We start from the raw sequence: 72,089 nt of genomic DNA on the forward strand, positions 1-72,089 counted from the left end.
TGACGGCGACGAAGATGGTAAGGGAAGGGGTAGCCCTGGGGCGTGTGGTCGATTCCACCCTCCTGATGTGACTCAGCTGCTGCTTGGGGCTGCGTGGGCCATCTGAAAGGGGCTGCGTGCGAACCATCCCGAGGGAAGTGCCCTGCTTTCCCCCTCGTCTTGGGCTTTTGGGCTTGGGTTGGCCCTTACGGTCACATCCACGACACAGTGCGTCGGCGGCCGGGCATGTCTTGGGGCCAAGCTGCTTTCCACAGCTGCCACAGGAAGCACTAGGCGGAGGCGTGGAAGAACGTGCGGCAGCCTTCACGTTGTTGGCCGCCTTCTAACCCTACTTGTACTGTGAGATAGCTCTCACAGCAGGTGGGTCCTGTAGGGCAGAGGTGGCGGACTTGGTGGCCTCGTATGACCAACTTTCAGTCACTACCACCTGGAGTGTGGAGGAAGCGTCCAGGGGGATGAGTCGCTGCACCAACTCTTCTTGCCTGACACCTGTCAAAATGCTTGATCCAGGCTTCCTCACATTCCGGCTGTGCGCCTTGCAGATGTAGATCTCCTCCGACAAACTCTTCAAACGTACAAAAAAGTCGTCAAAGAATTCATTCTCCGCCTGCTTGCAGCTGGTGAAGTCGCGGCGACGCAAAGCTTCGTTATTCCGACCTTTCACATGCTCCTGTAAAAGGTCGAGCACATCCGTCACTGAAGACGTAGAATCGGGAGGCACTTGCAACGTGTGCTCCAAAACTCTCTGGGTCTCCAGAGACAAACACATCCGCAGTTGGATGAGCTGTTTGTTTGGAGGCATGCTATCAAGGTCGACCATCATGGAGTAATCTGTCCACCGCCGCCTCCACTCACGAAAAAGCTGAAACGTGACGTCTGGTGAGAGGGCTGGCGGGGGTTGAACAAATGCCTTGTGAGCTGTTGGAGTCGCAAGAGTGCCTGGAGGACGCTGGTGTGGTGGAGGAGGGAGGGTATTGGCGCCTTGATGCGCGCCACCTGCAAGTAAGGGAGGGTGGGTTAGCGCCAGGGTCGCCAATATCACATCAAAGCGCGCCTTTCCCTCCTCTCTTCGTATCTCCTCCCTCTGAAGTTCCATCTCTCTGCCTCTCTCGTCCCTGTCGTCCATCTACCTGAGAATTGTGGCAATGTCCGTCGCTGGAGGTGGAGGATGAGATGCAGTGGCCGCAGAAGTTCCGTCTGCGCCCGGTAGAGGGGAAGGTGGGGAGTTGTGTCTCCCATCTTGAAGTTGTCCCATCTTACCGCCCATCTTAGTACTCTTGAACTGCGCTATTTAGTATATAAAGTGGCGCCTCATCAGCTCGAACCACATATATATGACGCAAACAGCGCAAAAATAACACATAGAGTCCACTGTTCTGTCCTTGAGTGCATGTGTGCGTGCGTGCGTGTGTGTGTGTGTGTGTCTGAGAGAGCAAGTCGTCATGGCCTTAAAGGGTGGCTAGAGCCACCGCAGAGGTGAGAACGTTAGTGTCTCCCCGGATGTCACACGACAAGGGTGTACGCCTGCGTGCTCCCTGGGTACCACAAAAAAAAGGCCAATGCTCAACTCTCAGCTCTACATGCACTAATACACTGACACTAACACTGCCGCCGTCACTAAAACGCACTGTGACGGCGCAACACTGCACGTCGCGGCGAAACACAACGCAACACAACACAACACAGTAAGAGTCGACGCGCACATCATCCGGCAGACGTAACCGTCGGCATTGTTCACTACACTTGTAAGTCCACAAATCCTACTCACTGCTCCATGAAGGTTCCAAGTGTTCCCTGAAGAAGGAAGTGATGGGTAGGGAAACACCGGGTAACACTGAAGTCCATTTATTAACGGATAGGAGAAATACAAGAAGTGACGAGCGTGTGCCATGCACGACCCACAGAGGCAGACAGAGGCTGCATTGCCATATGGCAATGTTGCCACATAACACGTGCAGTGTTGCCACGTAATTACATATATAAATGCTACTCGGCACAATAGCTTATATACAAGGTTGCTACTTTGCACAGTAGCTTTGATACATAAACTACAATAAGTAGGAACCTTAAGCCAAGTAAACAATGTGTCTTTGCTCGTAACAAGGCGAATACGGTACTTGGGTTCATACAAAGGAGTGTTAGTTACATGACTAAAGAGAGGTCATCATAAAACTGTAACTTGCACTTGTGAGACCACACCTGGATTACTCAGTTCAGTTCTGGTCACCGTATTACAGAATAGATATAGAATCCTTGGAAAGAATTCAGAGGAGAATGACAAGACTAATCCCGGGCATTAGGAACCTTGAGTATAGAGACAGGTTAAAGCATCTTAAATTGCACTCCCTCGAGAGACGTAGAGTGAAGGACGACCTGATAGAGGTGTATAAATGGAAGTCAGGGCTAAACGAAGGGGACATTACAAAGGCACTCAAACTATCCAATTAGGAGCGAACTCGTAACAATGATATTTTATTAGACAAATTTAGATTTAGGCGCGAAATAGGTAAACACTGTTTTGGAAATAGAGTAGTGGATGAATGGAACAAGTTACCAATTATCATCATTAACTCGAATATGCTGGATAGTTTCAAATATAGGTTGGATGCTTATATGAGCAAAAGGGGTTGGGTGTAAACGGGACTGTCCAGTATGAGCCAACAGGCCCGCTGCAGTTTCCTCCATTCTTATGTTCTTATGTTCTTATGGTAGTTAGAGGATAGTGATCTATCTCCCTACTTGAAAATCGGTATTACATTTTCTATCCTCCAGGATTCTGGTACTACACCCGTTTTTAAGTACATTTTAAACAAATTTGCTAAGGGCATACCAAGCTCTTCCTTACATTCCTTTAATTCTCTGGCAAATATTTCATTGGGATCTGGTGACTTGTTAGGCTTTAGCATGTCTATTTGCTTACTAACATCGTTACTGGTCACTACTGTCTCACTTAATCGATTTCTTCACTATCTCTGTATAGAGTCGGTGCCTCAGGTATCATGTTTAAATTTTCGGTGGTGAAAACTGTTGAAAAATATTTATTAAGATTATTGCTCATTTCTACCTCGTTATCAGTTAGCTCGCCGGTATCAGACTGTATTGGTCCAATCTTTTCTCGTGTTTTAGTTTGATACATTTGAAAGAATCCCTTGGGGATTGACTTCGCCTCCCTTGCTTCCTTCAGTTCAATATAGAACATAAGAACATAAGAACATAAGAAAGCGGGATACTGCAGGAGGCCGACTGGCCCATACAGGGCAGATCCCTTTCACACCCATCCCGGCACTTCCATGTGCCTATCCAACTTCGTCTTGAAGCTCCCTAGCGTCCCCGATCCTACTATAGCACTCGGTAGCCTATTCCACATATCCACAACTCTATTACCAAACCAGTGCTTGCCTATATCCTTTCTGAATCGGAATTTATCTAATTTAAAGCCATTTGTTCTAGTTATTTCGTTATTACTGAGCTTCAGAATATCTTCCATTTTACCCTTGTTAATCCCACTTACCCACTTGTATACCTCTATCATATCTCCCCTAACTCTACGCCTCTCTAATGAATGTAAGCCTAAGCTTTTCAGTCTTTCTTCATATGGAAGGTTTCTAATATTATGGATCATTCTTATCTCGGTCTTACCCCTACTGGCCAATACCTTATAATAATCTCGGAGGTAAACTTCACCACAATTTATTCTTCTACCTATAGCCTTCCCTTGTTCAATAATATTTTTAAATAATTATTTATCCATTTAGGGTCGTTGTTGATTGATCTGAGTTTTTTGTATGGTATGTTCTGCCTTTGTGCATTAAGTAACTCATTATTAAAATTGTTGTGGAACTCGTCAACCTCAGATCTCGTGATCAGGTCATCCTCAACCGTTATATTTGGTGAGGATATCGTTGTCTGGTCTCTAGGCAAAGTGAGATCGCCCTCTGTGGGTGCAATGTAGGAGGTCACCTCACATGAGGTCATCATGTAATCCATCCCCAAACGTGATACCCCTTCTCTTAGTTGCCCTTTCAACCTTTCAAAGATTGCCCTTCCGAAATCTGGGAATTTATTGGAATTTTCCTTGCGACTGCCAATAAATGCTAATTGGAATCTTATTTCTTACTGATCGCTGTTAGCGAGTTCGTTCATAACCTCAATATTACGAATGAGGTTATCTCTGTTTGACAAAACTAGATCGAGTATATTATTACCCCGGGTGGGTTCAGTTATTTGTTGACTTAGGAAACAGTCTTGAACTGTTTTAAGAAAATCCTCTGATTTTGAGTTACCCGAAGGGTCGATCCATTCTATTTGGCTAAAGTTAATGTCGCCTACTATACAGACTTTGCTCTGCCTGGAAGCCCTGCGCATTTCATCCCAAATAAGTCGCTCATTAACTCTATCAAGATTAGGAGGTCTATACATTACTCCTGCGATTATTTTTATCCCTATCATCGATTAATTTTTTCCAAATTGTTTCTGTATTCAGTTCAGTTTTATTTCCATATTTATTTCACACTTCGGTTTATCCCTGACATAGATTGTTACTCCGCCTCCTTTCCTAATCTGCCTATCGGTATGGAATAATTTGTAACCTGCAATATAGTATTCGGCAGGTAACACACGTGAGTCTAAGTTTATCCATGTTTCAGTGAATACTATTATATCGATTTTTTTGGTACATACCAAAGCCCTGATTTCATCCATTTCGTTTCTCATACTCCTACTGTTTGCGCAGTAGACATTTTTAAGTTAGTCTTGTTCTGCGTCCACTTTTTAACACGTTTAGGTTTTAACTCCCTGCCTTATTTAGTATTCTCATCATTCCTAGCACTATTTCCCTGTAACCTTTCACTTTGTTTACCCGCTCCTACTGCAGTCTCCTCCACCTCCGTGCCAATATGAACCCCTAGCAGCTTAAAGACTTCGACATCTTTTAAACTGCCATCTCGAGAGAGACAGCCAGGGTTGCCACCCCATCCCTAGACAAATGCAAACCATCCCTAGCATAAAGGTACATTCAGCCGTAAAAGTTGTCCCAGTTGCCAATGAATGGGACTGATATTGACTTGCAATATCTGTCAAGACGGCCGTTGACACCAACTGTCCTTGACAACCATTCATTGCCAACTTTCCTTCTAGGCAGGACACGACATATGATAGGGATCCCTCCCTTCAACCTAATACGTTCTATAGCTATCTTGAACTTATCAAGATGCTCCTTACTCCTACACCGGTCAATATCATTGCCTCCTGCACTGAGGCAGATAATGAAAATGGTCCCATTACCAGACAAGATATTGTCCGTCCTGTCAACTATATCCCCCACCCCAGCTCCTGGCAAACAAACCCTCATCCTATTTTTATATTTACCACAAAAGCTCTATCCAGGTACCGTACCTGGGAATCTCCAACAATTAAGGTTTTCGTACCTTCCTTGTCAGCCTTGTCCAATTCGTCTATCAAAGGACTAAACGAGTTTTTACACTTAGCTTCTGTCGTTTCCTTGGTGTCTTTTCTCACTATCATTTTGGTCGTTCCTCTCCTTACAACCTTCCATTCGCGTGAGCTTTCGTCAGACACGGGTTTTCCTTGTCTCGTGTCATTTTACTTCATCCTTGCTATCACTTCCTTTAATTTCAAGTTTTCTTCTTTGACCTTCACGAACTCGGCCAGTAGTTCGGCCCTCAGAAGGGTCACAGCCCTGTTCACAAGTAGCACTAGCCATTGCCGACAATTTATCCCCGGGAGCTAAGTCTGCCTTGACCTTTTCTCTAGCGAGGTCTGATGAAGGTGAGTTTTTGTTATCATGGTAGAAATGTTAGATCGTTGACGTAGAGATTCGAGGGTGCCCATAGCTGTCTGGATATGAGCATCAAAAGACTCCATCTGGTTCGGAATATTTAGCAAACCGTGCAGCTCATACTTTATGGTCATGTCCCAAAAGTGTGGCTAAACCACCTTTTTTAAGGACTTTCGTGGACGCATCCGTCGACAATGTGGTGCCACAAAGGTGTTGGAGTAGTATTACGATGATCAAAGCCATTAAAAAAAAAGGTGGATTCGTCTTAGTATTGTTTCGCAGAACGTAATTTTAAACCATAATCATTAGCTACACTTGGTGTACTTGATGTGTTTGCGGTTTGAACAGATATGGGAGTAAATCTGCGAAGGCCCCTTTAAGTCTGTCCGTATGTACTATGTCTGAAGTTTATGAATTTGGTTTCAAAATATAAAATATGTTACCCGCTTCTTTGGGGATAATATGGAATGGTCCGTCAAATTTGGGAGACAGTTTGGATTTTCGTTAAGGTTCTCTCTCCATAACAGCATCGGCTATTTCTATGTTGTAGGCTTGGCCTGTTTGTGTTGCTTATAAGTCATTTCAGCGTGTGACGCTGCTAAATCATATTTCTATTAAATCAAACTGGGCACGACCACCTCCCCCACTGCCCTCTAAACGTCAACTATGGCACTATCGGAGGGCAAGCTGTCAATCCTTGCCAGAATTCTTCACCGACTTTCCTTGAAATGAATGCTGCTTTTCCACTCAGGACGCCTCGGTATGTGCTGACAGCATTGCTGGGGTTATACAGGGTGGTGTGAGTGCATTTATCCCATCTTCTACCAAAACTTTCACTCTACAATCTTGGTTTGATCGCTCCTGCTCTCTTGCATGCAGGGCATACCAAGCTATGAAACTATCTCCTCCTATCACCCAGTCCTCTTTCATTACTTCTAGGAATCGTTGTAAGGCTATTCTTCGTAGGGCCAAGCGGAATTTTATATAAGAAAAGACCGCTGTCCTGACTAATTCTACCTCGAGTAAATCCTTCTAGTCCTTAACTAAAAACATCTGTAATAACTTCTGCACTCCTTTTTTTCCTCCTCTCTTCCGACCTGATAACCCTATAGCCAACTGTTCCCCTGACAAAGCCAATCTCTTTGTCACCTTATTCTCCTATAACTCCACCTTAGACGATTCCAACTCTATCCATCCTATCCCTGTTCCTCCTACTGAACTTATGCACTTTCCTATAATCTCCACTCGTAGGGTTGCTGGTGTGTTATCCAGGTTGCATGTGAGTAAGGCGCATAGACCGGACGAATTACCCCTTCGTGTTCTGAGGGAGTGTGCTGAAGTTCTGGCCTATGTACTTCCTCGTCTCTTTCGCATTTGCCTCAAAACCGAAACTTTTCCTTCTTCTTGGAAGCATGCCCTGGTTCAGCCCATCCCGAAGAAGGGTGACCATTCTAATCCCTCTAACTATCGCCCCATTGCCCTAACTTCATCCCTCTTTAAGATTTTCGAATCTATCTTGTATTCCCATTTTCCCTGGCACCTTGAACGCCATTCTCTTTTGTCGGATCACCAGTATGGCTTTCGCCAGGCGAGATCTGCTGGTGATCTGCTCTCCTATTGCACCCATCTTTGCTCATTCTCTCTTCGGGATTATGGGGGAAACTTTCGCCGTGGCCCTTGACATCTCCAAAGCATTTGACATGGTATGGCACTAGTATGGCACTATTCTAAAATTACCACTTATAGTTTCTCTCCCCCGTTTTGTTCGCTAATTTCTAGCTTCCTTGAGAACCAATCCATGGCAGTTGTTGTGGAGGGATCGAACTTTTGCTTTTTCTCTACCAATTGTGGTGTCCTACTGGGTTCAGTTCTTTCACCTACTCTCTTTCTTCTACATGTCAATGATTTACTTCACACTACGACAAATTCTATCCATTCTTACGCTGATGATTCTACTCTTCACTCTTCTTCACATTTTCCCCTTCCCCCTAACAATCAAACTAGATCTGTTTCTAGAGCTGATGTTATTACATCTATCAATGCGGATCTGTGCAGCATCTTCGAATGGGGAGGTAAAAACTTGCTTAACTTCAATAGTAATAAAACTCAGTATTTACCAACTACACTTTCCAAATTAGATGATCTCCCACCAATCACATTTCAGGGCGCTATCATTCTGCCAAATTCTAAAATAGATATGCTAAGCCTCACCATTTCTTCTAATATGTCATGAAAGCCACACTTCCACATCATTACTAAAGCTCCCTCCCGAAAGCTGGGAATGCTGTACAGATGCTGTAGCTACTTTACTCCTGAGCAGTTGCTTCAAGTATATAGGAGATGCATTTGTCCTACCTTGGAGTACTGCTCTCATATCTGGGGTGGCTCTTCTTCTGCCCAATTGTTAGATAGGGCGGAATCGAAGGCATTTCGTCTTATTAACTCTCCTCCTTTTAGTTGATAATCTTTCTCCCCTTTCTCTTCGCCTCAATGTTGCTTCACTCTCTCTCTTTTACAGGTACTTATAAACGGCAATGTTCGGTGGATTTGCATCATGTGTACCGCTGGTAAGGCAGTGGGCTCGTAACACACGTCTTGCCCTCCGTGCCCACCGTTTCTCTGTGGATGTCTGTCACACTAGAATAACCCGTAAAAGTACTGTACATCCTTCTTTCCTCACACAGCCCAACTGTGGAATGCTCCGCCTTCTTCTGTGTTTCCACACTCATACAATGTGTCTCACTTTAAAAAGCTGATTTTCGGGATCTTCGTGGTGTAGATTAACATACCCCTTTTCTTTTCTCTTTTTAATTTCTTTTTACTCTTCTTCTTTTGCTCCCTAGGCCCCGTTGTGGGTCGATGACCTGTGCCCGGGTGGGTTACTCCCCGTAAAAAATAGAAGAAGATGTTCAAATTGACTGAACGGAAGACGTAGCTTTGGAAAGTTGGCCTCCTACCCCGACTCTAGAACAAAAATGACTTCATACCCCAATGGATCCAGTCGTTGTTCATCCTTTAATTGCGAGAGAGTGAACGAAGATACAGGCGTCACTGGTGTTATGTTTCTGGAGCGTCGGCGACCACATTCGCTCGTCCCAGTAAATATTTGAACACGGGGTAAAATTCTTGAATGGTCAGATACTAGCGTGCTAGTCTGCCTGAAAGAATTTTGCCGTGGAACAGCTCTGTTACTGCCGCATGATCTGTAAAAATGTTTTTTTTTTAAACCAGAAATTATGTCCTTAAACTTCTTTAGTGCCCAAACAACAGCTAACGTTTCTAGGTGCGTTACTAAATAGCGTGTTTCGGCATCATTAAGTTTGCGACTAGCGAAAGCAATTACTCTAAATTTCCTCTTCAGTCCAACTGCATGAGTACAGCGTCGATTTCCTGTCCTGAGGCGTCGGTACACAGAGTAAATGGTTGAGAGTAGTCAGGAAATGCTAAAACAGGTGCATTGGTAAGTGCTTCTTCAATGCAAAAAACTATCCTTTTGTTCAGCATTCCATACAAAAGTTGCATCCTTCCTAATTAGCTTAGTCAAGGATGAAGCTAACGTCGCATAGCGTTTAATAAAAGAACGATAATGTCCAGATAAACCAAGAAAACTACTCACCTTAGCAACAGTTATAGGACGTGGGAACTGGGTAACAGCTTTAACTTTGTCATCAACTGTATGACTGCCGTCATCGTCAACTACATGACCAAGGAATTGTATTCTGGATTTTAAAAATTCACATTTAGAAAGTTTGACTTTGAGTCCTGCTGTAGAAACTTTTTCGAGAACTTCATGGAGTTTGGCAATATGACTTTCAACATCCTTACTGACTACGAGGAGATCATCTAAGCAGGTCCATACTGTGGTGCTCTGAGCTGCAGACGGCCAATTGTGGTTGGCAAAAGAGGCAAAGTCGCGGCCGTGTCCCGCTAGTTAACTGTCAGCAGCTCAGAGGTGCACATGTTTCTCTTTGTGTGCATAACATATGAAAATGCCAGTAACATGTGTTGCTTATGAATGTACTGCTTGGTTCGACAAGGAAATTTTGTTTAACAGTCTTTAACTAAGCTTCATTCAGTAGGTGTTGCTGTTATATATCTAACTTTTGACGGAGTAGCATCAAATTTGTTTATTATTTAGCACTTTGGTTGCAGTCTCTAGGATGACAATCTAAACTCATCTTTTCCTCACCCATTGACACAGCAGCCAAGTTATGTATTTCTTGATGCTTGACACATGTTAAAACTTGTGAGAAATTCTTTCGGAGATAAGAAAGTCTTCATTGATGGTCATGGTAAGTTTGTGAAATGGGAGTAGATTGAACAGTTGCACAACCTCCAAGAACACGAAGGACTTCATTTAGGCAATAAACTGAGAATTGCACACAATAGCTGCAAAACTTAGTGAATCAGTTGCAAAGTCTTTGACGTTTTATCTTGATGAAAAAATAAGTAAATTTGAGAGCTATGAAGCTACTATTGATTTCATTATGATTTTTAATACACTGTTTGATATAATGAACTCAAGGAATTTGCATGCCAGTAGTTATAAATGTCCAATTCAAAAAAAGATTGATAATGAAAGCATAGAGTTTCTGAGAAAAGCAGAAACATATATCAGATCATTAAAACTCCCTGATGATCAAGAGCTACTGAAGTTCAATCGTAAAACTGGTTTTATTGGTTTCATATTTTGCTTAAGGAGTTTGCTGAGCTTTTATGAAAATTTGGTGGCATGTCCTAATCCTGTTTTAAGCTTTTTGTTGACATGCAAAATGAGTCAAGATCATATTGAATTGTTTTTCGGAAAAATTAGAAGCATGGGAGGATGTAATAACAACCCCACAGTTAGGCAGTTTTCTGCTGCTTATTAAAAGATCATGGTACATAATGACATGAATGATATAGTTTGTGGCAACTGTTTACCACTAGAAACTGTACCAATACTGACTGTGCCTAGCAGCTATGCAAATAATGTTAGGGTAGACACTCTCTCTGTGAATGCTATTAATACTTCTGTTTTGAAACACAGGGTTATAGATAACGTGTTGTCTGAGTCATCTTTAGCTAATGAGGAGGATCATGATTATACTTATGTTCCTAGCAGTTTCCATTTGTCCCAATGTTCCAACAGAATTTGTGCATATATTGCTGGATTCGTTGTGTTTCGGTTAAATAAATCTCTATACTGTGAAGCTTGTGTTGATGCCTTAACAAGCACTAATGTTGGCCAGATGCACTCTCTGATTACGTTGAAATCCAAAGGGGGCTCCTTCATATGATGTTATAGATATCTGTGTTAATTGTGAAAAAAATTTAGAGTAACCATTTCACACAAACAAAATACAGATCTAACTTTAGGAATAGTAGATTTTCACAGACTTGTTCATTCAGTGTAATCAAGTTACACTAACAGAGAAGTATTTCCTAAACTATCTCACCACATGTTTGATACAGAACCTACGGAAAATCACATACATTTATTGATTAAAGCAGTTGTCGAAAGCTAATTGCAAGTAAGATATGCATATGCTGCAAAACAGTGCACTGCTAAGTTACCAACTCAATTAAGGTAAAGCGTCGTCAGATATACACAAAGCTCATTCATCTCAGTGCCCAATAGGATTATGGACTATACATATAGACATCATATTTACACAGTTGTTTATTGTATTATTTGTATATATATATATATTTTTTTAAATAAAGGTTAATGAATTTTCTCACTTGTTTACACACTAGCAAATGTATTTATGAATGAACAGTAGGATAATAATTCACGTCGACTGGTGAGGTGTGGAGGATGGCAGCGGTCTCTTGCCAACCACGCTTTGGCGGCAGTGCGACTGGCTGGCTTCACTCCTTATTATAACTCCATGCTCAGGACAGGCATTGGATTTTTTTTTTACGGGGATTAGCCTACCCGGGCACAGGTCACTGACCCACATCGAGGCCTGGGGGCAAAAATGTAATAATAATTCATGAAAAATAAAATTTTAATAAAAATTACAAAATTGAAAATAAAATAATAATAAAATAATAATAATAAAAATAATAATAATAATAATAATAATAATAATAATAATAATAATAATAATAATAATAATAATAATAATAATAACACTGTAATAATAATAATAATAATAATAATAAAGAGCCAAAGAAATACAAGAAAAAAAAGATCAAAAGTGAGAAACAATATATGTACGCTGTGTTGTCAGTAGTAAGAGAAACAATAAAGACCCTGCAATTTATTCGTGATGCCATATGGCAGCAGTGTCTACCATTAAACAACACATTATGCTTCCAATATCTTCCCAGGCGGTAGTACTTCCCTGTTTGGTAGCTACCTACTACTGGCATAATATTTTCGTTGACGCGCCGAAAGTCAATAAATGGGCGCCAACCTCCATCCTTCTTAGGGACTAAAAACAAAGGACTATTGAAAGGAGACTTTGAACGTGTGATAACCTCCTGCTCTAACATATCTTGAACCATGTCCTACACGACAGCGCGCTGGCTACGTGGTAGTCGGTAAACTGGTATGTAAATCGGGTTTGTGTCCGGTTTTAAGGAATTGTGATGCGAAGTTAAACTTGTCTGACCTAGCTGCTCCCCTGGTAAGGCAACAATGTTTCTGTAGTCGGCAAGCAACTCTAGGAGCCTATTCTTGCCTTGAGGGTGATCAATTACCTTAACACGTGGTGATATTTGATCTATCCTCTCCTGTGTGGTTTGTGTAATTGAATGTGAAACACTACCAATTGAGAATTGCCTAGGCTGTTGAGCAATATTATTATGATAAACCAGAAAATCGCACAAATAACATCCCTCTTTCAATATTCTGAGAGCGCCTGTTCTGTTGAGAACGAGGACATCTGTTAAACTACCAGGACCAATCGTAGTCAATGTAGATTCGCATGATAGGCCTTTAACTCTGCACGTTTCCGTAAGACAGACTACGTCAGTCCCTGTGTAAACATCAGGTGAGACAACAGTGGCTCAGGCCATTTCCTCATTCTGAAAATGGAGAGTACCTGTTAAGATTGCAGGCACGATCGTCCAACTTTTGCTGCTATAATATCACTGGGTAAATGAGTCTGTGGGGTCTGAAACTCGCTTTGACTCGGGATCCATCTTCCTCGTAGTAGGAGCGGTGGACAAAACATTCACCCTTGCGGAGAGCATTAGTACTAACTTGGGAATAGCACTGTAGGAAGTACCATTAACAGGGATAGTATGTTTGCTTGGCTGAACATCTATCATGTTATGTTTTAGAGGTGGAAGACCTGTTAATCCGTCAGCTGGTAAATTAAAGTCTTGGACGATATAAAAATCTGCAGGAAATGATTTACCTCGTCCAGAAAAACACGTAATGATAATGTTACCATTCCTATAATGTCCAGCTTGGTACCGGAAACTCCTGAGAGATCGGTGTCAGTAGGTCGAATTGGAATCTCTCGGTGAGGGGATCTTCGTTGTAGTTCTTGAAAGGATGCAAATGAGATTACATTTGCACACGCACTCGTATCAATGTCTAGGGCAATTCCTTACTGCCCCATCCCACGCCGGAACAGATAACACTTTTGCTTTGTTCAGCGCCGCTATTAACGAGGCTGCAACAGAAGTGCTGGTGTACGGTGGTACTGGTACACCTATCCTATGTATTTCTGGGAAAGACGCTGTTCTTCCCCCGACTTCATATGAAAGCGACAACGTGATATCCCATTCAACATGCGCACCTTGAAACGTCAACAAAGGCTGTGAGTGAGCGCTCCCTACAATTCCCAATTCTGATGAATTTAGTGAGACGACTACCTTCAGTCTGTTTAGAGAACTACAGTGGAGACCAGTTGTAAGCACAGTTTCGCTTGTGAAATTTATAGTTGCTGGACTTAGACAATATTTTGGATAAAATATCTGGACTTTCTGCCTGGACCCTCTGGTCGGTTATTTTCGCATTTGCGCATGCGCAGTGCAAAGAGCGTGACGTTGTATGACGTGGTAGTGACGTCGTTGCCTCTCCATTTCACCTGTGACTGAGCACAAGCATTGCACAATGCCTGGGGAGAGTGGTGGGCAGAAACCTATGAAAGCTTTGGCTAAAGAAGAAAAGTTTGCCCTACTGAACAACTTAGAAGACGACCTGAGGCTTTCAAGTAGCGAATCAGAAGCAGACAATCAGCGGCCAATAACAATAGAAGTGATAGACAATTTTCAAGAGGTGATTAGTAAGAAAGAAAAGAAGAGGAGGCGAGAGTCAGCGAAGAAAAGTGAAGGAAGTGACAGTGATGAGATCATGAGTGATAGGAAGAAAGGACAACACACACAGAAGAAAGCAGAAAGACTTCAACTGGGAATAAAACACAGCAGGTCTTGACTGAATCCAACACCCTTCAAGAGTCAGACCCCAGTGATTATGACAGTGAAGGTAATGTTTCTATGGGAAACACTAGCCACAGTGGAAACAGCAATGCCATGGACCCTATCACCCTGCCCTCTGCCAAACAAACAAGTAAGCTGAATCTCCACTTTCCCAAGGACTCATTAAAATCCGTCGAGGGTCGGTTTAATTGGATGATGAAGTACTGCAGACAGCATGGTCCCAACATTCAATTCCGACAAGGTAAGAACCGGAACTTTATCAAGTGTCAGACTCCTGAAGTCTATGAAACCCTTACTACTGTTGGCTTTGACGGGGTTGTCCTAGTGCCCCCCTGCCCTCCCAGCAGAAGCTGATGAATGTTGCCACATCTTAGTGAAACGATTCCCCCTATACGCTGACATCGAAGATGCACGTGACTTTAATTTTAATATACTCAGTATACGTCGACATTACCGGGGAAACACCCCACAAGCTGCTGTTATTGTCAAGTGGAAGGGAAGGGTATGTCCAACCACTGTGGAAGCCCATCCAATCCTTCCATCACTTTATGCAGAACCTTATCATCCTGGGCATGCATTTTGTGTTATCTGCTCTCATTGGGGTCACACCTTCACTGCCTGCTGCCGACGTGATCGTCCTAGATGTCGCTTCTGCTCACGTAACCACAACTCCTCCGCCTATGGCCAGAAAATCAAAGACCACCTTAATAGGGGTGGTGTGGGCTATGTACAGTAATTGAGCCCAGGTGCTGTAACTGTGGTGGCTGGCACAATGCTGACTCACGGCAGTGCCCCAGTCACCCTTCTGTCCCAGGTGAGAGGCCTCCCCAAGGGCCGCGTCTACCACAACTACTGGGACACCCACCCCTGCCTGGCTTCACCAGGCTGAACCACAACAGCACCTACCATTCCCTAACACAACCACTACTGAGCCTCCTCCCCGTCTCTACTCTGACGCTATCATGCCTTGTGCCCCCACCAGTGCCCCCCCACAACCCCGTCGCTACTCTGACGCTGTCAAGCCTTGTGCTCCCACCATTGCCCCCCCACAACCCCGTCTCTACCCTGACGCTGTCAAGCCTTGTGCCCCCACCAGTGCTCCCCCCCACAACTCCTCTCCAGTGACATGACACAGATCATGTCCCTCTTCCAAGAATTTATCAGTCATGTTGAGAAACTCTTGGTTACACTCTGTACCGCCATCTCCGACCTACACCGCCAACTCTTGCCCTTTGCTGCCACCCAGTCACTCCCCTCTTTTTGTTTGACACAAGCTGGTAGTCCCCCTGTGAGCCCCCTCTGCTCACAGGTTGTGTGTACTGCTGCCCCGAGCCAAGCCCTGCCTCATCTTCACGTCATGTGGTGCCTCAACCTGTCTATCCACCGCAAGCCGCGCCCGCTCCTGTGTATGTGCTGTCTGCACCAGGGCTACCTATTGGACCTGAGGACTCCACCCCCGGCTACCCATACTCCACCGACATGCCAGCACCTAAGGCCCATCCGTCCACGTCAGGGGTAATCGGTCTAATACACCACAATGGATAGCAACGCTACAGGACTGCAGGTACTCACCTGGAACATAAACGGCTTGCAAAGCAAGTTTGGTGCCCTCAAAACCTACGTCTACACTGAAGACGTTGACGTGCTGTGCCTCCAAGAAACGCGGTGGGCTGTTGGTACCAATGTGCTCAGTGGCTACACATGTGTTGAGAGCCCATCCACCCCCTGTTCTCCGTATCGATGGACTATCACGAAGCCATGCACGTGGACTACGGATCTACGTCAAGAAGGATGTCCCCTACCAACCTCTCGATGTCCCCCTTGATGACGACACCACCGACGCACATGCTATCACAATCACACTAAAAGGTATGTCCCTCAATATTGTCAATGTCTATGTGCCTCCCTCCACCCCTACTGTACCTGTCCTACCACACCATATCACCTCCACCTCCACCCTCCTTGTGGGGGACCTCAATGCCCGACAACCCAGTCTCGGCGTCCAGGGGCCCCACTCAAACTCCCGGGGTAACTGCTGGCTCTCCTACCTACAAACCACTGATGACCCTGTACGTCTTCTCTGCCCTCCATCACCCACCCACATCGGGGGAGGGAAACTTGACAACATCGCTCTCTACTCTGACCCTTACCGCCCACACTCCACCCGCATACTCTACTCCCCCTACAGTGACCATTTCCCTACCCACACTACTCTCCAGTACGTGCGAATACCCGCTCCACCCAAGAGCCCTAGGCTCAGCCTACCCCCTGCCAACATACCTGCCTTCATCACTACCATTGCTAAATGGTTTCAGGGTTACACTGTCACCACCGCAGACCAACTCTACCTTGATCTGTCCAAACAATGCACTGACCTGCTCCGCCCTGTCCCAAAACACCGCCGCCCTAACCGCCAGCCCAGGAGTCAGTAGAACGTTAACCGTGACCCTCATGTTAAGTCTATCAGAGTATGGCACCGACTAGCAGTCGACCAGTGGAAGAAATCTCCCAGCTTCCCTGACTCTCTACTCTTCCTGATGCGCACAAATAAAGAGCTCCAATCTGCCATCACTCTCGCACGAGAGAAGCAGTGGTTTAATTTTGCTTCTTCTATTGACCAGTCTACATCTATAGGTGATATATGGCGCACCATTAAACGTGCCCGGGGCACCAACACTAGACCCGCGCTCCACCCAAGACCAGCTGCCCGAGCTGAGGCGCTCTCCCAGACGTGGCAGGAGGCCGCCTCCATTAATGCGCTACCACCTGCTGTACGAGACCTCACCCTCACACTGCAACCACAACGCCGACAGCGCATCTTCGAGTACCAAGACCTATTTGCAGACACTGACGTGCCTTTCACACAGTGTGAACTACTAAATGCTGTTAAGCGTGGTCGGTCCACCGCCCCTGGCGATGACGGAGTCATATATGATGTGCTAAATGCCCTTATTGCCACCCCTGGTAACCCCCCTCCTCTGTTTATTTAACCTCTCTTTTGATACTGGACAGCTGCCTTACTTCTGGAAGACTGCCACCACCATCCCAGTCCCTAAACCAGGCAGACAAGATGAATATCGTCCAATATCCCTCATCTCCTGTTCTCAAAGATGATGGAGCGCATAATACGCCACCGCTTCCACTGGAAAATTGAAGCCCATCTGCACCCTGACCTCTATGGTTTCCGCCCCGGAAAGAGCACTTCTCACTGCATCGCTCACTACATGGCAAACACCTCAGCCAAAACCTCCCTCTTCCTCGACGTCAAGGGTGCTTTTGATAAAGCCAACAGTGAAGTGATCCTTGAGGGCCTCACTCACATGGATGTGAAGGGCAAACTCTTCACGTGGATTGCTGACTATCTCTCCCATCGACAGGCCCGTGTCCGTTTTCAGGGCCACTACTCTACGATCAGGGACCTTGATCTTGGCGCGCCTCAGGGAGGTGTACTCAGCCCTACTCTCTTTAATGTTCTCATGAACTCCATCTGCCGCCTCAACGACATCTTTGCTGAGCGCGCCCTCGACGGTCACATCGTAAGCTACGCTGATGATATTCTCCTCCAAATTTCTACAGTGCAACATGAACAACCTATACTCTCCACGTTCGCCCGGACCTGTCAAACACTCGGGCTAGTCATCTCACACACTAAAACCAAGTTCATCTCAGGCTTCCGGCGTCAGACACCGCTGACTCTGCAAGGACAAGACATCAATCAAGTACGCACCTGTGCGAGCCACTACCAGAGCCACCACCTCCGCTGTCGCCGCCCACGTCATCTCCCAGTGCCACCAACGAAAGAGGCCCCTTCAGTCCCTCACTCAAGGCCTCAAAAGAGCCTCTGTCAGGGTCCTACGTCTCATGTACATTGCCATCGTTAGAGCTGTCATAGATTATGCCTCTCCTGTCCTTGTAGAGAAAATCCAAAACAGAGCGATGAGACTCATCCTCGGCTGCCCTATGACCACCAGAATAGAAGTCATGCAGCGTGAATTGATCCTGCTTCCCATCTGCGATCGAATTACTGCTCTCAATGCCATCCTCGGTGTTAAACTTCTTCGCAGTGAGCAACCGACTCCCCTGTCTCGCTCACTGAACTCACATCTTGACTCCCTCCTGCGCCGGCCTGTCCCCATTACTTTTCCCTTCCCTTCTCAACACTGGCCTGTCCACACTGCTGCTGACATCCTGCGTTATCACCTCTACACCCCCTCGACCTCTCTCCCTCCCGAGTACACTCATCCGCCTCTACCGCCGTGGACTTCCCCGAGTGTTGATGTTGTCGTCCACACCTTCCCTGGTCGGAAATCCACCCAACTGCGGTATATGCTCAAACTTAACTGCCCTGAGCAGATTAATGATGTCGCTTCCTCTCTTAAGACCTCCCACCCTCCTATCCTCGTCTACTGTGAAGGGTCTGTTACCACGCTGGGCAGCGATGGGGCAGCTGTGTGGATTCCTGAGCGCCAGGCCTGCAGGAAAATGAGGGTCCACGACTGGGCCTCCTCCACTGATGCTGAAAGCATCGCCATCCTCGCGGGCATTCATGAGGGAGCGACCTATGCTCGCACTGAACGCCGGAACCGCCTCATAATCAGTGACAGCACTTCTGCGCTAGCGAGGCTCAAATTACCCTCCCCCTCCTCCCCTGCCGCCCAACACACCCTAGCCGCCGTCGCCGGGCTAGAACAAACTGATGACATCCGTGTCAAGTTTATTTGGATCCCGTCACATATAGGAATAACTGCCTGTGACACTGTGGATCGGCTTGCCAAAGAAGCTACAAAAGAAGAAGATATTGAAGCCACTCTCGCCCTCTCCCTGAATCATCTCAAATCTCGCATACACGCCACACAACGAGAGACATTCAACGAAAATTGGACACACCTGAAACAATGGGGTAGCGTCACACTATGCCACTATGACGCTGTAACCGGTGACGACAACCGCCACTACAAAGAGTATCAATCCCTGACTCGATCTCAACAGATTACAGTATATACATGAGACTGTGCCTAGGGTACTGGTACCTATGGGAGTACATTGGCAACCCTAAGCCTGGCCGCACTGTTTGTAAACTTTGTGGCCAACCCGACTCTCACACCCTCTCTCACTACATCCTCACTTGCCCTATGACCTCCTCCTACAGGTCCCCAGCCGTTACCAACACCTCTTCCCTCCCTGACCAGATATCCCTCCTCCTAGTGACAGGCCTGGCACTTGACATTATTAGGGACCTGCCACGCTTTGCCATAAACAGATGAAATGTACCGGGAACTTTCCGCCCACACACTCATCATTCTCTCACTTTATGTAACTTGACAAAACCTATGACCCTTCAGGCTTTTACGCCCTTAATGCAAGAGTCATAAAGGCAAGTATGAACTTTGCATACTTCCCAGATGGGCGCTGTAAACGCTTCTGCGCTTCACCTTGCACAGGATGTAAGGGGGTGCCCAATAAACTAGCCCCTTCGGGGGCAAATCTGAATCTGAACGCGATGTCCGCTGTTGTGATACCTGGGATAACTCATATCCAATATCCCGACATCTTTGGAGATCTTGACATTCTTCTGAGTTTTGGGAGACAGACTGATGATGCTCACACCAAATGTCACTTTTCTGTTCTGTAGCAGACTTGGTTTGAGCAGCTGCTGAATAAGTCGTGGGTGGTACTTGTCACTGTCGTAGATTGGTGGGAGGGGCTATTTGGATTTTGGGTTTGACTCTACCTTGCTGGAGCTGATAACAAAAGTCAATTGTATGACCCTTCTTGTTGCAATGTTTACACACTAGAAGTTGTTTGACTTTTGTGCCTGAGTTCTTGGGAACTCTTTGTTGAACCTGGACCACAGGTTTGACCATCCTCGCTAGGTGAATACGCGGTGTCTTAATTGCGATCTTATCTGCGTAATCAAGAATTAAATCAGTTTGGTTATAATCATTTGTCTTTGCTTGATTATACTTAGGATCAGGGATCGTCAATAGAAAACTAACAAACTAAATTAATTTTGCAAAATTGTCTAATGACATTTTGCCGTCAGGGCCCAACCAGGGTGAACCACGAAAATTAGCCTTGATGTCTTGACAGACATCACCAGCTATGGAGACACTTTTCATGGTATCCCCTACTTGAATCATATGAGCAAGACGGTCAACCCATCGAAACATCCAATTCAGGTGACCTTGCTGTGCTCCCAATTCAAAAAGACCAATTAAAGGATCCGCCAGACCAAAGGCGTCTAAATGTTCACTAGCGTAACTACCTTCCTTTATGTGACCGCGGACAAAAAGCCTTGCGCTCGTCATCTCCCGTTATTTGGATGTTCTTCATGGTATCCTCACATGACCGTAAAAATGTAGTTACGCGATGATCATCTTCCTCAGTGAACTCACGAACGCGTTGTAATACTTGAACAATGTCAGGATTGTTAGATGACATGCCTGAGCTAGCTGCAGCCATGGTTAGTGAGTTGTTAGACAACTTAGATCTAACTAAAGGATTAGTGGATGCGGGAGGTAAAGAAGGAGTCTCTGACACACTGTGTATCTCTGTAGGATAAGAGAAAACATGCCCGCAATAAGGTGTTGTGTCGTACGCACTACCAGACCTAAGGGTTCTACGGCTTAAATCGTCAAATGATTGATCAATAAATTGTTCTCTACTCTCAATTAAAGTTTGTCGCCTGGATTGCGTCTGTGTTCCTTGCAAGTCTACCTGTAGTTCAGTGTCAAAACCGTTTTCTGATTGTTCAGAATCACTATGATAATGTTTCGCCAAGTCCGTAATGTCTGAACCCGAATATTAAATGAACTTATCCATAAATACCTAACAATAAAAGAAAATTACACTAAACAATAACCTTGCTTATCCATTTAGATTATAAGTAAAATAATTAAAGTATCAATAAATGAGCAAGGGAAAAATATTGGGATTATATTAATTCAACATTGATTGAAAGACTGGTCTTGAAAACCATAGATTTCAGTGGAGTTGGGCAGCCAGCTGATTATAAAGGTCACAGTTTCTCCTTGACGTGAAGATCCAAGATGGCGTCGATGAGGAATCCAAGGTGGCATCGACGACAGGTCTAAGATGGCTTCCTAGTTGTTAAGGGAATCCGATGACCTCAGCAATGTTGAAACTGCTACCGGCTAGCAAGCCCGGTTACTCTGGAGGTCACTGGGTGCGGTGAACACTGAGTGTCACACGATTCAGGAAATCAGACTCCATAGCCCTATTTGTTGAAAAAGTGGAGGGGGGGGGGGTGATTTTACTAATCCTGTTACTGTTAAATTCCTTACAACAAAAAAATAAAAAGACATTAGAGTTCCTGATCTAGATTAATGTGTCCAGTGAATATCGAAGACAACTAAGCTAGCTGAAATGTATTTATTTGAAAATAAAAATATAAATTGTGTAGATTGTATTAAAACCGAAAATTAAAATTCAACCAACCAGGACCAGGGGTCAAGAATTCGTGCACTCTGCTATAAACAAATCACTATATAGAGGTGTGTAGACAGGTTTTCTCAAAGATACCTATTAATGAAAATGACTGAAAAAAATACAGACAGCCCCATTATAATAAAAGTGTAGAATAGTATAATAACTCCTAGCATTATAATTTGTAATAGCATTATAATTTGGGAGAGAGAATGTCACGAATACCTGACCCAACTCTACCACTACACCCAATTTACAATGGAATGAGCATACAGATCTCTTACAAATCAAAATTGAGGGCAGTACACTCACTGCAAGTCGCGCTACTCTTTACTTGCTTGACAGATTTCTTTATTGCTAAGATATAACCATGGATTGTGTCTGTGTTGCTTTTCTCATGTAATATATTGTATGCATGAGATCACATAAGGTTTTATTTTTTAGACATTTTCTCTGTGATGTTTTGGTAAAATTTAATTTACTTGAGGATCTTTCAATCACTGCGTTTGAAAAAAAGAGGCGGAGACAAGATACTACAAATTACTGTTCTTAAATTGGGAAAGCAAGTAATTCCAGCTGCATTCTTTTTGCTGATAACCTTGTTCCAGTACACCAGACAGAACTTCTCCTTTAATAAATAATCAATAGCAAAATAAGCCTTCCATTCATCCTCTAAAGAGGGCCATTAAAATGAAATATCTCTTGAATAGGCAAGGCAGATTCAATGAGAAAAACCATTCATGAATTATGAAACTTATTAATCTCCCCTGGATTAGCTTGCGCCTTCAGCTTATGCAGAGTTTTAGTTGCAGATACATCTTGATAAATATCATGAATAGCTAGCAGGTTTTTCTTGGAAGTGTTGGAAGCAGGATGTAGCTCACTAATACTGGCACACTCTGCTGCCTCCGTCCGTTCCACTGCCTCCATATTCCATTGAAGGGATGGATAGATTGTCTAATATTTGGAAAAGACATTATGCCCTAGTTACCCTAGAATATGCATCCATTACCCTAAAATTATCCTTGTTCCCCTAAATTACCCTAATATGAATGGACTACCCTTAACTCTATCCTAACAAGGTCCTGATTACCATAAAATACGGCAATTACCCTAAAAATGGAAGCACTGTCTCTGTGCCCCTTAACCAACATTTCGTGGGGAAAATATATCCGGGTCTTATTTATTGTCTTGTGCATTTACTGTAAAATATATCTTGTTTTACTTTATATCATGCTCAGACCCAGCAAGATCCTACCTAATGGTGGTATAAAACTCATAATTATGCAGCATATCTTTTTGTAATAAAATGGGCCCTCAGCTGGACCTCCGCGGCAGCTTCGCTTTGCCTCCCCATACTTGAGGTACTAAACACAAACACAAATATATATTCTTCGGACTTTACTTAACAGAAATATACACACAGATGAAAAATCATTGTCACAGCCTTCTCTCTCTCCTTAATATTTACCCAAAGGATATAATTATATGTAGTGAATGCCTTTCTCCTTCTACCTCTTGGGTGTACAATACCTCTATCTCTCTCTGCTTATTGTTCCGTAACTGTTAGAAATATATGGGCGTGGTGTATTACAGAAATTTAATATATCAGTCTTGAGTTAAAGCCATAGTTTTACACACACACACCCACACACACATACACACACACACATATCACCCTAAATAAAATAACTACAAAGATAATTACTTGAGTTTAATATTTGCCTCAGGGTGTCTACAGACTGGCCAAATAAATTCAGGTTCTTTTCCAAATACTGTTTCAGTTCTTACAGATTTACAGACCAACTTACCGAATGAATAAACAAAATTCCAGAAAACATTTATGTTTTCGTTTCCTGGTAACGCAGGAACAATGTATGAGTAAAAACATATAATTATCTTGGATAGTGTTCTGGTCCTTTTTCGCGAAGGCAGCTATAGTATTATACACCTTTATTTTTAAGGCAAAAGCAACCAGCCAAGGTTAAGTTTAGTTTTGTTTGTTTCATTTTCTTATTAAAAGATGGCTTGCATGATTTTGACGAAACTTAATTCGGAAAACCCAGACCTATAGAACTGTGTTTTACAAAATTGGTTTAGTAGAACAACATCTCGTTTAAGATGCTAGTAGAACAAACAAATGTTGAGTCAAAATGGACAGCGATACTGTCCTAGACAATTGATGGAAACAACTAAATCATGTTGACAAATTATAGATCAAAACAAGGAAATCTTCGTATTTTGAAGGTTATACTATGACTCGTTGAATGATACTCACTGCACATAAATAATTTCCAGATATACACTTGATTGATTATGGTGAAGATGAAGAAGAAGGTGGTGCATGGAGTGAGGCAACCCTCATGCTTAACTACGTGATAAGTATGGGTATTTATGAACATGGTGAAGATAAGAGACAGATAAGTTTATGAAGTATGTCTGCTCCTCGTCCTCAAGTGATAATTAATGACGTTTATTGAACTTGGTAAAGACGAGGAAGAAAAGGGTATATCAAGAATGTCAACTACCTTAAACTTAATATATATATATATATATATATATATATATATATATATATATATATATATATATATATATATATATATATATATATATATATATATATATATATATATATATTTATATGCAAGTAAATCACTCATAACAAAGACATAAAGCTAATCACATGAACATTCTAGAATACTTTCAGGTTGCCATTATCACTTATAACTAAATCAATACACGATTCAAGAACAAAAATACATAAAACACTGAATTCATAAGACGCTAAATACAGCCAGCCAGCCTCAACAATGAATACCACAAGTACATCACTCGATCGATCGAACACATAAGTCAACTGACAACGCAGGCCAGTGTAAAGGTCCGGAGGTTACCCTAGCCTATGACCGAACTCCTAGCTGGCTTTGAAACCCTCGGCTTTTATGGGTTGCTGACTGACCCAAACATAGTACATGATATAACGTCTCATTGTTAATGTTATTACAGTGTTACTGACTTTGAAAATATAATCTATTCACATACGCAGCAACAAAGCAATGAAATTCTAGTGTGGAAAAAATATAAAATCATACAATATATATATATATCAAGAATACATACTCATTTGCAGTACGTCCGGCAGGGGCATACAGCTCATTTAGTAATTGGTTGTTAAGGGTAGTTCTATCTTACGTTGCACGTATTACAGAATGGATATAGAATCCTTGGAAAGAATCCAGAGGAGAATGTTAAGACCAATCCCCGGCATTAGGAACCTTGAGTACAAAGACAGGTTAAAGCATCTTAATTTGCACTCCCCCGAGCGACGCAGAGCGAGGGCTGACATGATAGAGGTGTATAAATGGAAGTCAGGGCTAAACAAAGGAGACATTACACAGGTACTCAAATTATCCAAACAAGAGCGAACTCGTAACAATGGTTTTAAATTAGACAAATTTAGATTCAGGCGCGAAATAGGTAAACACTGGTTTGGAAACAGAGTAGTGGATGAATGGAACAAGTTACCAAATATCATCATTAACTCGAATACGCTGGATAGCTTCAAACATAGGTTGTATGCTTATATGAGCAATAGGGGTTAGGTGTAAATGGGACTGCCCAGTATGGGCCAATAGGCCCGCTGCAGTTTCCTCCATTCTTATGTTTTTATGTTCTTATGTAACACTATATATATATTATATATATATATATATATATATATATATATATATATATATATATATATATATATATATATATATATATATATATATATATATATATATATATATATATATATATATATATATACACATATATACATATACATATATATATATACATATATATATATATATATGCAAGTAAATCACTGTAGGTGGGCGTGATCTAGGTATATGCTGATAACCACAAGGAAAGAATGAGGAGAACAGACTATTAATCTCCATCACGAAGATGCCGGAAGACCAGCTTTTTGAAGTGAGACAGATTGTAAGAGTATGGAAACATAGAAGAAGGCAGAGCATTCTGCAGTTTGGCTGTGTGAGGAAAGAAATATGTACTATAACGGGTGAAGCAACATTATGGCGAAGAGAAAGGGAAGAGAGATTATCAACTAAAGGAGAAGGGTTAATTAGACGAAATGGCTTTGATTCTACTCTATCTAATAAACGGACAGAAGAAGAGCCACTTCATATATGAGAACAATACTCCAAGCTAGAACGAATGAATCCCTTATAAACTTGAAGCAACTCAGGAGTGAAGTAGATACGGCATCTTTACAGTACTATTAATATTTAATTTGATGCGGACGAAAAGGACACAAATATGTAAGTATATCTCTTCCTCATTCGTAAAGTAAGTGATAATTGATGGTATCATTCGTGAATACTTTGGCCTTAACTCTAAAACCACGTGAGTCTTATTTTCTTTACCATTCCCACACAACGAGATTCTTATATATAGTCTTCTCTATCAAGAACTACAGTGTGTTCATGTCGTTTTGTTTGGGTTCCTTTGCTATGTGGGTGGCAGAAGAGTTCCTATGTTAGGTGGGTAGCAGAAGAGTTCCATTGCTATGTGGGTGGCATAAAAGTTCATTTGTTAGGTAGGTGGCAGAGGAATTTCTTTGCTAGGTGGGTGGTAGAGGAAGACGCATTTGCAAGGTGGGTGGTAGAGGCAGATTTCTTTGTCAGGTTGGTGACACAAAAGTGGTTCTTTCTCCACAGGGGGGCTGAAGTGGGTTCCTTCGACTGGTAGGAAGATCTTTCGTCTGGTTCGTGACTTGGTTGTTGTGTATAGTAACGAGTACTCCCTGGTGCTGCACTAGGTCTTGACGGCAAAGCAGCATGTGAGAAGCGCGGCGTTGAAGTCTGCATTCCTCCATGCAAAAAGCGGGAGGAAGAAGAGCAGGTGGATGTGGAGAAGGAGTGGGGTGATTTCATTGAGAATTTTCCTCATGTCCTTGCTAACCAACCACAGCAGCTTCAGTATTACCTGCGTAAATCATAATCCGTGTTATTATTATTATTATTATTATTATTATTATTATTATTATTATTATTATTATTATTATTATTATTATTATTATTATTATTATTATTATTAATATTATTATTATTATTGTTATTATTAGTATTATTATTATTACAGATTTTTCTATTACCATTTAAGTACGAAGACTTACGTATTCATACTTAAGAGTTTAATCAAGAAAAGCTCACAATATTTCTAACGTATTGAAAGCTGAAGAGTCCAGGTCAATCAATAGTGGCTTAATATGTTAATAGATGAAGCAATTTTTTGTGATAAATTTGCCATGATATCCAGTATAAGACACCAACTCAATGATAATTATCAAGATATTTATATTATATTACAGTCTATTACATCACGTGTAGTAGGTAGTAGGCAGCTATCAAACAGGGGGGTACTACCGCCTGGGAAGATATTGGAAGCATAATGTATTTTCTAATGGTAGACCCTGCTGCCATATGGCACCACAAAAATTGTGACCAAGTCCCAGGGTTCCTAATCTGACTTTTTCCTCATTTATACACAATTGCAGGGTTTAAATTGTTTCCCTTACTTTGACAACAAAACAAACATAAGAACATAAGAATGGAGGAAACTGCAGCGGGCCTATTGGCCCATACTGGGCAGTCCTTTATTCACCCAACCCCCATTGCTCATATAGCCATTCAACCTATTTTTGAAGTTATCCATCGTATTCGAGTCAATAATGATGTTTGGTAACTTGTTCCATTCATCCACTGCTCTATTTCCAAACCAATGTTTACCTATTTCGCGCCTACATCTAAATTTGTCTTATTTAAAACCATTGTTACGAGTTCGCTCCTGGTTGGATAGTTTGAGTACCCTTTTTTTAGCCCTGACTTCCATTTACACACTGTTTGTATATTATGTATGCTGTATGTATATTATGTATGTGCTCCATTTATATACACTATTTATTCAGCCTAGCTAGCAGCATGTGGCAATGTATTTACCATGTCCCACACGCTTAATTAATGTGCCTGGCGACATATGGAAGCTGCTAATAAATCACTTACCACATGTCCCCCGAAAGGCTAGTTGATCCCCAGACAGAGTAAGGAGTGCCACCTCCCTTGTGTATCTGTTTATCCAGGAAATAGAACCTACGAAAACTCTACAGGTGTTTGTGTTCGCTCCTGTAGATAGAATTTGATACCCAGAACACATGCATGGCGCAGTGAGTCATTTTACTGGATCATTATACAAGTGAATTGTAAAGTTTGTGGCAAGACCGGCTTATGGACCCCTGCTCTGTGTCAACCACCGCTAATGGCCGTCTCTTCAAAGAATTTATAGCAACTTTGAGCAGTGTCAGTGAAAGCAAGTTCCTGTGAAGTTTATAGTGCATTGTGTGTTTAGTGCCATAACTGTGTGACCTTGTTCTAAAGGATTCCCAAGGTAAAAGGCATGTTCTGGGCAGTTGTGAGGAGAAGAGTTCAGTACACCCTCCTCTGACCGCGTCCAGGGGGTAACTGGCGACTGACTGTGAGTCCCTGCCTCTCCCTCCTCTCCCTCCCAGCGAGACACTGTCCAAGGCGGGCACACACACACACACACACGTACAAACACACTGACTGCGGCCATTCCTTTATATATATTTTATATATAATCTATTTATCTGTGCATTTAATTAATTTTTTTGTCTCAGATCTTGTTGATACGACGGGCTGACCGGTTAACACTGATTTAAGACACAGTACACAGATTAAGTTATTATGTCTCGTGCTTTACGCAGTCGTGGAGCCAACGCCTGGATGAGTCAGTCGGATGACAGCTCGGCAGAGATGGATGACCAGGCTGAACAGGACCCTCCAGCTCCCACCACATCGCGCAGCCCTTCACCTCGATCTTCAGCGTTGTCTTCAGAGATAATTGCTTTAATGAAGTTTATGAGGGATGAGAGGCGCAAGGACGAAGCTAGAAGACTTGTGGAGAATGAAGAAAGAAGGCAAGCAGAGGCAGAGAGAGACCACCAACGGAGATTGGAAGACAGTGCACGGTCTTGAAGCTTTGATAACTCGCCTCACTGTTAACCAAGCCCCTGGCTCTAACACTGCCTCGGTATTGACTGGTTCAGATACCTCATCAATGCTTTCTTCACGCTCCCCAGCCCCTCCTAAAGCGGCTGCTCAAACACCGCCCATCTTGAAGCCTGATATGAATTTCCAGACTTTTCGTGAATGGCGGCGACGGTGGACTGATTATGCTACAATGGTGGATCTCCAGAGTTTGTCACAGCCTAAACAACTTATTGGAACATAAGTCGCAGGTACATCCGACCGCTTCATTATCTGTAGGGGAGGTACTGGATATTCTACAACGGCACATCAAAGGGCAGCGGAATGAAGCCCTACGCAGGAGGGAATTGTTTAGCTGCAGACAGATGGAGGGCGAGACTTTTGATGCCTTTTATGTACGACTCAAGAGAGCCTCGGAAGAGGTAGATATATGCCCAGGTAACCACCAGCAGTGCGAGGAGACCCAGTTGAAGCAGGTGATCCTGATGGGTGTTAAGGACGAGGAGCTTGTCCAACGCCTCACCTCCCTCAACTCTTCCTCTTCTCTTAAGGATGTGTTGACGATATGTCGCTCCTATGAGGCTGCCAGGTGTGCCACCTCTGCCATCCGAGCTCCCCCTACAGCTGTATGCGCTTGCGCTGTGTCCCGGTGCAAGAAGGACAAGAAGTCTACTTCAACGCCTTCGCCCACCACGCCCACGCCCGGTTCCTTTTGTAACAGCTGTGGTAAGCAGCACGGAACACAGGTGTGTCCAGCTGCTGAGTCTACCTGGAACAGTTGTGACCGTAAGGGCCACTGGTCGCTCACAGTGAGGTACCCAGCTAAGCACGTCCAGTGCAATGTGTTTTGTCGTCTGGGCCACTACGACAAGTGTTGCCCTACCAACAAACCCAAGGGACAGCGTCGGCAGAAGCTTCAGCCCCCTTCCACCAGTGAGGGCCGCCTACAGTCTTCCAATCAGAAGCATGACGACCCTGGACAACGCTCCAGCCATATTAGGAAGGTGTGCTCCCCTTCGCGTCCCAGGACCAAAGTTCCCCAGCACATCAGCGTCATCGTGACCTACGGCAGTGTGTCATCCTGTCTTCAGATGTTGCCCGACACCGGCGCTGATGCTACAGTCATCGGTCCCCAGCATTTGCAATGCTTGGGGCTCTCTCCAAGTGATCTAGGACCGCCCCCCAAGGATCTCCACTTCAAGGCAGATGGTTCACAGATGGCCCCAGCCCTAGGTTCACTCCAAGCACAGGTCACCTTTGGCAACAGGTCGTGTCAAGCCTGGATTGATGTGCATAACGGTGTTCCGACTCCTTTGCTGTCCTACAGACATTGGCCATCATCTCCCAGGGCTTCCCCAAACCTATTCTCGAGGTAAAACACGCCAACAGGGTGCACAAAGGGAGCAGCAACGACCCTGCTGTCGCCCTACCCCTACCTCTTGCCAGTGACACCTCTCCTTCGGATGCTCGGAAGTACTTCCTGAAGGAATTCAGCGACGTTCTGGTGACCAAGTCCGCTCTGGAATCGAAGCCTCTCAAGAAGATGGTAGGCCCCCCTCATCAGGATCCATTTGAGGGACGACGCGAAGCCCTTCGCTATCTACACCCCTCGACTGGTCCCCCTGGCCTTCCGCGAGGCGGTAAAAAACGAGCTGGACTCCATGGTTGCCCAAAAAATTATTGCACCAGCCGACGATGACCCGTCTCCATGGTGTCACCCTGTGGTAGTCGTCGCAAAACCCAAAGGTGGTGTTCGGATCACCACTGACCTCTCCAAGCTCAACAGCCAGGTGTCTCGTCCTGCGCACCCTTCTCCCTCGACCTTTGCAGCTATACGCAGTGTGAACCCGAAGGCGCGCTTCTTCTCGACGATGGACGCCCTGTGTAGATACTGGCAGATAGAGCTTGCCGAAGAAGACCGACCACTTACAACTTTCATTACCCCGCATGGACGTTACAGTTTTTGCCATGGCCCCATGGGATTCGCCGCTACAGGAGACGCTTTCTGCCTTCGAGGTGATATGGCTCTACAAGTTCTGGCAAACTGCGTGAAAGTGGTCGACAACATACTCATGTACGATGAGGATTACATGGATCACCTCTGCCGTATCTACGAGGTACTCAACATTTGCCGGAAGCACGGCATCACCCTAAATGCTGACAAGTTTGTTCTGGCCAGCTCTTCAGTGGACTTTTGTGGGTACACCCTCTCAGGGAATGGTAATGCAGCTGACCCGGAGAAGGTCCGCGCCATCACAGATTTTCCCACCCCTGCTAACCTCACCGACTTGAGGTCCTTCATTGGTCTCGTCAACCAGTTAGCAGAGTTTTCGCCGGACATCTCCGTAGCTGCTCAACCACTTCGCCCCCTGATGAGCTCCAAGAGGACATTCCTGTGGACCCCCGACCACGACAAGGCCTTCCACCAAGTAAAACAGGCCCTGTCTAGTCCACCTGTCCTAGCCACGTTTGACCCAGCCTTGCCGACGGTCCTGCAGACAGATGCCTCACGCTTCTACGGCGTGGGATACGCCCTATTGCAGGATCTTGGTGGACGGCAGTTCCGGCTCGTCCAGTGTGGCTCGCGTTTCCTCTCTGACACCGAGACGCGCTACGCCACTAATGAGTTGGAGCTGTTGGCTGTGGTTTGGGCGATGTCCAAGTGCAGGTTTTACCTCATAGGCCTGCAACACTTTCACCTATTGACCGACCATCGCCCGCTTGTCCCGATCCTCAACCACTACACACTGGACGCCGTTGAGAACCCTCGCCTCCAGCGTCTGAAAGAGAAGCTCTCGGCGTACATCTACACAGCAGTGTGGCGTGCTGGTAAAGAGCTCTGCATCCCTAATGCCTTATCCCGCTCTCCTGTCAGCCGCCCTACTCCAGAAGACCATGTGCTCGACGCCGACCTCTCTCTTTCCGTTAGGACTGTGGTCACCCTACACGCCGTCCAAGCCCTTCGTTCAGACCTGTCACCAGATGATGACAAGGCAATGGAGGACCTTAGAACAGCAGCCCGAGATGACCCTTCCTACGTCCGACTCGTCCAGTGTGTGAGGAATGGATTCCCTAGCAACCGCTACGACCTTCACAACACCCTGCTCCCGTATTGGAAACTCCGTGATGAACTCTACTGCGACGGAGACCTTGTTCTGTATGGAGCACGTGTAGTTGTCCCTGCTGCCTCACGTCCCTGCGTCTTAGCTCGCCTTCACGACAGTCACTATGGAGCTGAGGCCACCAAACGAAGGTGCACGACAGACTGTGTTCTGGCCCGGCATCGACTCCGACATCTCCAATGTTGTCCGTGCGTGTGAGCCCTACCAAGTATTACAACCCAGCCAGCAGCAGGAACCCTTCATGAGTGACGACAACCCCACCCGCCCCTTTGAGTCTGTGTCGGCCGACTTTTTCTGTTTCAGGAGAGTCCTTCCTCGTTATCGTCGACCGTCTCTCTGGTTGGCCGATTGTCATCAAGTGCGGTAATGACACGACGTCTGCCGCCACCATCAGCAAGTTCCGCCACTACTTCCGTGACGTGGGCGTTCCTGTGCGCCTGCGAACCGACGGAGGGCCCCAGTTCGCAAGCCGGGACTTTGCTGTGTTCCTTGACCGATGGGGAGTCCTGCATGTGTTGTCATCGCCCTATTACCCGCAGTCCAACGGCCACGCTGAGGCTGCTGTCAAATCCGTGAAGCACCTCATCCTTAAGGTGGCCCCTTCTGGGAATATTGACTGCGAGGCCTTCGACCAGGGTCTCCTTGAACTCCGCAACACACCTAAGTACACCGGACGCTCCCCTGCCCAGGTCTTGTATGGACGCCCCTTCGTTCTTGGGTCCCTGCTCACCCTCAATCCTTCTCCAAGGAGTGGCAGGCCAAGACAGAGGATTGTGCTCGCCAAGCTGTTGAACGTGTTCATGATGTCGTCGCCCGCTACAACGACCACGCCCGTTCTCCCCCCAGATTGAGTGTCGGCAACCAAGTCCGTGTTCAGGACCCAGCCTCCCTACGTTGGGACAAAGTGGGCGTAGTCATGGGTCTCGGTAGGTCACGGGACTACCAGGTGCGGTTACCCAGTGGTCGTGTGTGGTGGAGGAACCGCCGTTTTCTCCGCCCCGTAACAACGCCTTCTGCTGACCCCGCCACTAGTGTTGAGTCCTATACCCTTCCCAGTGATCAAGTCCCTCGAAGCTCAGAACGGATCAAAAAGAAAAGGTCCGCTCAAGACTTTGCTATGAGCGTATAGGGGGCAGGGAGGTGTATGTATATTATGTATGCTGTATGTATATTATGTATGTGCTCCATTTATATACACTATTTATTCAGCCTAGCTAGCAGCGTGTGGCAATGTATTTACCATGTCCCACACGCTTAATTAATGTGCCTGGCGACATATGGAAGCTGCTAATGTATCACTTACCACATGTCGCCCGAAAGGCTAGCTGACCCCCAGACAGAGTAAGGAGCGCCACCTCCCTTGTGTATCTGTTTATCCAGGAAATAGAACCTACGAAAACTCTACATGTGTTTGTGTTCGCTACTGTAGATAGAACTTTATACCCAGAACACATGCATACACCTCTATCATATCCCTCCTCACTCTACATCTCTCGAGGAAGTGCAAATTAAGATGCTTAACCTGTCTTTGTACTCGAGGTTCTTAATGCCCTGGATTAATCTTGTCATTCTCCTCTGAATTCTTTCTAGGGATTCTGTATCTATCCTGTAATACGGTGACCAAAATTGAACTGCGTAATCCAAGTGAGGTCTCACATGCGCAAGATATAGTTTCAGGATGACTTCTCTAATTTTGTAACTAACACTCCTGTGTATGAACCCAAGTACTTTATTAGCCGTGTTTCGAGCAAATACACATTGTTTACTTGACTTAAGATTCCTACTTATCATTACTCCTAAATCATTCACGCAGTCGGATTTCTTAATAACAGTGTTGTTTATCTGGTATGTGGTTTCCCTGCTTACATCTCCTATACTGAGTACTTTACATTTGTCCACATTGAATTTCGTCTGCCGTTTTTCAGACCATTTGAATTTTTTTTAGATCTTCCTGTAGTTTTGCGGAGTCCTCGTCAGATTTAATTGCACGCCCTATTTTAGTGTCATCAGCAAATTTACTTATATTACTATCTACGCCGATATCTATGTCGTTCATGTATATAACAAATAATACTGGTCCAAGTACTGACCCTTTGGATACTCCACTAGTGATGTTACTCCAATCAGATTTAGTACCGTTAATGCTCACTCACTGTTTCCTGTCCTGTAACCACGCCTTAATCCATTTTAAAATATCTCTATTAATGCCATGAGCCTCCACTTTTCTTATTAATATTTCTTGGCGGACTCTGTCGAAGGCTTTGCTAAAGTCAAGATATACCACATCATAATTGTCCCCCTCGTCCACTGATTCGAAAACAGATGAAAAGAATGTTAATAGATTAGTTAGACATGAACGCCCACTTTTGAAGCCATGTTAGGAATCATTGATCAACTTGTGCTTCTCCAGGTGATTTCGAATAGAGTTTGAAATGATTGCTTCCAGTAATTTGCCTACAAGTGATGTTTGACTGATTGGACGGTAGTTAAAGGATAGTGATCTATCGCCTTTCTTGAAAATCGGTAATACATTCGCTATCCTCCAGCATTCTGGTACTACACCCGTTTTTAAGGACTATGCTAGGGGCATACTAAGCTCTTCCTTACAATCCTTTAATACTCTGGCAAATATCTCTTCGGGACCTGGTGACTTACTAGGCTTTAGTTTGTCTATTTGCTTACTAACAACGTTACTAGTCACTACTAACTCGCTCAATTTATTTTCTTCACTATCTCTGTATAGAGGCGGTGCCTCGGGTATCATGTTTAAATTTTCGGTGGTTATCATTGAGCTCGCCGGTGTCTGACCCTATTGGTCCACTCTTTTTTTGTGTTTTAGTTTGATACATTTGATAGAATCCGTTGGGGTTTGACTCCTTCTCCCGTGCTACCTTCTGTTCTTTATTCCTCTTTGCTTTTCTTATCTCGATCTTAACCCAACCGGCCAATACCTTATAATAATGTTGGAGGTAAACTTCACCATGATTTATTCTCCTACCTTTGTCCAATAATATTCTTTAAGTAATTATTTATCCATTTAGGGTTATTGTTATTTGATCTGGGTTTTCTGTGTGGTATGTTCTGCCTTTGTGCATTAAGTAACTCATTATTTAAACTGTTGTGGAACTCGTCAACCTTTGATCTCATTATCAAGTCATCCTCAACCGTCAGGTCTCCAGGTAAGGTGAGGTCGCCCTCTGTTGGCACATTGTGTGAGGTCACCTCATGTGAGGTCATGTAATTCATCCCCCAAGCATGATACTCCTTCTCTCAGCTGCCTCTTCAAAGTATCAAAGTTTGTTCTTCTGAAATCTGGGATTTAGTGAAATTTTCCTTGCGACTGCCCTGAAATTCTAACTGGAAACTAATTTCTTGGTGATCGCTGTTAGGAAGTTGGTTCCCTACCTGGGCATTACTAATGAGGTTTTTTCTGTTTGACAAAACTAAATCTAGTATATTATTATCCCGGGTGGGTTCGGTTATATGTTGGCTTAGGAAACAGTCCTGGATTGTTTCAAGAAAATCCTCTGATTCTGAGTTACCAGCAAGGTCATTTCAATCTATTTGGCTAAAGTTAAAGTCGCCTACTATACAGAATTTGCTATATATGGAAGCTCTGCGCATTTTATCCCAAAATAAGTAGCTCATTAACTCTATCAAGATTAGGAGGTTTATATATTACTCCTGTGATTAATTTTTCCCTACCATCGATTAATTCTATCCAAAGTGTTTCTGTATTCAGCTCAGTTTTTATTTCCTTATCTATTTTACACTTCAGATTATCCCTGACACAGCTTGGTATTCCGCCTCCTTTCCTAATCTGCCTATTTGTATGGAATAATTTGTAACCTGCAATTTGGTATTCGACAGCTAACTCACGTGAGTCTAGGTTTATCCATGTTTTGGTGAATGCTATTATATCGATTTTTCCGGTACATACCAACGCCCTGATTTCATTCAATTGTTTCTCATACTTCTACTGTTTGCGTAGTAAACATTTAAGTTAGTCGCGTTCTGATTAAAGGAATGTGCAAAAAGGAAAATTTTGTGAATAACAAAATTTGGAACCTGAATATGGTGGACACCTGCGGTCCCTAGGGACTTGATCTCGCTCTCCTTTACTGTATATATTAACAATGTCAATAATTAATTACTCCTTAGTCTGTACTTACCCCTGAAGATGTGAATTACACGAATGCACTTAGGGACTTCGTGTTTTCTTGTTTCCTATGTGGTTTTCAGCATATACTTGGATCACATGCACCTACAGTGATTTATTTGCACACACACATACAAACACACACACACTACATATACATTGCTGTCACTCGGAATAGATTATGAAGATCATCCAGCTATGATACAATGATATGTATGAGTTATTAAAGATGTCACCTTCATTAGTGAACTCTGCGTGCGAGTGCACACACACACACACACACACTACTTATATATTGCTGTCACTCGGAATCGAGTATGAATATCATCTAGCTATGATACAATGATACGTATGAGTTATTAAAGATGTCACCTTCATTAGTGAACTCTGCGTGCGCGCGCACACACACACACACATACATAACCTATCCTACCCATAATTACTTGAAGATAAACAAATCCGAGTATAAAGTCACATGATCATAATATAAGAGAACTTAGTACATCATGGGTGAAACTCCATTAGACGGGAGCGTTACCGAAGAACCAGCGCGACCAGCTGGCTCGTCAAGCAACTCACTCATCACTCATTACAGTGATATCTTTGTTGGCTGTGGCCACTTCCTCCGCCGCTTATACCCACACCACTACACTCATCCACACCACCACACCCACTCACACCACCACACTCGCCCACACCACCACACTTGTCCACATTACCACACTGACCCACACCACAACATTCACCCACACCAACTCACTTACCTACATCACATCCCTCACCACACTCACCCACATCATCACACTCACCCACACCACCACAATTACCCAGATCACCACAATCACCCACACCACAACAATCACCCACACCACCTCAATTATCCACATCACCACAATCACCCACACCAAAACACTCACCCACACCGCAACACTCACCACAGCACCACACTCACCCACATCACCACAATCACCCACACCACAACACTCACCCACTCAATCACACTTACCCACATCAACACACTCACCCACACCACAACACTCACCCATATCACCACACTCACCCACACCACCACAATTACCCACATCACCACAATCACCCACACCAAAACATTCACCCACTCAACCACACTAACCGAAATCAACACACTCACCCACACCACAACACACACCCACATCACCACACTCACCCACACCACAACATTCACCCACATCACCAAAATCATCCACCCCACAACACTCACCCACACGACCACGCGTATATAGAGCAACTCTCCCCAAGCACACGTACATACAACAAGTCTCCCCAAGCACTCATGTACAGAGTGACGCTCCGTAACACCACATGAACTCAACAACTCTCCCCAACAACACGTGCACACAAAGTGAAAGATTACAGGGAAATAGTGTTAGGAATGATGACAAAACTAAATTAGACAGGGAGTTTAAAACTAAACGCGGTAAGGGGAGGACTCAGAACACGACTAACTTAAATGTATACTACGAGAACAGTAGAAGTATGAGAAACAAAATGGATGATATTAGGGCCTTGGTATGTACCGAAAAAATCGATATAATAGCATTCACTGAAGCATGGATCAACCTAGACACACGTGAGTTGCCGGTCGAATACCAAATTGCGGGTTACAAACTGTTCCATACCTATAGGCAGACCAGGAAAGGAGGCGGAGTAGCAATCTATGTTAGGGATAATCTGAAGTGTGAAATATATAAGGAAATAAAAACTGAGCGGAATACAGAAACAATTTGGATAGAATTAATCGACGGTAGGGAAAAATTAATCACAGGAGTAATATATAGACCTCCCAATCTTGATAGAGTCAATGAGCGACTTATCTCTAATGAAATGAGAAGGGCTTCCATACACAACAAAGTCTGTATAGTAGGCGACTTTAACCTTGGCCAAATAGATTGGACTGACCTTACGGGTAACTCAGAATCAGAGGATTTTCTCGAGACGATCCAGGACTGTTTCCTAAGTCAACATATAACCGAACCCACCCGGGGTCACAATATACTCGATTTAGTTCTGTTGAACAGAGAAAACCTTATTAGCAATGTCGAGGTAGGGAACGAATTTGCAAACAGAGATCACAAAGAAATTAGATTCCAGTTAGATTTTCAGGGCAGACGTAAGGAAAATTCCACTAAAGTACCAGATTTCAGAAGGGCAAACTTTGACAGTTTAAAGAGGCAGCTGAGAGAGGGGGTGTCACGCTTGGCCATGAACCTGACAGATGACACCGACCTGATAACGAGATCTGAGATTGCATGTTCTACGACAATTTAAATAGTGAGTTACTTAATGCACAAAGGCAGAACATTCCATACAACAAACTCAGATCAGACAACAATGACCCTAAATGGATAAATAATTATTTAAAGAACATCATTGGCCAAAGGAAGGCTATAGGTAGAAGGATAAATCGTGGCGAAATTCACCTCCGGGATTATTATAGGGTATTGGCGAGTAGGGTTAAAACCGAGATAAGGAAAGCCAAGAGGAATAATGAGGTAAGGATAGCAAGGGAGGCGAAGACAAACCCCAAAGGATTCTACCAAATGTATCAAACTAAAACACGAGAAAAGATTGGACCAATAGGGTCAGACACCGACGAGCTCACTGATAACGAAAGAGAAATGAGCAATGATTTGAATAAATATTTTTCAACAGTTTTCACCACCGAAAATTTAAACATGATACCCGGGGCACAGACTTTATTCAGAGATAGTGAAGAAAACAAATTAAGCGAGATAGTAGTGAATAGTAACGTTGTTAGAAAGCAAATAGACAAACTAAAGCCTAATAAGTCACCTGGTCCCGATGAGATATTTGCCAGAATATTAAAGGAATGTAAGGAAGAGCTTAGTATGCCCTTAGCAAAGTTGTTTAACATGTCCTTAAAAACAGGTGTAGTACCAGAATCCTGGAGGATATCGAATGTAATACCGATTTTCAAGAAGGGGGATAGATCACTATCCTCTAACTACCGCCCAATCAGTCTAACATCAATAGTAGGCAAATTACTGGAAGTAATCATTTCAAACTCTATTCGAAATCACCTGGAGAAGCACCGATTGATCAATGATTCCCAGCATGGCTTCACAAGCGGACGTTCATGTCTAAGTAATCTATTAACATTCTTTTCATCAGTTTTCGAATCGGTGGACGAGGGGCACAATTATGATGTGGTATATCTCGACTTTAGCAAAGCCTTCGACAGAGTCCCCCACGAAAGACTAATTAGAAAGGTAGAAGCACATGGCAGCAAAGGTAATATCCTTAAATGGATTAGGGTGTGGTTACAGGACAGGAAACAGCGAGTGAGCATTAATGGCACTAAGTCCCATTGGAGCAACGTCACAAGTGGAGTTCCCCAAGGTTCAGTATTTGGACCATTATTATTTATTATATACATAAACGACATAGATATCGGCATAGACAGCAACATAAGCAAATTTGCTGATGACACTAAAATAGGACGTGTTATTAAATCTGACGAGGACTCTACAAAACTACAGGAAGATCTAAACAAATTTTTCGAATGGTCTGAAAAATGGCAGATGATATTCAACGTGAACAAATGTAAGTACTCAGTATAGGAGAGGTAAACAGGGAACTAGATACCAGATGAAGAACGATGCCATATAAAAATCTGACTGCGAGAGAGCTTTAGGAGTAATGATAAGAAGGAACCTTAAGCCAAGTAAACAATGTGTTTTTGCTCGTAACAAGGCCAATAAAGTACTTGGGTTCATACACAGGAGAGTTAGTTTACAAGACTAGCGAGGTCATCCTAAAACTGTATCTTGCTCTTGTGAGACCACACCTGGATTACGCAGTTCAGTTCTGGTCACCGTATTACAGAATGGATATAGAATCCTTGGAAAGAATTCAGAGGAGAATGACAAGATTAATCCAGGGCATTAGGAACCTTGAGTATAGAGACAGGTTAAAGCATCTTAATTTGCACTCCCTCGAGAGACGTAGAGCGAGGGGCGACCTGATAGAGGTGTATAAGTGGAAGGCAGGGCTAAACAAATGGGACATTACAAAGGTACTCAAACTATCCAACCAGGAGCGAACTCGTAACAATGGTTTTAAATTAGACAAATTTAGATTTAGGCGTGAAATAGGTAAACACTGGTTTGGAATCAGAGTAGTGGATGAATGGAACAAGTTACCAAATATCATCATTAACTCGAATATGCTGAATAGCTTCAAACATAGGTTGGATGCTTATATGAGGAATAGGGGTTGGGTGTAAACCGGACTGCCCAGTATGGGCCAATAGGCCCGCTGCAGTTTCCTCCATTCTTATGTTCTTATGGTCTTATGTTAACTCTCCCCAAGCACACGTACACACATTAACCCTTCCCAACAGCACGTGCACAAAACAACTCTCCCCAAGCACATGTGCACACAAGAACCCTCCCCAAGCACAAGTACATGCAGTAACCCTCCCAACAACACGTGCACATAGTATTTCTCCCCAAATATAGGTGTACACAGCAACTCTCCCGAAGCCTAAGTGTACACAATGACTTTTCCCAAGCACATATGCACACAGCAATTCCTTTCAAGCACACTTGCACACACCGATTGTTCCTAACAACACGTGACACAGCATTTCTCCCCAACAACATGGGCAAGCAACAACTCGTTCCTTAGTCTCACTCTCCGCCCAACGTCCGGTAATCTGCCCCCGTGATCTCACACATTCTCGGACGGCAGTGTTGTGCTCCTCCTGCTTCCTGAGACAGAGTTATCCCTGCCATCTCATGAAATCGACTATATTTTTTGGAGGTGTAGTCAACTCCTATCCTTACTGACTGACTGACTGACTGCCTGACTGACTGACGGCTGTTTTCTGGATGATGTTTTCCCCTATTTTCTCCCAGCCACAGATATTTTTGCCATATATTTTAATGACTGTCTTCTAACTAATGTTTATTTTGGTGGCATAGTCAAGGCTAAGCCCGCCTTTCCTGACTGATCTAATGGTAGACGTTTGTCAGTGAAGTGCTCCTCGATAGCCTTTCTGTAGCCAGCGGACACTACATTGCCACTGGCCAAATGAGTGGCAGTTTTGTTAACAATAACTATTTCTCTTCTATTTTATTCTTTATCTTCTCGTTAGGTGAAGAAACAGACCCCCCCCCCCGAGCCAGATATCCTCACTAGTCATGCAAATGTATTTTCATCTTAATTTGTTTCATTTTTTGTTACCATGTTTAGTCAGCCAATGTCGATGACTCCTGAACTGACTGGTGGATATTCATTTTACGCAATCTATGACCAAGTTCTTAGTTTACTCTCCTAACGCATATTTCCCACGCATTATGTCTTAGTTTAATAATCCTTTGAATGTGATTGCTTAACTCCTTACTTCAATAATCTAACTGCGTGGTGGTATACATTTTGAAGGATAAGACTTGACCTTACAAAGGAATTATACCACTCTGTTATTAAACCAAAAAGCCACCACACCATTGGGAGAAACTGGAAGATTGATTCAGGGAGGGGAGAGGGAGTGATTGTAAGACTGAAGAAGGGAGGGGTTAAAAAGAGATTATAAGAATTAATGAGTGAATTGAGGGAGACATTGTAGACTGAATGAGGGAGGGGCTTGTAAAGCTTCAGCCGTCATACTCACGTCAGGGGAGGCGAAGATCAAGTTGAGCAGGACGATGACCAAGACATCTCGTGTTGTTTTCTCCCTGAGGCGTTTGATATCGTCCTGCATAGCCTTAGTGACTTCCGATGTCTGGTGGCGCTTTCGCCAGAACTCCCTTGCTATGAGGAAGTACATGCCCATTATGGCGATGATGGCCAGAGTGAACGTCAGGAGGTAGAAGGTGATGAAGAAAAATAAGTTATCTAAGGAATTTTTGCACTTTGAAAGCAAGAAAACGCAAACATTCAATACACACACCACCATCAATGTGAGCAGCCAACATCCCATCACAAGGAGCCTACAGCGGGACTCCGTCATCAGGTCGTGGTATCGCAGAGGCCAGCAGATGGCGAGGTAGCGGTCTAACGTCAGGCAACACAAAAACAAAACGGAGATGAGATGCAAGGTACGAGGAGCGATAATAAGGAGTTCGAGGAGATATTCGTTAATACTCTTCTTCGGCGCCATGGGGATCAGCTTCACCACCATCAAGATGAACACAAGAAAACCGCTGAGGCCGCTACTCACAGCTAGGCTGGTGACTAGCTTAGTGGACGTCTTCTCTCTCAACTTGAGGCTACGACAATTGACGTAAATGGTGATGCCAGATTCAGCCACCAGGATCAGGGATAAAGTCATTTGTATCAGTGAATTCCAGAGCGGGAGTTTAAACTTTTCTACTAGGATCTCACACGTGTCGTCAGCCATGTCCTTTCACGTGGCCATGGCATTTCCTGTGCTGCTTTTGGCGGCTGGCCAATTCCTGCAATTACTCACTATCTGCAGTTAGTCATTCACAGAAGTCAGTCACTCCTGATAGTAAATCACTCATGCAATGCAATTATACCCTCACTGCAGTTAACAATCCTGTGTAGTCAGTCACTATCTGCCAACAGTCACTCTTCAGTTAATCACTCTGCAGTTAGTCACTCTACAGTTAGTCACTGACTTAATTTAGTCGCTTTCATCACATTGTCATCATCGTGTACAGCACTTTTTTCCGCTAACACCGAACTCTGCTAACACTGTCCTCTGCTAACACTGTCCTCTGCTAACACTGTCCTCTGCTAACTCTGTCCTCCACTAATAATGTCCCCTGCTAACATTGTCCTCTGCTAACACTGTCCTCCACTAACATTGTCCCCTGCTAACACTGTCCTCTGCTAACAATGTCCTTTGTAAATACTGTCCTCTGCTAACACTGTCCTCCGTTAGCACTGTTCCAACACCGTTCTCTGCTAAAATTGTCCTCTGCTATCACCTTTCTCTGTTAATTTGATCTTCCGTTAACACTGTCCTCTGCTAACACCATTCTCTGCTAACACTGTCCTTCGCTAACATCATTTTCTGCTAACACTGTCCTCTGCTAACAACGTTCACTTCTAACACTCTCCTCTGCTAACGCCGTTCTCTGCTAACACTGTTCTCCGCTAACACCGTTTTCTACTAACACTGTCCTCCACTAACACCGTTCTCTACTAACTCTGTCCTCCGCTAACACTATCCTCTCAGCGTGTACTCTCCTGGGGATACACTGGCGGCTCACCAGGTTGAGGGCGTCAACAGCACTAGAGCGGACAACCAAGGCACTGTGTGAGTCGCACAGGAAGCACCTTATCTCCGACCTGAATTTCTAGTCGACTAATACCCATCAGCCTTGCTACCACAGTGAGCAGGATCTACATGTGACTTTCTGTCATTTACTGTAAAAATAGCTGGAAGGAAAGATAAACATGATACAAAAATAAAAAGTTAAACATTTTTTGTGAGCAAAAGATACTGTAAACTGAAAGTCCTGTTCGACGTTTGAAACTGACAAAAGGGGGAGATTTTGTAATCAAATAATGAATCAATTCTGGGGAACAAATCTCGTACACTGATTAATCCCATTGAGGTAACATTACGCTTCTGCGACATCAAATGGATGAGTATTATATGCTGTTGATATTTTCATGTAAAGGGAGAAATTGTAGTTTTTCACTATGACGTCACACTCCAACGTCATTTTGCGAGTATTAAATTGTATGTTGCCTAGCTCTGAGCTCTTTAATTGCAATAACTATGCCTTTTAAATTCGCTGAGTACGATAATTTGGACTTTTAAATAAGATGGCACTTGTACTAAAAGGGTTGAAATAATCATATTCAGCGGATTAAGACATGGTACTCAAAGGGTAAACATAACCGTCTAGAGGTTATTTCGCAGAACTCAATGAATCAAGTCATCGCACTGAAGGTCTTAAGGTACCGGCAGAAATTACCCTAAAGGACTAGTCTGTTCTTGTGACGTCAATCGCAAACATAATGGTAAAGGCGTAGACTGTGTCTCGTCATCCTTGACAGCGCCCCATAGTGCAGTATCCCACCACAAATATATTTTATCATTATTATATCCATTTATTAGGAACATATCTTACGTAAAATACACACACACACACACACACACACACATTATTTACAGCTACTGCATACACACATAAACACACTATTAATGTCTCCTGTATGCAAATATAAACATTAGCAACATATCCTGTACACATGTAGGCACAGAAGCAGTATTTTGTCCATTTAATCACTTAAATTTCCGCACGTCAACACTGTGGTGGTAGAAATGCCGACTTATCTCAGTTTAAAAGTGCCGCTATTGATATTAGTTAAGTGGGGTATAAGATCAGCTGTGTTGTCGAGGCCTTAAGCAAACCATGGCTAAGTGACCAGCTGAGATAAGCTACTGGCACCAGCTGGTTAACTAACTGACCAGCCGAGAAGTGGTACTTGGGTCAGTTAGGTAACCAAATGACCAGCTTGGATGAGAATAGTAGCATCAGTCGGATAACTCTGAATACTAGACTTCCTAACATGAGCTCTTTGAATCAGTTGGTTAAGTGACCGGCTGAAATATGATGATGAATTTTAATGGGGAGTGAAGACACTTAAGATCAATTTGGTGTGTAAGCTTAGTATAGACTGGCTTGGTGGGTTTGTTTAGCTGAAGGTTTCAGTGAATTAATAGGAAACAAATTAATCAATAAGGCTCGTTTTGTATACTTTCATTACATTTTGTGCATAATAGTTTCAGTCTCTCTCCTGCCATTTCCTTTTCTGTTAGTAAAAGTTAATCATAAGGGTTCTGCGTTACATCTCAAATCGTCTCAAACCATGCTGGTTTACAACCATTCACCAAGTTTCATCAAAATTCACTGAAATTTTATTAAGTTATCGCATTTACAATATGACCGAACGAGCATACACGCCCGCACACAACAGTGATGTATAGGTCTCGATATCTGAAACAGCCTTGAAACCGTTTTTCAAGTCTAAGGCTGGAACATTCTTGGAGACCTTTCTAGGCCATTATGGGGCTCACCAAGAACTACCCCCCCCCCACCCCCAGATCGATTTATTACCGAAAACAAAGCTTTGCTGATGGCCCCAGTTGCCGCCTAGTGCTGCACTCCACCAAGGACTATAGCCCTGACCTGACCCATATCAGTCCCTTCTCGTATCGCTTCTAATGTCACTGATACTTTTATGTGAACGGTACCAGCGCCAGGTTGATTCCATTTATGCTGTCAGGTGAGGTCAGCATGACTTTCATGAACACAAGACATGACATGGCCATGCCCAAGAAAGAGCCTCAGTGAACCCCAAACGGTGGTTGTGCTCAAGGATAAAATACTAATATGGACAGTTTACCAAGCACTTGTTTTATCTACAATGCACAGCTCGGTTATTATCACTGTTGTAAACATGCCGTGTCTGCTCCCTGGACCAGTGTATCAACAATTATGGTTATTTGTCCAATATACGGGTGCACCAGTAATGTTCAAATCCCAAGCAGAGAGCACAACAGGTATTACACATTTCCCAGAGATAAGAAAACTTGTGATACATGGATAAATGCCTGCAAGCGCTCCGATAAAATAAACACTACATTAAGCTAGCCGATAACTTGTTTGAAGAGAGTTCATATTTCTTTTGTATCTTCTTAATTCTCAAATGTATGTTGACGTCCAGGAAGATGAAACATTCATCATGCTATAAGTAGCCCCAAAAATCTCTGAACATATTTATTAATCTTAAAAAAGGAAAGTTAAGTGCATCGGTTCTTGGGTTTCAGCTTTTTAATTCTTCAGTGTTAGTCAATATCAGGTCAGAAGACAGTGAAGACAGTGGGGCATTGTTCTTGCCACATATGACAAAAGAAAACAATTATATTGCCCAAAATATAAGATAAAACCAGAGATCACTTTTCACCGGCGACGGTCGTAATGCTTAATGCCTAGAGAAACTTGCTCTATTTTCTTAGTGTACATTGTAAAGCAATATCCAATTGTCCAGAGCAGGCCTACCTTCAGACATTCACCTTGCCATGTCTGGCAAAACGAAAATCTTTGCACTGCTAATCAGCTCAAAACTTGAGTTGCTTCGTCTTCGTCCATGTCATCAGCGAAATGCCCCCCCCCCGTGTTTCCTTGTAATATTTTGCTAGTTTTTTCCTATATCACTTATTTTTGGGAGGACTGTGGGAATATAAGACATTCAATATGTTATACCTGGCCACAGACAAGCCTTTGCCTTTCGAGTATTCTAAAAAAGAACCAATATATCGTCAACCAAGGCAAGGCCTTCACCATCTGTGACTGCCTCCTAAGGATCAGATATAACACTGGTCAACAACAAAAAAATTCTCATGGTTCTGGATCAAAACAGTCTGATTCTAGTGTAATTGTATGTGCTGAACTCAATTATGACATTTGTATAGCTGTATCAGGCTCAGTTTTCCAGAACCAGCATATCTATATATTTAGTGTACCATGCTACTCATACAGTAATTTATATGCTCATTGGCTCCACTTATAAAATTATTTTGTCCAGATTTGTGCTTTTTTGTTTGTTTCAGTTTGCTGATTCATGATATTGCATATCTACACCTGCATGATTTGTAATTACTCTGAAATTAACAAAACATGGAACGTCGCAAGTGTGTGAACGGTGCTGACAGTTTTTGCTACATATGTGGTGCCTTCACTCCTGGTAGCCTCAAGAAACCAATCACAAAAGCTGTTCGACTGAACTACAAAAGTTACTTCAAATGTCATTTGGGTGACCAAGACAAGAAATGGGCACCTCATGTAGCCTGTAAGTCTTGTGTTAACCACCTGAGCGAGTGGATGTGTGGTAAACGAAGTTCAGGAATGCCGTTTGCTGTACCAATGATATGGCGTGAACCTAAAGACCATAGTAGTGACTGCTACTTCTGTCTCACAAATATTAAGGGAATAAAAATCAAGACACGAGGCAAGGTACAGTACCCCAATATTGCTTCTGCAATCCGACCAGTACCGCACAGTGCTGAACTTCCAGTCCCAAATCCACCGACTGAACAAGAATTGAGTGATTCCGATTCTACCTTTATCTCAATGGAAAACGACTACCAGGATGACTCTGAAAATACCAGGCCTAAACTATTTACTCAAGAAGCGCTTCATGATCTCATCAGGGACCTAAACTTGTCAAAAGAAAAGGCTGAAGTTTTGGGATCCAGACTAAAGCAGCGTAACCTGCTAGAAGATGGAGTGCATATCACTACAGCGCGTTACCGACATAGACAGCTGTCTGCATTTTTCAAGATGGCAAACAACCTTTGTTATTGCGAGGACGCAGTATCTCTCATGCAACAACTCTGCAAGTCTGAAACATACAAGACAGAGGATTGGAGGCTGTTTATAGACTCAGGAAAAGACTCTCTGAAAGCTGTTCTTTTACACAATGGCAATCGGCTTCCAACTGTCCCAATAGCACACGCAACAAAAATGACTGAGAGCTATGAAACAATGAAAATTCTGTTGGCCGCTATAGAGTATGAGAAACACCAGTGGAAGATATGTGGCGATCTCAAAGTCATCAGTTTACTACTGGGCCATCAGAGTGGCTACACAAAGCACATGTGCTTTTTGTGCTTGTGGAACAGCAGAGCTGATGCAGAGCACTATGTGAGAAAGGATTGGCCGACAAGACCAAGAGATGCGCCTGGAAGGTTTAACTGTGCCCACAATCCGCTTGCAGATCCAGAAAAGATATTTTTGCCTCCACTGCATCTAAAGCTCGGTTTGGCTAAAAATTTCATCAAAGCTATGGATCAATTCGGTGCTGGGACTCTATACTTATCTCAGAAACTAGGTGGTGTGGTTTCCGAAGCCAAGTTGAAAGCAGGTGTCTTGAATGGACCACAAATTCGTATACTAGTTAATGATAGCGAATTCACCAAAACATTGAACCCACTGGAGAAAAAAGCATGGGAAACATTTGTCAATGTGTCAAAGAATTTTCTTGGAACTATCGTGCTGACAACTACAAAGAAATCGTAACAACCATGCTTCAGAATTATCATGCATTGGGAACAAGGATGTCCTTGAAATTGCATTTTTTCCACTCTCATATTGAATTTTTCCCAGGTAACCTTGGAGACGTTAGTGATGAACACGGCGAAAGATTTCATCAAGATATCGCCATAATGGAGAGCAGATATCAGGGACAATTCAGTCCTAACATGATGGGCGACTATTGCTGGACACTGCAACGAGAAGAGAGCAAGCTGTACAAGAGAAAGAGTAAAGTTCAGAAGCACTTTTAGAACTTCATATTTTGTCATTATATAGGATTTGAACTTATGTTTTTTGGTACAATTTTTTATGAGCTTATCTGTGATAGGTTTAAAATTGTATCTTGCATGACGCGATAATGTTACTATATTTACTATTTTTTTTATTCTTTAAGAAAGTAGGTCTGATGGTAGAATGAAACATCCAATTAATATTCATTAATATGAAATTAGTCATGAAAGCACAGTCACATGAGATAATCTCATCTTTTGCACGACACGTGATGGAATATTAAATATTTGTACCTATTGATTTTTTTATAAAACCTGGTCTGATAGAACAAAACAAATATCAGATTCGAATTCAGCAATATGAAATTAGTTGTGTGAGCATGATCTCATATGTGTACCATTTTGGCTGTTGACCAGTGTAATCAGCGTAATTAAAAAAAAGCAGTGTTGAACCATTGTGGTGGTTTTCATTAGCTTCATCTAAAAATTATCTGTCACCACATTTTCTTGAACTCCTCAATGGTCTCTGCTGATGGAAATGTAACATGTAATTTATAGGAATGCAATGAAAATATTAATGATCATGATATAACCAGAAAAGGTAATAATAATTATCATAGTTTGTAATGGTAAGCCGAGTCTTGATCATCGATCAGTGGTGTTTTCAGATTAAAAATTTGTCAAAATTTCTATTTAGGTTCAACATCTCTTGTTCTTTTATAAGTACTCTAATTTAATTTAGAAGATCCCATTAGATAAAGGAAAAAAATTAACTGCTACTTTTATCGCTGGTCGTAAACCTTGGCCTCTAATATAACCTTCGACGCCAATTAACGTCGCTGTTCTCCATCATATATCCATGGGTTTTAATATTCATTTTGCATTCATTGTGTCAAATTAAAAAAAAAATTTTGTATTGAAGAGATGTATGAGGCAAACCAAGGGACAAATAAAGTATTCCAGTGAAATATTATCTCGTCTCCTAGCTTCGTGAAAGAGAACACAGAGGCATGTGACTTATTTATCTTTGATAATAAAGAACAATCGTTGATATTTATAATGAATAAGTGATAATTGACTGTGAAAGGAAATCTTAACATTGTATCTTAAATGCCCGATTATATAATGTCTAAATCTTAAACGATAGAGGACAGTATTGAGCAGAGAACGATCGAATGTCGGGCAGTGGGTATCAGTGAGCAAATCGCCTGTGACGTCACAGAATTCATGACATTACTAGCAGAGTGATACGATACGAAGTCATTAGTTAAGAGGTGAAAGAAGATTATTAGGAGTTGAAGGAAAAGTGGTGAAACTGAAATACAGTAGGAGTAGAAAGAATCTGGGCTCAACCAGATCGCTTCATCTTTCTTATTGGTGTTTTGTCTTTGTTCTGCTCCCTTGGGTCGTCAGACCTTTGTATTAATATTGGTTTATTTATATAATGCTGCTTATTATTATTATTTGTTATTGTTGGAGTTAGTGAGCCCGCCCAGGTCCTTGTGTAACTGGGAGGGTAGTCACATTTTTTTTTTTTTGAGGTGTTAGTTAAGTGTTAGTTGTGTTAGTCTAAAGGTACACTGTATGGAGAGGCCTGCCAGGTTCTTAGTGGAGCTGGTTGGTCACTCTCATCTTTATTCCTCTAGTAATGTTTTATGTAGAAATGTGTATGTTGAGGCAGGAGGTGGTTCAATTACTTCTTCCTGGCTGATATAGCTGGGAGGGTAATCACATTATTATTATTAATATTATTAATATTTTTTTATTTTTTTATTTATTTTTTATTTAATTTTTTTTTGAGTTAGTGAGCCCGCCCAGGTCCTTGTGTAGCTGGGAGGGTAGTCACATTTTTATTTATTTATTTTTTTTTTTTTACTAAGATGTTAGTTCAATGTTAAATGTTAAATGTTAAATGTTAAATATTAGTTATGTTAGTCTAAAGGTACGCTGTATGGAGAGGCCTGCCAGGTTCTTGTGGAGCTGGTAGGTCACTCTCATCTTTTATTCTCTCTATTAATGTTTTATATGTATATTGGGGCAGGAGATGGTTCAATTACTTTCTTCCTGGCTGATTTAAACCAACTGTGTTCTTGGAATTCTTCGTTGTCTATATTATTTATCCAGTTTTGATATGTTTCTGTGTTAAGTTCAGTCACTTTTTTCCAAATATTTACAGCTTTGTTGTGTATATCTACATTGATTGCTAAGAGGTTTGCTCTCTTGTGTAGCTGTTCATTATTGATGTGGTCTGTATATTTTATGTTATATATAAATCTGAGGGCTATATTTTGTACTGTTTGTAACCTTTTAATGCACGTTTTACTAAGGGTGTTCAATGGGATGGGTGGGTAGTCCATAATTGATTTGACAAGGGCAATATAAATCTTTCTTTTGTTATTAATGCTAAGGTTCTTAAAGCGTTTTATTTTTTATAATCTTATTCTTGCCTGTCGTTCTTTATCTTTTAAGTATGTTATATATCCTCTTTTTGTTAGTTTTAATCCAAGCATCCTACCTTCAGTGTCGTATGGGTATAGTTCCTGGTCGACTATTACTGGACTTGTTTTAATCTTGGCTATTGGTATTATCTTGAATTTGTTCTTATTTGTCCTGATTTTCCATTTTTTCTCAAAATCATTTATGTTTTTTATCGCTCTTACCGTGTAGAGTGCCATAAATTGAGTTGATTTTCCTGGGTATGATACTATTTGAGTAATATCATCAGCAAACATTACATATTCGCTAAAGGGGGTAGGTTGAGGTGTGTCTGAAGTATAAATTGTATATAGTGTTGGAGAAAGGCATCCTCCTTGAGGTACTCCACTCTCAAGATTAAACATAGTTCCTAAAAGTTTCCAATTTGAATTTGTGCTCTCCTATCATCTAAATAGTTACACAATATTCTTAGCAAGTATTCGTTAAGTCCCAGTTTTAATATTTTATATTTCAAGCCTAAATGCCAAACTTTATCAAAAGCCTTAGAAACATCCCTTAAAATTATATTGATCTGGTTACCCTTGCTTTTTTCTATTGCAATTATTTCCGTTATTGTAGCTATTGCAGTTAGGGTATTTCTATTGGGCATAAATCCATGTTGTCTGTTGTTAGTTTTCCCATGTTGTGTTAAAAAGGCTATAAGTCTTGAATTTAATATTTTTTCCAATAGTTTCCCGGTAATTTCTAATAAAGATATTGGCCTGTAGTTTAATATTTCCTTATTGTCCTTACCCTCCTTAGGAATAAATATCATTTTAGCATATTTTAGTTTGTCTGGAAAGTAACCAGTTATTAAGCATGCGTTATAAATGTTTAATAGTGTATTTAAAATGTTTTCAGGTAGATTCATGATCATATTTCGTGTAATACCTGTGAGCCCAGGGGCTTTTTCCTTAAATTTCCTCAGACAGTGCATCATTTCTCCCATGGTTATTATTTGATTATTAGGTAATAAGTTATAGTCTATATATTGCCTTGGGGTGATTCTATGTATTTGTCTTCCCATTTCTTCTTCTATCCTTTCTTCGTGTTCACTATCAAAATCTTCATTTTCCTCATCTGATATTTTAAAAACTTTTACCCATTCCCTTTTGATAGTCTGGAAGCTCTCCGACCTAGCTTCCAGACGCTACTTGTCCAAGCTCCAGACGCTACCTGACCTAGCTTGGAGAAGGACGTGCCCCTAGGTGCTCGTGTTAGTGACCATAGGAAATGGCCGCCGTGGATCGTTGCGTTGTGGGGGAAGAGGGACGGTGTATGAGGAAAGACGACCACCTGGCCACTCTGTTAAGTCAGCTGGAGCAGTTGATTAGAGAGATAGACGTTTTAAGGGGGAAGAATGAAGCCCTCAAGACTAAACTAAATAGGGAAACGAAAAACTATGACAATATGGTCATAGTCCCAGACTTTCGATCGGCGGATTAAGAGGGGTTAAGAGGGTACCTACAGAAGGTGAGGTAACCTTGGAACAGCCAGGTCAGTCCCCAGTAGGAACGGGTGAGGTCACCGGCGACACATCAATTGACCATGACTATAATATATTCACAAGTATATAAAGCACACGAACAAAATATACCATACAGAAAAATTTATTCGAATAGGAATGAGCCAAGGTGGATGACTAAAAAACTTAAACATGACCTAGGAATAAAGAAAGGAATTTATAAGAAATTAAAGGGAGGGGATGAGCATCACAGAGGGACTACGAAATCAGGATAGCAAGAGAATCCAAGGCAGATCCGAAGTGATTTTTCCAGGTATATAGGACAAAGGTCATGGACAAATTGGGGCCTTTAAAGTCAGAGAGAGGGGAACTGATCGATGATAGTGAGAAAATAAGCAAAGCATTAAACAGCTTCTTCTTATCAGTTTTCACATAAGAAATTCACGAGGAAATGCCAGAGGTGGAACTGATATTTAGGGGAAATGAAGAAGAGACATTAAAGAATATCACTATCAGAAAAGAAGATGTTCTTAAGAAGACAAATGAATTAAAGAAGACAAAATCCCCAAGGCGGGATGACATTTTTCCTCGAGTTCTGAAAGAGTGTAAGGAACAGATTAGCGGACCCCCTCGTAAATTTATTTACAAAATCATTAGACAAGGTAGTTGTGCCAGACTTGTGGAAACCGGGAAATGAAGTACCCATATTCAAAAAGGGAGACAGAGCATCAGCGTCAAATTACCGGCCGATTAGTTTGACGTCAGTAGTGGGGAATTTTCTTGAATCAATTATAGCAAATAGCATTCGATCGCATTTAGAGAAAAACAAATTAATCTACGACCCTCAACAAAGGGTTTACAAAGGGAAAAGCTTGTCTAACAAATCTGCTGACGTTTTTTAAGGAAAGTCTTCGAGGTAGTAAATAATGAGGAAAATTACGATGTTAATTACTTAGACTTTAGCAAAGCATTTGACAAAGTACCGCATCAGAGGCTTCTGAGAAAAATTAAGGCTTATGGTATAGAGGGGAAAGTTTTAAATTGGATAAAATTATGGCTCACCGATAGAACACAGAGGGTCAGCGTAGATGGGGTTAAATCTGAGTGGGGCTGTGTAACCAGTTGGGTTCCCCAAGAGTCAGTACTGGGCCCATTCTTGTTCATAATCTACATAAACGATCTAGATACTGGGATCAGCAGTGACATAAGCAAGTTTACGGATGACACTAAAACAGACCAAAATAGGGCAGTAGATTAATTCAGGGCAGGATGCAAATGCACTACAGGAGGATTTAAATAAAACCCAGGAGTGGTCAGAAAAATGGTAAATGAAATTCAACACCAGCAAGTGCAGCGTACTTAATATTAGAAGAACAAATATTGTCAATGTATACAGATAATTCGACTTGTGAAAGAGACTTAGGGGTACTTGTAAGCCCGGACCTATGGCCTAGAAAATAGTGCGTTAATGTTCGAAATAAGGCAAACAAAGTATTAGGTTTTATATCCAGAAGTATAAGTAATAAGAGTGCGGAGGTCATATTGCAATTATAACTTGAGCTAGTAAGGCCGCATCTCGATTATGCTGTTCAGTTCTGGTGCCCTTATTATAGAATGGATATCAATTCACTATAATCGGTGCAGCGAAGAATGACGAAAATGATTCCGGGACTTAGAAACCATCCATATCAAGATAGATTGAAAGAAACTAAACTTGCATTCCCTAGAAAGACGAAGAGTGCGGGGAGATATGATTGAAGTATTTAAGTGGGTGAAAGGAAGCAATAAAGGAGATAAAGATAAAGTTCTTATAATATCCGAGCAGGGTAGGACTCGTAGCAACGGATTTAAGTTGGATAAGTTTAGGTTTAGAAGGGAGAGAGGAAGTTACCGGTTCATAAATAGGAAATAAAGTTTGTATATTTATCAATCTTATCAATATCTTGAATATGAAAAGAAATATAAATATATTAAGTTTGATAATTGGTATACACATAGCCATAATAATTCCATTTTATAAAATTACACTGACCCTCGATCATCCATGGATTTCAACCATTAAAAATATTATACTTGTATGAACCGAGACCCCCCTTTTTTTATCATAAAATCCAGGGTCTTGTCCAGGCATATATGTACATATATGGTCTCGGTCTCGGAGGCAGGTATCGAACTTGGTCTCTGGTAATGGGTCTCAGTCTTGGAGTTAGTGGTTTCGACTACAACACTGACTGACACACAAGCACACTCGCACACACACATGCACGCAAGCGCGCACACGCACACACACACACACACTTCCTTCAGTCTTCATAGGGTAAGGACGTGTGTAATCGGTGCCATGGTCTCTTGACCATGGAGACAGCTGCCAGCCTGGTTTGTCGGGCCTTTCCTTTCCCCAGTTTTATACTGACTTCGCTAGAGGAAAGGTCACGGCAGACTTAGCTCCCAGGGATTAATTGTCGGCAATAGCTAGTGCTACTTGTGAACAGGGTTGTGCCCCTCTGAGGGCCGAGTTAGAGAAGGTCAAAGAAGAAAACTTGAAATTAAAGTAAGTGATAGCGAGGATGAAGGAAGAAGACACGAGACAAGGAAAGCCCGTGTCTAACGAAAACTCAGGCGAATGGAAGGTTGCGAGGAGAGGAACTACCAAAATGGTAGTGAGAAAAGACACCAAGGAAACGACAACAGCTAAGTGTAAAAAAATCTTTCTGTCTTTTGATAGACGAATTGGAGCTTTTTGTGGTAGAAATAAAAATAGGATGAGGGTTTGTTTACCAGGAACTGGGGTGGGGGATATAGTTGACAGGATAGACAATATCTTGTCTGATAATGGGGCCAAACCCATTATCTGCCTCAGTGCAGGAGGCAATGATATTGGCCGGTGTAGGAGTGAGGAGCTTTTTGATAAGTTCAAGACAGCTATAGAACGTATTAGGTTGAAGAGATGATTCCCTATCAAATGTGGTGTCATGCCTAGAAGGAGAGTTGGCAATGAATGGTTGTCAAGGGCAGTTGGTTTCAACGGCCGTCTTGACAGATATTGCAAGTCAATATCAGTCCCATTCATTGACAAATGGGACAAATTTTACGGCAGAAGGGACCTTTATGCTAGGGATAGGGTGCATCTGTCTGGGGATGTGGTGGCATCCCTGGCTGGCTCTCTCGAGAGGGCAGTTCAAAAGATATTGAAGTCTTTAAACTGCTAGGGGAACCAATACAATCAGATACCGGCGAGCTAACTGATAACGACTGAGAAATGAGCAATAATCGGAATAAATATTTTTCAACAGCTTTCACCACCGAAATTTGAACATGATACCCGAGGCACCGACTATATACAGAGATAGTGAAGAAATAGATTAAGCGAGATAGTAGTGACTGGTAACGACGTTAGTACGCAAATAAACAAGTTAAAGTCGCCAGGTCCCGATGAGATATTTTCCAGAGTATTAAAGGAATGTAAGGAAGAGCTTAGTATACCCATAGCAAAATTGTTTAACATGTCCTTAAACCGGGTGTAGTACCAGAATCCTGGAGGATAGCGAATGTAATACCGATTTTCAAAATGGGAGATAGATCACTATCCTCTAACTACCGTCCAATCAGCTTAACATCACTTGCAGGCAAATTACTGGAAGCAATCATTTCAAACTCTATTCGAAATCACCTGGAGAAGCACAAGTTGATCAATGATTCCCAATATGGTTTCACAAGCGGGCGTTCTTGCTTAACTTATCTATTAACATTCTTTTCAGCTGCTTTCGAATCAGTGGAAGAAGGGCACGACTATGGGAAGTGTCGGGGAATCTTCGAGACCATCCAAGGTGTGGCAGGTCGAGAAAGATTGCTTTGGCTGATGGCAGACGACTCCTGGAGGTAGACGTTCCCCAATTACAAATGCAGTTGCTTTGCGAGACCGACTGCAACTGGATGTTTCGCTTGTAACAATTCGAAAAAGGCTGCAAGAAGCAGGGGTTCACCATAGGACTACGGCAACAACAGGAAAATTAAAAGAATGGCATCAACGGGCAATTCTTAAATTTGCACAACATGAGGATGAGGGTCTTGATTATTTGGCCAAGTTATCTTCGAGGAGGAAACAAAATTTGTGTCTACCACCAATGATCGCCTCCACTTTTGGTGACTAAATAACACACGAGGTGAACACCAAAACATCTACAAGGTGACACACAGTGTCACTTACTCGGGCCAGTGAACTTTTGATAGTTTATAATGGCAAACGCCAAATGAGTTATACTGGCAAACACCGGACGATTTATACTGGCTATTGCCAGACGATTTATAATAGTTAGGCCAGACGATTTATACTGGCTGACACCAGATTTATATAACGCCAGACGATTTATATTGGTTATTGCTAGACGATTTATAGTAGCTAATGCCAGACGATTTATATTAGATAATGCCAGACGATTTATACTGGCTAATACCAGACGATTTATACTGGTTAATGCCAGATAGTTTATACTGACTAACACTAGGCGATTTTATTCAACTTAGTAAGGTTTATCTATATATTATTTATTTTAGATTGTATACTGAAAAAATATGGGCACATAATATGCATACGAGTATATATGATTATTAGACATAAACGGTAATAGGAGAATATCTGCATACTATTTCAAAAAGTAGGTTACAAATATCGAGACAAGATTCATGTAGACTTGTGTCAGCATTTAAAACAATTACCAGATTACATAGACAGTAGAATCATAAACGTTCATTGTTTTCTATAACATTTCAAATCATTAGGAGCAGGTGATTTAATTCCCACAAAACCTATCGCCTTTAAGATAACCAAAAGACAAGTCATTTAATGAGGTTGGAGTAAAGGGGGAGGGGGTCGCTAGGTGACTGACCCAACTGAACTTTTAGCTATGCTAACCCTTTTCTGACCCGTATATCGCTATATTCATATATCTAGAGTATTTATTTTACTATTAAGTTACATTGTATTATCAAAATGCATATCATGCATGGATCAATCTCCGCTTTTTATGAATTTTGTGGGTTTACTTTGAACCATTGTAATAATAATAATAATAGTAATAATACAAACTTACATAAGAATTAGACGTAATGATATGCGTTCAATACATTTACAGGGCTGTACAGTACATAAATCAAGAGTTGTTTATTATTTTAACAATAGATGGGATGGTGCTATTCTTATATCTATCGGTGAGCTCTTATGGGCTGAATTTTGTATGATCCATTGTGTGATTTGCCATTGTGTGAAGAAGCTTCCCGGTGAATCATGATTTACACAAATTTCTACATATCCGTTTTATTTTTTTAAATCTTATCACTCATATTGGTATTCTTCCTGATTAGAAAATCTATATGTGCATCGTTTATATTGAGTGTATATTCCAACATTTATTTATATCAAGAGAAATTACGCCAAGGAATCTTTTCCACCAATCAGTTCCATCGTTACAAGACTACTACGGATTCATTCATAAGTTTACTCTAATATTATGACCCTGCCACGTAAGCGTAAACCCCATCACAAGGGGTAAAGAAACTCTTTGAGGCCACTGTACATCTAGCCAAGGAGGAATGGCATTAAAGGCTTTATCTGGATTGATATGTACATTCACTTTCAAGAGATCAGTGACACTCATACGAAGCCACGCTCCAGAGAAAGTCTTTTGTGGAAGGTTGGTTAGATGGTCAGGATTATTTAGAATTTCAACTCAGTTTGAGTTGTAGTTTGGGGACCATTACTATTCTAATGTTTGACACAAAACTTGGTATTAAGTAGAGCTATTCTCTGAGGTAAGGAGGGCAGTACGAGTTCTTTCCTCATGTTTACAATTTGGGTAGATTTTGGGCATCCTAGGGCGATGTGCATGGCTTCATTTTGTACTACCTCTTGACTGTTTAGTTGTTTAAAAGGAATAATTAGAAGATGCAGAGCATGATAGTAAACTACAGATCGAATGAAGTGAAAATAGAAGGTACGGACATAGCTTTTTCAAACAAGAGTTCTGAAAAGTTCAATGCACTCTAATATTTTGGCACGAAGGTTGCAGATGAAATTCGCATCATTCACATTAATTCCATTATATTTACAGGAGCTACATATTTCCAAGGGCATGCTGTTATTGTTAAACTTAGAGGCAGAGTGTGAGCATGTGAGTATTGAGAACCCTCGTCTTGTCAATAGATATTATGAGACCACATTCCACAGTCCATAGACAAATACATCCAGTAAGAATTGGAGTCTGGGATTGATCTTTGCCATAATGCAGATATCATCAGCCTAACATATTACATATTGGATGAACTGGAATGTCAATAATAAGCTTGTGCATCAATGTCTTAAAGAGTATAGGACTTAGCATTCCTCCTTGAAGCATGTCATGCTCAAATGCTCTCATTTTTGGTACTTTTGATTCTCCTAAACAGGACAATGGCATACCTGTTGAACAGATTACCAATAGTTCATGTCAGGAGGTTACCTTGTATGCCAAAATTAGCTAATTGCTCAAGAATAATGTCTCTATTAACTACATCAAAGGCAGATTTAAGGTCTATGTAGGCTGTTTTGTCTTATCCTTCAGGTGAACAGGATATTTTGCAAAACATGTCTGTGTGGTGTGCCCAAGCATGAACCCATACAGATTAAAGGCCAGTTTGCCTTTAACTTGATATATAAATGGTTGAGAACAACTCTTTTAAGGACTTTGTACATACAGGTTGTGAGAACATAAGAATATAAGAAAATAAGTAGTCTGCAATAGGCCGGTTGGCCTGTGCATGGCAGCTACTGTCGAGAGTTACTACCACTCTCTATCATCCATGAATCTATCCAGTCTCCTTTTGAAACTTTCCAGCGTTCCAGCACTTACTACATAGTTGCTAAGCTTGTTCCACTCGTCCACCACCCTATTTGTGAACCAGTTCCTTCCTATCTCTCTCCTAAACCTAAACTTATCCAACTTAAATCCGTTGCTTTGAGTCCTATCCTGCTCGGATATTATAAGAACTTTATCTATAGCCCCTTTATTGATTCCTTTCACCCACTTAAATACTTCTGTCATGTCTCCCCGCACTCTTCGTCTTTCTAGGGAATGCAAGTTTAGTTTCTTTAACCTATCCTGATATGGAAGGTTTCTAAGTCCCGGAATCATTTTCGTCATTCTTCGCTGCACCGACTCTAGTGAATTGATATCCATTCTATAATAAGGGCACCAGAACTGAACCGCATAATCGAGGTGCGGCCTGACTAGCGCAAGATATAGTTGCAATAAGACCTCTGCACTCTTATTACTTATACTTCTAGATATAAAACCCAATACTCTGTTTGCCTTATTTCGAACATTAACGCACTGTTTTCTAGGAAGTAGGTCCGGGCATACAAGTACCCCAAGGTCTCTTTCACAAGTCGACTTCTCTAGGTTGATGTTGTTAAGGCTGTATACATTGACAGTATTTGTTCTTCCAATATTAAGTACGCTGCACTTGCTGCTGTTGAATTTCATTTGCCATTTTTCAGACCACCCCTGCAGTTTATTTAGATCCTCCTGTAATGCATTTGCATCCTGCCCTGAATTAATCTGCCGCCCTATTTTGGTGTCATCCGCAAACTTGTTTATGTCACTGCTAATCCCAGTATTTAGATCGTTTATGTACATTATGAACAAAAGTGGGCCTAGTACTGACCCCTGGGTAACCCCACTGGTTACACGGCCCCACTCAGATTTAACACCATCTACGCTGACCCTCTGCGTTCTATCGGTGAGCCATGATTTTATCCAATTTAAAACTTTCCCCTCGATACCATGAGCCTTAATTTTTCTCAGAAGCCTCTGATGCGGTACTCTGTCAAATGCTTTGCTAAAGTCTAAGTAAATAACATCGTAATTTTCGTCATTATCTACTAATTCGAAGACTTTCCTAAAAAACGTCAGCAGATTTGTTAGACAAGATTTTCCCTTTGTAAACCCATGTTGAGAGTCGTAGATTAATTTGCTTTTCTCTAAATGCGATCGGATGCTATCTGATTTAATTGATTCAAGAAATTTCCCCACTACTGACGTCAAACTAATCGGCCGGTAATTTGACGCTGATGCTCTGTCTCCCTTTTTTAATATGGGTACTACATTTGCCTGTTTCCACAAGTCTGGCACAACTCCCGTGTCTAATGATTTTGTAAATAAATTTACGTGTGAGTGAGATGGACCTAAAGTTTGGAGAGTTAGCTTTAGGGATTGGTATTATGTAAATTTGAGTCCATTTCTTTGGCAAAATGCCAGTGGGTGGTTAGGGACCTTAAGGGTGATTCACCTTATATGAATGCTTTTGTAAGTTTGTGATGAGTTATTGCAAGCTAGTCAGTAAAGTCTGGTGAGAAGCAAGCTAAATCATTTTTGAATGCTCTATTAATGGGTGTGGCCTTATGATATTGTGATATGTCAGTAGGCAGGGAAGCTATTTTTGACACAGTAGACCATTGGTTTAATAACATGGCAGCATATTCTGTGGGGCTGTGATGAAGTTGGACTGGGATGGGTGACTTGGTAATGGCTCAAAATTTTGTCTACACTTTTGCTAAAGTGGTTGTTCTATTAATTCCCTGTAAGAATTATTCACAGCATGTGTTTCTCATTTGGCTCTTGAGTTCAAGAAATGCTCTGTTAGCTTTGAGGAATGCCAGGAGCAAAGTCTAATTAAACCAAGTCAACCCACGTGCAGGAGGCAGAGCTAATTATGTGATGTCATAAGGCTGTAGTCGAAGAAAAGGGCACTCAGGGATGACTCGTATTTTATCACGAGTGAGACCACCTCTCTGTCTTAGAAGATATTCTTGCCATATTTTCTTATTTTCTCATCCCTTAGCACGCTACCTTTCAGGTAGTCACTTGAACTTCGTCATTTAGTCATCATTTTTGTTATTCCTATTATTATTATTAAAAAATTAATATAATTATAAATGATAATGATAATCCTCTTCTCTTTATTATTATTTGTACTCTTATAATTTTGCTGCCAGTATTTTTTTAAAACTCATTAAGTAATCATAGGCATATGGGGTAGCTATTTACTGCCACCCTCCCAGTAAATAGCTAGCCCATATGCCGATGATTACTTAATTGGTTTTACACTGATACTGGCAGCATAAATAAAAGAATTAAATTAAATAGTTAAACAACATACTAAATATTATTAATGATCATAATTATCACCATTCTCTCTCTCTTCCCCAAGTTATTACAGTAAATCAGTGAATACAAGTATACAGTATATGTGTTACGAATGTCGGATTAAGAACTAATGAATAAATTACTGGTCGGCATATGAACTTGGAATGATTCGTTGTGTGGACACTGAAGCATAAAAAGTAATGCAATGATTTATTTTAGGATGTTTAATAGCAGTTAAAATTTAGATATTATATGTTATACTTGAATATAGTGTTACGAACCACGCCACCAACTGTCATGATCTACCTACCCAGCACTACGAACCACGCCATCTATTGTCCTCCCTGATCTACCTACCCAGCACCACGAGCAACGCCATCTAGGGACGAAACACGAGTATGACTCGTCTTAGTTACCACTCCCGGGTTTCCCTTCTCCATATCCTGGTTGTTGCGTCACCTCCTCAAAGTCTTCTTTGTCAGCTCCAGTTCGAGGAGAGTTCAGTTCACTCTGGGAAGTGACCACAGGATCACCTATCCTGGAAACCTACGGCATAGTGACTACTTACCGTCTTCTACAATACTCAGCCTTACTCGTCAGCCATCTCAGCTCCGCACTTAAGTATTTGTTATCTTATATTGCCTCCCCACCTCCACCTTGCTTCAAATTATTGTATGTTGTATAAATATGTATATACTGTTAATGTTTAGGTTAAGTATGGTTAAGGGTAAATTTTAGAAAGCCGAATATTTTGTTAAGGGATTTATGGTACTTTATTATACACAACAAAAACTCACATCCTTTGTCTACCCTTTTATAGTTCGATTGTCTTTGTTTTTTTATTGTTGTTGCCTGTTGGGATCTGGGTAGACTTTTAACTATATTCTAAATCCCCAACTCGTAACAAATGGTGACCTTGCCAGGATACGACCTTAAGTACCATATTCCTTCCTCCCTTGTAACTCCTTGTTAATTATTCCTCCCAGTCACTTCTGTTCACAATTGCTTTATGGTGGTTTAAAGTTTCCTTCATATGTGTGTGCATATATTGGTATTATCGTACAGTAAGAGTGACAGACGTAGGATATTAGGTACCAAGTGTCATAAGGCTTACCTGTTATTACACGTGGCAGTCGTGTAGTAAGTCTTATCGAGTGTAGGGAAGAATCCGGATCTGTTTAATGCCGTACCCTCGCTCAAGAGTAGGCTGTTCCATAGTCACTAGTTTAGGGTGAAGTGATATCTTGGGACGCCCCGCTCTACCAGAACCCCATAATTATAAAGCCTCAATTATTGTTCTTCTCATTATCTCATTCGGGGTCAATAATCAAGTAACTCAAGGGTTGTTAATCCGGATCTTTATATTAATGCCGTAATACGCCCTTCCTGTTAACTCAAGGGTTGTTAATCCGGATCTTTATATAATTGCCGTAATACGCCCTTCCTGTTTACTCAGGGGTTGTTAATCCGGATCTTTATATAAATGTCATAATACGCCCTTCCTGTTTCAAGTATCTAAGGGTTGTTAATCCGGATCCTTATAAAAATGCCGTAATACACCCTTCCTGTTTCAAGTATCTAAGGGTTGTTAATCCGGATCCTTATATTAATGCCGTAATACGCCCTTCCTCTTTCTAGTCTCTTATCCTTATTTAAGGACCTTATCAGAAGAACAACATTCATAAGTGTAATTTCCCTAGGTGTAACTTGGGTAGTTTCCGGGACTTTCTGGTTATCCACTGCCGTGACATTTTCTAGGGTAATCCACTTATCTTATCTTTTGACCATTAGTTAATTTATCCTAGTTTTCTTAACAATGGCCACCTCAGGTTTTGATCTCCAGGATTTTATTGAAAATCCTTCCGTAGCTAAATTACGTGTTAATATCCTGAAGAAAGAATGGAAAGAAATAGCCAACTATTACAATATCCCATTTTCACAGCAACTGACTAAGGAAATGATAAAAAATCATGTAATTGAAATGTTGGTTCAACAACAAGTTTTAAAAGAATCCGCTGTTGACCGATTAACGCCCATGTCCAAGAAACTTCAACCACTATCCACCACCCCTCCTCACTCAGAAGTTGCCTTAGGTCTGGCTAGTCCTCAAGAAAAAGCACAAAGAGTAGACACCTTAGAACTAGAACGAGCTAGGTTCGAGTTCCAAATCAAAATGAAAGAACTCGAGTTGGAACAGGCCAAGTTGGAGTATGAGGAAAAGTTGGAACAGGCCAAGTTGGAGCATGAGGAAAAGTTGGAACAGGCCAAGTTGGAACAGGCCAAGTTGGAGCATGAGGAAAAGTTGGAACAGGCCAAGTTGGAGCATGAGGGAATGTCGGAACAGGCCAAGTTGGAGCATGAGGAAAGGATGGAACAGGCCAAGTTGGAGCAGGAGGTTAGACTGAAAGAACTACAGGTGAGAGAGACAGAAGTCACCTTAACATCGGAGTTTAAATCAAAATAAGTGGCATTAAAAAAAAAACTAGCTGCTTTTAACCCAGCTAATGCTTCTTCCCTTGTTCCCGGGTTTGATGAATCCGATATGGACGGGTCATTTAGGACTTTTGAGAAAATAGCCGGGAAGAATGAGTGGCCAAAAGACCAGTGGGCGTCGGTGTTAGTTCCTAAATTATGTGGTAAGGCTCGTAGAGTTTATAACTGTTTAGACCAGACTGATGATTATGATAACGTAAAAAAGAATATCCTCACCTCTTATGCTATCACGCCAGATGGATACCGGCAGAAGTTTCGTAAACTAACCAAACCATTTTCACACACCTTTGTTGAGTTTGCTCAAGAAAAGCTTAGGTTTTTTAAGAAGTGGTTAGAGGCTACAGAGACCTCCACATTTCAGGATTTGTTAAACTTGGTAGTCCTGGAGGAGTGGAAGAGCAAGATACCATTTCACATCTTGAAGCATGTGGAGGAGCGTGGAGAGGTTAATTTAGGGCGTGCCGCTGAGCTGGCTGATGCGTACGCCTTGCTGGTGGAGTCACTGGGCAGTAGAGAACGCGGTACTTCCCGACATGTTAGGTCCTCCTCTGATGATAACCTTGGGGGCGTCAGTGGTAGGTCGAAAGGTCCCACACCTACCCCCCCTGATGCAACCAAGTTTACTTGTTCTTACTGTAAAAACCCAGGCCATACGATCCAGACTTGTAAACACCCAAAGTGTCGAATTGCTAAAAGTAGTTCCCTGGATCCCAAATCCAAACCAATAGCAACCACCAATGTGGAAAGGCCCCATGAGGATCTCTTCTCTTCATTCACCTATGAGGGAAAAATTTCAATCATAGAGAGGTCTCGTTCTTTCCCTGTTCGTATACTACGTGATACGGGCGCAGCACAATCTATCCTCCTGTTTAACGTCATTCCTCATATATCTACCGCATTTACTAATGAGAATGTTCTAATTTCAGATCTCTCATCCCATTCTTCCTATCCCTTAGCTAAATTGCACCTCCAACGTCCCTTGATTACTGGGGAAGTGCAAATAGCCATTAGGAAAGATCCAATGCCTGTGAGCGGCATTCATTTATTATTGGGTAGTGACTTGGTAGGAGATCTAGTGGTTCCCAACATAAAGACAGTCGACTCTCCCTTACCTGTCAACTCCACCACTGACCTTACAGAAACTATTCCTCAACTTTTCCCATCTTGTGCTGTCACCCGGTCACAGAGTGTGCGAAATGGGCCCTCTTCATCTAAAACCACCTCCAATATCTTCCTACCCACAGAAGATCTGTACAATAAGACCATTAGTAAGGCTGAGGTCATTAAAGCCCAACAATCTGATCCATCTTTGAATATGAAAGACCTCAGTGTGGACCATTGTACATCTTCGGCTTACCACCCACAATCACAAGGTTGCTTGGAACGGTTCCATCAAAACTTTCAAATCAATGCAAATAAACTATCTCCCCTCAACTATATAGTCCATACTCCAGATCGCGGAAAAGATTCACAACTTACTCACATTAATCTCATGAAACTTTACCATTCCAGGCAGTCAGAGGAAGACATCCCAGAGGCTATAAGCCTACCTGTATTGCATACGGTTTTGTCAGGGCCGGAGCCGGAGACAGATGACATGGACCTATTGGAGAATTTAGACTTCCCTCTACCTAAAGAGAACCCTCCTAACAGTCACATACTCAACAACTTGGATGAGTATTTTTCTGTTCTGAATCCATCTCAAGCAAAAGATCTCACTAAGTTATTATCAACATTTTCTAAAGTCACGTCAGACATCCCAGGGTTTTGCAATATACTTAAACATGATATTAAGCTAATCTCAGATGATGTACAACCCATTAGGCAATCAGCATATCGACTAAATCCACAAAAAAGAGAGATTATGAAAAAGGAGGTAGATTTTTTGTTAAAACATAACTTAGCTGAGCCTAGTACCTCCCCCTGGGCTTCACCTTGCCTTCTCATTCCAAAACCCGATAGCACTTTTCGTTTCTGTACCGATTATCGTAAAGTGAACCAGGTCACTGTCTCAGACTCCTACCCTTTACCTTTGATTGAAGATATAATAAGAACATAAGAACATAAGAAAGTGGGATACTGCAGGAGGCCGACTGGCCCATACAGGGCTGTGCGAAATTTATCAGTACAGTGGACTTATTGAAAGGATATTATCATGTGGGACTCACGGATAGGGCAAAAATAATCTCAGCATTTATAACTCCATTTGGTCTTTTTCAATATTTGGTTATGGCGTTTGGCTTTTCTAATGCTCCGGCCACATTCCAGAGGGCCATCAATTACCTAATTCAAGACCTAGGTGGGACGTTCGCCTACCTGGATGACCTGGTGGTGGTGTCGGACGGCTGGGACGAACATCTGGTGCGTTTGAAGATACTGTTTGCACGATTGCAAGAGACTGGATTCACCATAAACCTGGCTAAATCTGCTTTTGGCCGGGCCTCGGTTACTTACCTGGGACATATCGTTGGGCATGGTATGGTGAGACCCAAGGACGCAAACGTTAAAGCCATCTTGTCCTTCCCCACTCCAAGGACGAGGAAGGAACTCATGCGCTTCCTGGGGATGTGCGGCTACTACCGTCGGTTCTGCAGTAACTTCTCCAGCGTGGCCGGACCCCTCACAGACCTTACCAGTTCTGCGGTCCCTTACATCTGGAACCAGGTGCGACCAGTCTTTCCACCGCCTCAAAGCCTTCCTTGCCTCCAAGCCTGTAGTCCACCCCCCTGACTACACCTTGCCCTTCCATCTGCAAATCGACGCTAGCAGTGTCGGAGTTGGGGCTGTGCTCCTACAACCCGACCCAACCACTGATGTCCTTCACCCTGTGGCATACTACTCCTCCAAGTTGAAAAAACATCAGACCAACTACTCGACCATAGAGAAGGAGGCCCTGGCTCTGGTGTTGGCAATAAAGAAGTTTGAATGTTACCTCCAGTCTTGCCCACAAACAACCCTAGTCTTCACCGACCATAACCCACTCACGTTCATCCAAACCAACAAGACCTCCAACCAGCGAATCCTCCGCTGGGCTCTCCTCACCCAGACCTATAATCTACAAGTCCGGCACATAAAAGGGGTGGACAACATGATTGCGGACTCCTTATCCCGAGCTCCAGTGGAAATGCAGCAGCTACTCTCCAGACGCACCAGGTGATCACCTCCTTCGCGCCCGCGCTACAGAGGTCTTTGGAGGGGGGGTGTGTTACGAACCACGCCACCAACTGTCATGATCTACCTACCCAGCACTACGAACCACGCCATCTATTGTCCTGATCTACCTACCCAGCACCACGAGCAACGCCATCTAGGGACGAAACACAAGTATGACTCGTCTTAGTTACCACTCCTGGGTTTCCCTTCTCCATATCCTGGTTGTTGCGTCACCTCCTCAAAGTCTTCTTTGTCAGCTCCAGTTCGAGGAGAGTTCAGTTCACTCTGGGAAGTGACCACAGGCTCACCTATCCTGGAAACCTACGGCACAGTGACTACCTACCGTCTTCTACAATACTCAGCCTTACTCGTCAGCCATCTCAGCTCCGCACTTAAGTATTTGTTATCTTATATTGCCTCCCCACCTCCACCTTGCTTCAAATTATTGTATGTTGTATAAATATGTATATACTGTTAATGTTTAGGTTAAGTATGGTTAAGGGTAAATTATAGAAAGCCGAATATTTTGTTATGGAATTTATGGTACTTATTATACACAACAAAAACTCGCATCCTTTGTCTACCCTTTTATAGTCCGATTGTCTTTGTTTTTTTATTGTTGTTGCCTGTTGGGATCTGGGTAGACTTGTAACTATATTCTAAATCCCCAACTCGTAACAATAGTAACAGTAGTTTCGATGTATTTAGTGAAACAAAGTGATGTTTACTGTATTAGTCTCGAATACTAATGAATGAGTGAGAGTTCGATAGGTATTTGCGGGTTCGTAAGTTGAACGTCTTTTGTTTATGGCATCATTTCCTCCCACCTCTGGTCGCTTAGTTTTACCTCTCAGAACCCAATACTAAAGTCATGGGCTGGCAGTCATAAGATAAGTATCTACTCTCCTATTGTATAATTTTAGTGGTATAACGTGTAAACCTTGCTCGACTTTTAGGAACACCAAGTACTATATAGTGATTTCTATGTGAGATTGTGGGTAGTCATATTTCAGAATTCCACAGTAAAATAACTTACTTGTTAATGAGTTACGTGTGTTGGATAACCACGTTGTTTAGTCATTACTTTTATGATTATTATTTTGTCACTCGATTGAGTCACTTGTTTGATCAGCTTTAGTTTGTCTTTGTTATATTTGTGTACATAACTAATGTATTTATTTTTTGTTTGTTAATATATGTAATTAAATTTATTTCATGATTTTCAATATGCCCCATAGTAATGAGGTGATGATTTTGGTGGGATCTATTGCTTTTACCTTCGATACAAAGATAATCATAATGATAGAGTTAACTCAACTTTAAGAATACTACAAAGAGAAGTTGAATTTGAATTGCCTTGTTACAACCTAAGAGGCCAAAGTCATAACAATTTGGAGACCGTGCCAAAATAGATCCCTTTATCACTCATTAACAATTGGGAATATTTAGATTTATACATTCGGTATCGGTTAATCATGGCTACTTTTGATGTTGAGGAGTTTGTTGAGAATCCATCCATGAAAATGTTGAAAGACTGTGCACTTCGAAAGAATGATAGGATGAGACTTGCTGATACATATGAAATTGAGTATCAACAGAGCCAAGGAAGTGAATGAGGAGGTGCTACCGAGGGGGGGAAGTGACTTTGTCGCGCATTTGATCCCAGGGAACAGTTAGAGTTAACAAAGCTAGAACTGGAGCATGAAAGGCAAGAACGAGACAGGGATAAGTTGCATGAGTTGGCTTCGAAGGAAAGTGAAGAAAGGGAAAGAGCGTGAAAGGCAGCATGAATTAGCGTTAGCACAGGCTGCAGTAGAAGACGAGACTTAAGGGCATTGTCTTTAGAATCTGAGACAAAATTGTTTGATGTGACAAAACATTTTAGACTTATGCCTGTCTTTGACGAAAAGGATCAAAAAGAGTTTTTCATGCAGTTTGAGGAAATTGCAAAGACTTTTCAGTGACCTGAAGCGTCGTGGATTGTTATGACTCGTGTGTGCTCACTGGGTCAGCTCGTTTAGCATTTCTGACTTTTTCAAGTGAAATTTGTCGTAGTTATGAGTTAGTGAAAGAAGAAATTTTTAAGGTGTATGAACTCATTCCTGAAACATATACTGTAGAGTGAAATTTAGGACTATGAGAAAGACTGATGCACAGTCGTATATAAAATTTGTTTATTCATTGAGTAAAATGTGTGGAAGGTGGATAAAGTCTAGCAAGGTAGAAAATTTTGAGGAACTTGTTCAGTTGGTGATTTTAGAATAGTTCAAAAGAGCCACTCCGAGAGATATACAATTGTACTTGGGAGAGAGATATTATCGATGTTCATAAAGCTGCTTCATTAGCTGATAGTTATGCCCGTATTCACATCCTGTTAAATCTCAAAATAATTCAGGTGGAAAGTTTTGTAACCAAGGAAAATGGTGGTAGGCAGGATAGTAGTACTGCTTCTTCTAGTAAAGTAAATTTTCGTGGAAACTCAGATGAGCTTTCCAAGACATATGCCAAGACTAAAGCATTTGTCTGTCTTTACTGTAAGAAACCAGGTTATGTGATTGGGAATTGCCCTAAATTGAAAGCAAAGAAGGAAGAGCCAGTGCTCTCATTCGGACCTCTGGAGAAGTTTGACAAAACTTAATTAGTAATCGCCCAAAGGAGGATTCTCTTGAACCTTACATGTTTGATGGTTAGGTTGCAGTTAAAGAATCAGGTGATCAGTACCCTGCGGAGATTTTGCGTGACACAGGTGCATCTCACATTGTTCTGTTGAAAGGATCTGTTCCCTGCGTGGAAGATTTCTATACTGAAGGGCATTTGGTGCTTAAGGGTGTCGGTGGAGTGATCACGTTCGTTTGTGTAGGGTGTATTTAAGAACTCAACTTGTGACTGTTTGGGTGACTAGTGGTGTTCAAGATTCTCTTCCTGTGACAGGGGCTACTTTTTTGCTTGGTAATGATAGTGCAGGAGCCAGCGTGGTGCCAGATCCTGTGGTATCTTCGACTCCTACAGTGGAGAATAATACTGGTTTAATTGAAGAACACTATCCAGATATATTTCCTTTATGTGCAGTCACAAGGAGCCAGACTCTTCGGAATAAGGTACAGACCGCTCCTTCAGTTGACCCTAAGCTATGTATTGCTGATAGTAGTGCACTTGGCAATGATGTAAATGATTTAGGTATTGAGAATCTGTTTGGCAGTCAGGATGATTCATTTGATAGTGACAGGTGGGAGAGATGTGAGTGAAGCTAGGGATTCGGTTAACATTCATTCCCCAAAATCTGAAGCTGATCTCTTTTCTGGTGACAACATTACCATTCAGAAAGTACCTGTCACTAGGGAAAAGCTGATAGATGATCAGCAGAGTGACCCCGAATTAGCTGAACTATATAGGAAGGCTGTAGATGTGGAAGAAGCGGCTCGCTTGCCTGTTTGTTACTACATGGATTCAGGGTTACTTATGAGGAGGTTCAGGCCTTTATCTGATCCTACTGATGAGGGGAATGTTGTGCATCAGGTTTTGATTCCCAGGTGTCACAGGGGAGAAATCTTGAAGTTAGCCTCCGACTTTTTGGGAGGACATTTAGGAGTTAGGAAAACATACAAGAAGACGTTGTCCCATTTTTACTGGCCTAGAATAAAAGGTGATGTTGCCAGATACTGTAGAACTTGCCATGAATGTCAGATGGCTGGTAAACCGAGTCAGGTCATAAGCCCTGCTCCTCTAAAACCCATTCCTGTGGTAGATGAGCCATTCAGCAGGGTTATAATTGATTATGTAGGTCCTCTCCCAAAAATTCGACGTGGCCACCAATATTTGTTAACAATCATGTGTACTACCACCAGGTACCCAGAGGCTATGCCATTGCGAAACATCAAAGCAAAGAGTGTGGTAAAGGCTCTGACTAACTTCTTAGCTCAATATGGCATTCCAAGAGTTGTACTCTCGGATGAGGGAACTAACTTCACTTCATTCCTTTTCCATCAGGTGATGAATGAGTTAGGTATTACGCAATACTTAGTTAGCTTCTGCTTACCGCCCTCAAACCCAAAGTGCCCTTGTGAGGTTCAACCAGACGTTTAAATTTATGCTTAGGAAATACTGTATGGAGTCTGATAAAGAATGGGATGGAGTGCCACTTATGTAGTTTGCCATTAGAGAGAGTCTCCAAGATTCCCTATCATTCACTTCCTTTGAAATGATTTTTGGTCAAGCTGTAAGAGGTCCAATGACCGTGTTGAAGGAAAGTTGAATAAGATTAAGCAATCAGATAAAAGTTCCTTTGTCAGTGTATGTAGAGAAGTTTAAAGAAAAACCGAAGATAGTAGGTGAGATTGCTCGTGAAAATCTGTCAGAAGTTCAGGGGAAAATGAAAAAGTTGGAGAATTTAAGCCTAGAGATAGGGTTTTAGCACTCATACCCCTGTAAGGAAATCCCCTACAAGCTAAATATGAGGGTCCATTCACTGTAGTTAAGAAAGTAAATGACCTCAACCAAGTCATAGCGACTCCAGGCAAGAGAAAAATAAAGAGACTGACTCATATCAACAGGTTGAAACTGTATTTTGGTAGGAGTGAAGTGGTTTGTTAGGTTACAGCAGGAGAGGAGGTGGTCCCAGACACTGATTTCCAAGTGGATGTCCCCATAAAAATCTGTAATTCCAGTAGACTGTGTGACCCTACCTCTAAATTATTCCATCTTTCACAACAACAGTCTCGGGATGTGGTGCAGCTGTTGTAGGAGTTCAAGCCACTCTTCGAAGATGTGCCACGCCAGTGTTTTCTGCTGGAGCACGACCTGGTACCGCTGCCTGGCACATCTCCCAACAAGCAAGCACCCTACCGAATGAGCCCTGATAAGAGGGAGAAGCTAAAGCAGGTGATGGAGTATCTGCTGGAACATGACCTAGTTGAGAGGAGCAGTAGTGCATGGGCGTCACCCTGTGTGCTGGTGCCTAAGTCCGACGGAAGTGTCCGTATGTGTACTGACTACAGGAAGGTCAATCTGGTGACACGTGCTGACCCATATCCAT

General features: G+C 42.3%; 1 protein-coding gene across 1 annotated transcript; it reads right to left on the bottom strand.

Moving 5' to 3' along the window:
* Positions 1-25,494: 25,494 nt before the first annotated feature.
* LOC121871015 (growth hormone secretagogue receptor type 1-like) lies at positions 25,495-43,229 on the bottom strand. The gene is made up of 2 exons (XM_042373070.1): positions 41,657-43,229; positions 25,495-26,623 (listed from the first exon to the last, which is right to left on the bottom strand). The coding sequence occupies exons 1-2, from the start codon at positions 42,383-42,385 to the stop codon at positions 26,453-26,455; spliced, it is 900 nt and encodes a 299-aa protein (XP_042229004.1). The 5' UTR covers positions 42,386-43,229; the 3' UTR covers positions 25,495-26,452.
* Positions 43,230-72,089: the final 28,860 nt, after the last annotated feature.

This window comes from Homarus americanus, unplaced genomic scaffold (genome assembly GCF_018991925.1).
Source record: "Homarus americanus isolate GMGI-L3 unplaced genomic scaffold, GMGI_Hamer_2.0 scaffold52512, whole genome shotgun sequence".
In the NCBI taxonomy this organism is placed as follows: domain Eukaryota; kingdom Metazoa; phylum Arthropoda; class Malacostraca; order Decapoda; family Nephropidae; genus Homarus; species Homarus americanus.

Coding starts and splice junctions, on each gene's coding strand:
- LOC121871015 (XM_042373070.1), bottom strand. CDS start 42,385: ATGGCTGACGACACGTGTGAGATCCTAGTAGAAAAGTTTAAACTCCCG. Junction 26,624..41,656: donor TGATCTTCGCCTCCCCTGAC/GTGAGTATGACG, acceptor TGATTTACGCAG/GTAATACTGAAGCTGCTGTG.